Source organism: Lampetra fluviatilis, chromosome 17 (genome assembly GCF_964198595.1).
Source record: "Lampetra fluviatilis chromosome 17, kcLamFluv1.1, whole genome shotgun sequence".
Classification (NCBI taxonomy): domain Eukaryota; kingdom Metazoa; phylum Chordata; class Hyperoartia; order Petromyzontiformes; family Petromyzontidae; genus Lampetra; species Lampetra fluviatilis.
In genome coordinates, this window is record NC_136291.1 from 6,651,897 (window position 1) to 6,723,985 (window position 72,089).

Below are 72,089 nucleotides of genomic sequence, written 5' to 3' on the forward strand. Positions count from 1 at the left end.
TTAATTATTCATAAGAGTCAATGCAAGTTCATATTCTATCTTGCGATTAAAGTCTCATATGCCATACTGTATTGGGAAAGTGGGTGGATTGGGAATGCTTATGAGAGATCTGTCAGCGAAGGGAATTTTACAGCTTATATTTCATAACATGTACTGCATCTATGCAGAATAAACTGCATGAGGTTGTGTTCACAATTCCTTTTTATCTTTTTACTATCATTTTTATCTCTTTCCCAATGTTATTTCAATTGTACCATCCGCATCACTGCACGAGACAGTGTCCATTTTGAATGATCACAGTGTTCGAGAGCGGCTCACGGAAAATATATATCACGGAATAATTATTTCGAGATCCTTTCAAGTATGTTTTTTATTTAAATCTACACCAAAGAGGGCACTTTCCCACTGCTGCAGAGAGATTTGCGTGGGAGTTCAACCAGGATTCTACTTCTCAGAGCTGGGATTTCATGTAATGAAGTGAAACAAACGAACATAATGCAGTGGGGCTTCTTTGGTAATGGGGCTTAGACAATCAATCCACTACTCTTAAGAACCCAGTTTAATCACTTGGTGGCTGAAACCCAGATTCAAACACTGCATCTCAACCGTGCCAAACTCAGTGATACGAACCTGTACTACCTACTGGCAAACCATCTCGGTTATGTTCATATTCCACACTTTAAAAATAGACACAGATCTGTATTATGGGATAAAAGAAAAATGATTTGCAAAAAAACACATCTTCAAAATTGCATATTGATTTAAGACTGCATTACGAAGGCACACATGTTATGTTTAACGTGTGTGTTTCGCCTACAGATTTGGTTCCCAGGTTATATTTGTGCAATACATAAGCTCTCAATTTTTACCAGTGAGATCATTAACAACCGGAATATTTAGGAGACTTTGTGGTCATGGCAAATCAACGTATTTATCTTTCAGTCAATTGGTGTGCATGTGTGTATACTGTATGTATGTATGTTGAACTTCTTTCACACCATACGTAGCCAACCATGGTAATCGGAGCTGCGAAATGATTGTAAGGGTGTGTGTAGAATGTAGATGTGTGATAAGGGATCTGTGTACATGTCTTTGTTGTTGTGTGTGAGCGCAGAGAGGGAGCGGTGGTGCAGTGGTTAGCGCACTGCACGATAAAAGCTGGAGACCCAAATTCGAGTCCTGCTCTCAGCCTTAAATGAGTACATGGGTGTAGTGAGCAAACATCAGCATGGGGGATACAAATGCGGCTGGGCGTTGTGCTATCCACTTACCCCCTTGTGCACCGCGCTGGCCTGAAAAGGTGCTCGCTAAAAGCACTTTACCCACTAGGCTGTTAAATGCCATTTTGGAAATATTTATGTTTGTGCGTGGAAATGCATTTATGTACGTGTGTGCACATGTGTGCACCTAGCCTGGCACAAAGCCCCGTGGGGACGCCACCGCCACTTAGTGGCGAATGGCGGTTGTTGTTGTTGTTCCACATTGTGTGTAAGTGTAGGTCTATACGTGGGTGTATATACTTTTGCACGTGTGTGTGTGTTTTCATTTCCGCCAAATCCAAGACATTTAATTACTGCAGTTGTTTTATTTAAGACCTAACTCACTTGACGTTGAAGGTCACGGCGATGCTCAAGGGGGATGTGCCCCAGCACACGTTGCAACGAGCGTTCGTCTTTATTTGTCTTCATTGTGGGACAATTGCCTTTGCTTCCCTCCGCAGCAATACTTTTTGTGGCCCACAAAATTGATCATTAATATTTATGAAGGTAAACAAAACAAGTCTCTCTGTTTATGTGCGCGTGCGCTTACATATAAACAAATGATAGAGTTCTAAATCTGACTTTGATATATCTCTATATATGCCCTATTTCAGCGCTTGCTTTACTTTATTGCGCACAGGGCTTTATTTATCACGGGACGGTTGCAGCACTTACTGGTTGTGTTGTGTACCTGTGGCTGTGTGTGTACGTAGAAAGCAGCAATACAATGTGCTACAATCCCCACGACCTGGGTTCAAACGCTGGTCACTCACACGAGTTTCAATTGATGATCGTGTTAAGCCATAGACCTTTCCTGGGTCAAACGCTTCACATGGGTATATTCCTTGTAAGGGTGAGTATATTAACTCACTCGCCTGGTCTGATGGTGGTTGTGGGTTCGATCCCGAACCTGACGCCTATATTTTTTGAGTTTGCGTGTTCTCCCCGTGGTCGCGTGGATTTTTTTCTTCCGGGTCCTCCGGTTTTTCTCTCCACATTTAGAAACATACGTTTAGAGTATTCGGCTGCTATACATTTTCACATGATCAGCCACTACGCATGATTAGCCACTTCGTTGAGCTATCATTTGTGTAAAGGTCGTTTCTGAAAAAAGCTATACAGCTCAGTGGGCCTTACCTGGTAAAAAATGTTTACATTTTAATTTTATATTCCTTGTAAAAAAAAAGTTCATGGCTCTCAATGGACTCTTCCCAGTTTCAGGGTTGATTTTGAGGGCACGCTCTTGACATAACACTCTTCATAACCGTGGTCCCTCAAACCTAAAACAACTGTTGGTCCCATACGTCCAGAGGAGCCGCCTTCGTCTGTCACAGGATGCAGCCTGGCTCAGTATCTTCATGGTGCAGAGCTTTCACCTACATATCATAAGCACCTACACTATGCGGTGACCTTACACCAGAGGTGGGACAAAGTCATTGTTATGCAAGTCCAAGTCGAGTCGCAAGTCATCAAATTCATGACTCGAGTCTGACTCGAGTCCAAGTCACATGACTCGAGTCCACATCTCATAGGTGGGACAAAGTCATTGTTATGCAAGTCCAAGTCGAGTCGCAAGTCATCAAATTCATGACTCGAGTCTGACTCGAGTCCAAGTCACATGACTCGAGTCCACACCTCATAGGTGGGACAAAGTCATTGTTATGCAAGTCCAAGTCGAGTCGCAAGTCATCAAATTCATGACTCGAGTCTGACTCGAGTCCAAGTCACATGACTCGAGTCCACATCTCATAGGTGGGACAAAGTCATTGTTATGCAAGTCCAAGTCGAGTCGCAAGTCATCAAATTCATGACTCGAGTCTGACTCGAGTCCAAGTCACATGACTCGAGTCCACATCTCATAGGTGGGACAAAGTCATTGTTATGCAAGTCCAAGTCGAGTCGCAAGTCATCAAATTCATGACTCGAGTCTGACTCGAGTCCAAGTCACATGACTCGAGTCCACACCTCATAGGTGGGACAAAGTCATTGTTATGCAAGTCCAAGTCGAGTCGCAAGTCATCAAATTCATGACTCGAGTCTGACTCGAGTCCAAGTCACATGACTCGAGTCCACATCTCATAGGTGGGACAAAGTCATTGTTATGCAAGTCCAAGTCGAGTCGCAAGTCATCAAATTCATGACTCGAGTCTGACTCGAGTCCAAGTCACATGACTCGAGTCCACATCTCATAGGTGGGACAAAGTCATTGTTATGCAAGTCCAAGTCGAGTCGCGAGTCATCAAATTCATGACTCGAGTCTGACTCGAGTCCAAGTCACATGACTCGAGTCCACACCTCATAGGTGGGACAAAGTCATTGTTATGCAAGTCCAAGTCGAGTCGCAAGTCATCAAATTCATGACTCGAGTCTGACTCGAGTCCAAGTCACATGACTCGAGTCCACATCTCAGAGGTGGGACAAAGTCATTGTTATGCAAGTCCAAGTCGAGTCGCAAGTCATCAAATTCATGACTCGAGTCTGACTCGAGTCCAAGTCACATGACTCGAGTCCACACCTCAGAGGTGGGACAAAGTCATTGTTATGCAAGTCCAAGTCGAGTCGCAAGTCATCAAATTCATGACTCGAGTCTGACTCGAGTCCAAGTCACATGACTCGAGTCCACACCTCTGCCTTACACGATCTGTAACGGAGGTTGCCTCTGTTTCTGCTTTTACAGGAATGTTGAAAACAGATTTGTGGGATATAGCATTCACACTCTTGTAAATTATGTGTTATCGTTAACATTTAAGAACCATGGTTTATTCAATTCATATGTATTTCCACTTATTACAGTATTTTCATTCGTATTCTTTATTATTATTGGTTTATCTGGTGTGTCTATTTACAATCTTTGATTCTTAACGTTATTTTCCACAAAGCGATCCTCTCGTGTATGTATGTTGAACTTCTTTCGCACCGTACGTAGCCAACAGTTCTAACCGGAGGGTGCGGGGGAAGGCCAACAAACTAAACACCAAAAGCAACACAGTGAAAGGCGCAATACAACACAAATCGAGAGGTGAGAGATTGAACACAACTTCTATGGTGATGTGCTGACATAAGAGGACGAGAAGGACAAGGCTATCACTTGCCGTGTCGGTCTTCGTGGCTGCTCCACTCCGCTTCCTTGACGAGTTAACCGGATTGTACCACATCATTGTACACCACAATGTGTCTGTCGTTCCGCTCCGCGTGCTGTGAGCTTCTTCAGACCCCGAGTCGTTAAACTCCGGAAGAACACGACAACAAACGTCGGGGCAGCGATGAGGATAGCTGCCCCAACCTCTGGCGAGTAAACCTTGATAATAGGTGCTAGCGAATGTTGGAGTATGTCCAACGTTTCAAACAAGCTAAAGAGTCGATGTTTTTTTGTTTTGGTGAATACACGGTGAGTTGTCTTGATCAAAGAAAATAGCATGACAAAAATGTGTTTAAAAAATTTACAATGAAGTGCACTGTGTTTTTACGACATTAAATGTAATGAAGCTATTTTAAATGCATTAATTCTGTACAAAACTATTGTACTTGCCTTTAATAACTTCACTGGTCTCACTGCAGTGCGCCAGCAGGTTAAACAACATTCCTAAACTTGGGCCTTGTTAGAGAATAAATCTCATTAATTAATTAGCCTTTTGAAATGAGTCAGTCTAACCTTTAAATCAACTCTCATGATCTCGTGCGTGGGCGAGTGGTGCAATTCGGCTCAGCGATGTATCTGAGCGTGTGAGACGGGTTGTGGGTTTGCGCATCCAATCACCCGGGTTAAATCCTGACAAACGCGAGTAACAACAAGGAGACACAGCAAGGACAAAGATCCCCCGTATTGCCATAACAGACTGTTGGGGCAATTGCTGTTAGCGGTACACGCGGGTGTGGGTGGCCAGCACCACGCCCGACTGCCTTCGTCTCCCGAGTGGCGATGTTTACACACCGCACCAGGTACTCATTTGAGGCTGAGTCGACCTAGGGGAGGCCCGGGACCGGTTCAAATAATCGTCACTGGAGTTGGCCGTGGGCGAGAATCGAACTCGGGTCGCTGGGTTCATAGCGCAAAGCGCTAACCACTACACTACCGCTCCCCACAACGAGAAAACCTACACACATACACACACATACACACGAGGTCTACAGCGACATGTTCGTGAACCCACGTTCTGAACTGGCATCTCCAATGCAGACAGCGCGTATTTTTTGCTGTGGTTAACGCACCCGCAGTCAGTTTAACACGTAGGCTTTCGCGACCAATATTATGCACAATAGAGGTTTTTGGGGGTTAGATCGGGTGGATATAAACGTGTTGCGACCGAAACGTCGTGTTCTTCTATGATTATTTATTCTATCTACGTGACTTTACCGAAAGAACCAGAGAGTATGACTATAAACGTGTCGTTAAACCCGCCACCACCACCAGCCGACACAGGCAATTAGTAAGGTTTGTCACGTAAACAAAACATGCAAATTCGTTAGAAGTACGGCACACCGGCGTGTTGGAGTAATTCCATTTAATAACCCGCACCTCCGATGGCAGTGCGAAAGAAGTTCCGCATACATACTTAACCAGGGCACTACTCTGCTGACACCAGACATAGGAATCTCCTGAACCTCAGCAGACATCACCCAGCACAACATCAACCACCGGTCTCATTGTTCTCACACTCACAAACACCAGACCTCAGAATCAGACGATTTTTGTTTATACCGGAGGAATCCGATGAGCTATGAAGCAATTTTTTCACAGATGTCTAGTAAGGGCAGGTAAGAATGTTACAAGAACAAACAATACAAACACATGATAGTCGTGCAAAGTACAGGAAAGGTAAACAAATCACTGAAACACATACAAATACATCACTAAATCATCCCCATGGTATTAACTTATTTTTCAAAAGCGACCTGGCCACAAATGATAGCTCAACAAAGTGGCTAGTGATGAAACACTCACCACACACACACACCTTTGACAAATCCCGACTTGATATGACGACACTACTTTCCCACACGACACAACTACACTCCACCCCTACACTACACCATTACATCACACACTACACCACTGCTGTACACTACTACACCAGTTCACTATACAACTATCGATATACCACCCCACTAAACCACTGTACACCCTCAACTACAATACCAAACTATACTCCAACACACCACTTATTTACTCACTCATTCCCTTATTTATCCATTCTTTCCTAATGATCTCATTCATGCCTCATCCAGTTACTCATTCCCCATTCATTCGCGCACGTGAACCCTCTCATTCTCACCTCATTTAATCGTTTTGCTCATTTGCACCACACGCTGTGTTCTGCCGAAAAACATCAGCAACACATTTACTGGACGTCTGTGAAAAAGCGCTTTAGAGCTCATCGGATTCCTCCAGAATGAAGAAAGATTCCGATTTGATTTTGCAGTGCACATACATGTTTAAGGGCACAACTCCTGATTTTTCACAGTGCATATAAACGGCATTGTCAACGATTTTTTAAAACAGGTCTTAAATGCAAATTTTTGTCATTTCTCCCTCATCCAATCACTCATTAATTTAATGATACATTTGCCTGATTCAATCAAACATTCCGTACAGCACCTCCCCACCAGGTTCCCCGATGCTCACCAATGGCTTCCTGCAGGCCCAGCCGTTGCTAGGGATGCCGTTGTCGTTGCTAGGGATGCCGTTGCTAGGGATATCGTTGCTCGGGATCCCGTTGTTATGGACGCCGTTGCTATGGATACCGTTGCTAGGGATGCTGTTGCTAGGGATCCCGTTACTAGGGATACCGTTCGTGCTTCCATTGCTAGGGATGCCATTGCTAGGGATGCCGTTGCTCGGGATGCCGTTGCTAGGGATCCCGTTGCTAGGGATACCGTTCGCGCTTCCATTGCTAGGGATGCCATTGCTAGGGATGCCGTTGCTAGGGATGCCGTTGCTAGGGATCCCGTTGCTAGGGATACCGTTGTTCGCGCTTCCATTGCTAGGGATGCCGTTGCTAGGGATCCCGTTGCTAGGGATGCCGCTGAGTGCACTCCCGCCTCTCATCCTACATCTCTCCCCACTCACCGTATCCCCTCCACCGGTCTGGACTCCGCCCTCCCCATTCCACTGAAACCGCCCTCCTTCAACATCCACAACCACCTGGACCAACTCGCGTCGCTCCGGTCTATCCTCCGTCCTCATCTCTCTCGATCTGTCTTCTGCCTTCGACACACTCGACCACCCCCCATCCTCACGTCCACTCTCTCCAACCTCGGCATCTCTGACACCCCGCTCTCATGGATCCGCTCCCACCCGACTTATCGTTCATCGACCGTCTCTTTCAACTGCTGATCCTCCTCCACCACCCAACTCCCCTACAGTCTCTTCTTTCCTGCTTCGATATCTTCTGTCACCACTTTGCCGATGAGACTCAAATCTTCTTCTCCGCCAAATCATTCACCCCCCGAGATCTTTCCCTCCGCGTCTCGTCCTGCCTGACAGCCGCACCAGCCCGGATAACCCACAACTTAATTCCCATGAATCTTTAAAAAATCTCGCCCCCCCCCCCCACCACCTTCTTAGCCTCTTCCCAAACTCTACCACCCTAACCCTCCGTGTTGCCTTCGATTCCACTCTCTCCTTCCCTCCCCACATTGCCGAATTCTACGCACAACAGAAGGACACACAGCTCCCTCATCACTACCACTGCCCCTTGTCGTCACTCGTCTGGATTACTGCAACTCACTCCTGGTCTGTCTCCCTGCTTAGGCTTTTATCCCTCTCCAACACGTCCGAAAGGCAGCTGCCTGCACGATTTATCAACCTTCCGCACACATTTCACTGCTCTCCGCTCCTTCAACAACTTCACTGGCTCCCTGTCTGTCACTGCTGTCTTTTAAAATTCCTCACCGTAGTATTCACAGCTTACTCTGAGATTTTTTTCGGTTAAGTCACGTAGGTAAAAATAAAAATAAGTAGTAAAAATAATATAAATAATGATAGAAATTAAATAATTATTATTTATATTATTTTTAAATAAAAATAAATAATACAAATAATAGAACTAATAATAGAAATTAAAATAATTTTTATTTCTATTATTTTAAAATAAAAAATAAATAATGAAATTGATTGGAAAAATAATAGAAATAACATAATTGTGTCTATTATATTTAAATAAGTAATAAAGAATGCAAATACTAGAAATAAAACATTTTTTATTTCTATTATATTTAAATAAATATTAAATACTAATATAAATAAGTAATTATTATTTCCATTATTTTTATTATTTTTACCTACGTGACTTTACCGAAACAACCTAAGAGTATGAATCCTTGCAGTCACGCAAGCTTCAAATCTAGAATTATTCAAAGCTTGGCACGGTCCCCCCCCCCCTCCATCCATCCACGTCTTCTCTCATTTCCTTAAATGTCCTTCACGCTCCCTTCAATCTCAATATTCCTGTTTTCTCAATGTCCCTTCACCTCCTTGCGCCCAGTCTCGTTTCCATTCGTTCTCTTTTCTTGCCCCATTGCACTGAATCAAACTCCTCCTCCACACCAGACTCTCACCCTCGCTCCACCCTCAGCTCCTCCTCTTCTCTGTTGCTTCTCCTCTTCCACTGCCTCCACCACTTACCGCTTCCTTCCCCGCCTCTAACCCACTCCCAGTGCCCCGGTCATCTTCCTCCCCCTGACCCGGCTCCCACGTCTCGCTTTCTATGTGCACCTAACCACATCTCTCCCCGTGCCCTACGCAGTGCTCCTCAATCAGCTCAACTATCCCGCCACCAGACCCCTGCCCCTACCACCCTTCACCTACTCTCATCCGTGCCAATGTTACTACTTCACGCACGTACCCCATACCCCACTGCCTCTCATCCACGCTGCACCCGTCAGACGCCCTCACTCACCATCACATTCCACCGAATTCCGCCTTCCCTACCCCAGCAACATCGGCTCCATTCCCTGCCCCTCCATCCCTTCCGTCACCTCCCTCACTGACAGCCGCTCCACCCCACCCGTTGCTCCCCTTTTGCCCCTTCTCCTGTACCGCCGTCGGCTTGCATCGTAAAGCGCCCTGCAAAGGGCGATAGATTAATCCCGAATTGAATAGAATTCCGTTGCTATGGAATGTCGTTGCTAGGGATGCCGTTGCTATGGATGTCGTTGGTTGGGATGCTGTTGCTCGGGATGCCGTTGCTAGGGATGCCGTTGCTAGGGACGCCGTTGCTATGGATGTCGTTGCTTGGGATGCTGTTGCTCGGGATGCCGTTGCTAGGGATGCCGTTGCTAAGGATGCGTTGCTCGGGATGCCGTTGCTAGGGATGCCGTTGCTCGGGATGCCGTTGCTCGAGATGCCGTTGCTAGGGATGCCGTTGCTAAGGGTGCCGTTGCTAGGAATGCCGTTGCTAAGGATGCCGTTGCTAGGGATGTCATTGCTCGGGATGCCGTTGCTCGGGATGCCGTTGCTAGGGATGCCGTTGCTCGAGATGCCTTTGCTAGGGATGCCGTTGCTATGGATGCCGTTGCTAGGGATGTCGTTGCTTGAGTCACCGTTGCTAGGGACGCCTTTCGCTGGGCTGACGGTTGGTCCTCGCGACCAGCAGATAAACTTTGATTTCGTAGTGCACATAAGCACGTTAGCGTCGAAGGGTCTTGAATTCTGTAGTCCACATAAGTGCGTTTTTCGCTCATAAATCGGCAACGAAAGATTGTAGAATAATTTTGTTTGATTGCACATCCTCAGACGGATTTTCAAACGATACCAGCTATAGATAAAAAAACATGAAGTTTGTAAAAGTTCGTACGAATAAACAAACTGGGATGGAATGTTATCTACTGTGTATATAGATAGATGCTATGCGCTGTAGAAATATTGGCCACAACAAAACAGATTCTGGACATGCGCGCATATTGCCTCATGTCCCAAGCAGAGGGAGGATTTGAAATTGAACCAGAGGAAATGAGAGGATCCACTCAAACTTAGAGACTTCTGCCGACAAAGGCCCACAGTTTTTTCTGAGTCTATTTTTACACTCTCACAACAATTATTGCCAAAGCTGAGCCGGTGTTGGTGCTCGGGACATTGTGCCATCGGATTTTGTGGCCTTTTCACAGCCCAGATTACATTCCCATGTGTTTATTTCTACAGTGCCGGGCATGAATAAAAAAGCTTTGAATATCTGAAATAAAAACCATTTCTTCTTCCATGATGTCTACCTGCCAACGCACACAATTCCCATTGTCAGCTTTACAAGGGGAATGTTGTAAATGTTGTCCGTCGCTGTGACGGAGTGTACAGGGCGGTCAGAGATGGCTTGTGATCTCCAATTGTGTTTTTTATTGTTTATTGTTGTAACGTTCTGACCTGCCCCTACTCGACAGCTTTATAGCTCATCAAATTCCTCCAGTATAAATAAATATTCTGAATTAATTGACCCCTCAATTTTTTCATCTCTTTTTTTAAATACGCCTTTTAAAAATATTAAGTTTTAGGGAATTCAATGGGAGTCACAGGACATTGGGACCCTCCTGTACAGCTGTACCTGGGTGTCCAACACCGCCTCTGGGCACAGAGCTGCAACCTGTCACAGTCCGAAAGTGCCAGATAAGTTGAGGTGACGAGTCTGGGGCTCAGCAAAACAACAACCAACCCCTTAAATCAAATGTTCCACTTGACTTGCTCTCCTGACTCATCAAACATTCCCATTGTGACATCTCCCATCTCACAGCGGTACTCATGTGGATGCTTTATATATAGTTTTAAAGCACGAGCGTGCACACACACACACGCACAATGAAGAGATGCCATGTGTTGCCTCCTGGCTACATGCTTATTCCAAATGGTGTCTCACAGCGCAAGGGACAATCTGGTAAGTTGGTGCGCGCTGTAGAATTTAGATAACTTACGAATCTTATTCAATCCACTGCTAGATTTAGGTCAACCCCGCGCCCACGTCAATCATGGGGGTTATTTGGCGGTACCTCACCGTGCCGGTCAGTGCGGATTAGCGAAGTGAGGGGAGCCAGGACAAGTAGAGTTATCACTCACTCATCTCCGACTAGCACGGTTGGCTACGAACGGTGCGAAAAAGTTCAACATACATACATCACCTATGGTAGCCGTAGCTGAGAATTGAATTTGGTTCACGGGGTTCATAGCGGAGTGCATGAACCACTAAGCCACTGTTCCCCCCAGTAAGTGGTGTCATTCTATAAATTAGGCCGTTATTGCAGCAGTGCAGAGCCGTCTGCTTTTGCTCGTGGGACAATTTTTATCTTAGCACATTGGCAGAGAGAATACTTACGCTGATAATTCACAACATACGTGAGGTTGGATTTGAAATTGCACATATATCCTCATGCCTTTTTTCTGCTGTATAACCCAGCTGCTTTTGTGTATAAATATAAAACATATATACACATTGGTGTACGGTATGTGTGTGCAGACAAGCGTGCACATCGAAATGACACGTCGCAGAGCTCAGGATGCTATCTTGATTCCGATTCAATGGGACAGGTCAATCTTTGAATTCATATCTGTATCTGACATTGCCCTTATCCACTAGCCAGTAGGGCAATCTGTGGCCTGCATCAGTGCCCTTGTCACATAAGGCAGACAGGACACACACAGAGTGAGTTATACACACTCGACAATGCCATGCAACAGCATCCCAACACCCTTTTTTTTCCTCATCAAACAGTGGATTGAGTAAATCACCGTCCGTGTGCTATACAAATGTTTACTGTGTGTGTCAGCAGCTTAACGAGTGTGGGGTCAGAGAGGGTCATTTGCCCCCCCACTGGTGGCCAAAGCGACGAGTCGGGGCCCCCTTGACAACCACCATGAGATGTTTTCAACAAGAGTGTAAAATAAACAAAAACAACGTGTTGAAAACGCGATTTAATTTTTGCTTTCTAATCAAAATGCTTTCATTTACGTTCCACATTTTATTTTAATTTAATTAGAGCACTAACGTTTGGCGACCGTGCGAGACAAATCAAATATTGGGGCCCCATCTGACCGATTGTTGAACTTCTTTCGCACCGTACGGTGCCAACCATGCTCAAAAACCACGAACCACAGCTGTGAATGTAGAACTTGAAGGGGCCTGCCACCACTGCGTGTTAATGTGTGGTTCTACTGGGCAGGAGTTCTCGGTTGTTGCCGTGCAGCTCTGCGACGCGCTTTTGGGCTGTACATTATCAAGCAACTGAATTCAACACGTGGTAGGCTTTGGCGACCAATATCATCCATCATAGAGGTTTTTGGGTTAGATCGCGTAAATATATAAATGTGTCGTTACTCAGTTTGTAAATGTCGTGGCTTGGCTCTCCAACACACAGGCGGTGTGCTGTACTAGTGACGCATCGGCCACGTTCTGTTTACGTGACAACCCTTACTTAGTTGGCTGTGTCGGGTAGTGGCGGGTTTGAACGACACATTTATATATTTACGCGATCTAACCCAAAAAAAACCTCTAATATGGATCAACTGAATTTAGTTCCACGTGTCGAGAGAAACGTCGGACATCGTGCTGAGCAGCACGCGTTCGCAACACGCCAAGTGGAGGGGGCCTCCAATCCAGCACTGTGGTGGCAGTGAGCGTTGGTGAATCGCACGAAATGTTGTGAAACTCACATCCCGTGGGCATCGAGGCGCCGTACCCTACGCTTACCAGGAGAATGCAGCACGGCAAAGTGTGGACTGATTAATCTGCCCCTTCTGGTTTCTTCTCACATGCATAAACACTCACTAATTGGTGGGAAATAGCTTAATATATAGAGAATTGCGAGCTCAACGTTTGGCAATCTTCCAGCTTGCCTTTTGGGTCCTCAGGGATTGTGAGATGCAAATTGCATGAACGACGACACTATATAAAGCTAATCATGAGAGAAATATACATATTAGAAAACACGTTCATATTTGTGGTTTTAGCGCACTGCCCTGCGAACGAGTTTGATTCCTGGACAAGGCGAACATCAATAGTCAGTGATGTCTGAAATGATCCTGGGCATTCCCTGAGTTGACTCAGCCTCAAATGAGTACCTGGTGTGGTGCACAAACATTAGTACTGGGGAGATAAAGGTGGCTGGCGATGGTGCTGGTTACACAATGTGTTCATGCGCTGTGCTGGCGTTAATAGGTGCTCGCTAAAAGCACTGGCCCCAACCGTCTATGAAGCTATATGAGGATCTTAGTACATGCTTGGTTGAGTTGCTCTTGAAATAGTGATCATATCGGGAATCATTGAGATCAAATAAAAACAACATTGCTTTTCTGTCACAAGTTAAAACGTAATCTAAATATGTATTTTACTCCCAGTGATAGAATTAAAGGAAGCTGTCGTGAGTTGTTTGTTGTTGTAACTTGCTGACCCGCCCCCGACTGGACATCTTTAATAAAAAGCTTCATAGCTCATCGGATTCGTCCAGTAATATATACATATTGTGTCATGGTCAGCACGCTGGCCTTGTCATCCAGAGGTCGCCGGGACACATTTCTTAAGCCCAGCCTACCCCCTCCTCTGTCCACTCAGCGGTATAAATAGGAACAACCACGGTTAGGCGATCCGCAGATCGCGTTTGGTGGGGTAAAGTGTGGGCACTCCCACAGCTTCCAGGACGTTTGGCCAGCTTAGAAGAGTCGGTCAAACACCCTCCAGAGGTGCTGTCTTCGGTTCCACCTAGTAGGAGGACCTTCTGGCAGCAGTGGCATGAGCAAGCGATTGCAGTGCTGCGCTTTTACCGTTACGTGATCCAAATACCGAACATATTTTTGTTGTAATGCACTCGAATTGTCTCCGAACAGTTCCAATACCGAAATGTTCCTTTCAAAAAAGCTGGGTCACAAAGCTATCGGCCGCTCAAGTGAACCTTGTTTAATTGCACGCACCTGCTTTCCGCAGACCGAGCCAATTAGATGTGCAAAGGTCACTCTGCCTTGCCGCGGAATAATTGCCTTTACACATCGGTGGGAACGTGCTTGGTGAAGAGAAATGAACAATACCAGCAATGCATGCCGTTGGGCTTTCCATCCTGACCACTGGATAGGGAAACATATGTGGTTGCTTCTTCGACTGTACAACACGTCACGGGGAGCTCAACGGGTATTCAGCGAATACATTGAGCATTAATAATCATAATAATGTTAGCTGCTGCCGTGTTCTACGCATGCTCGACACGAAGCTATACATCAGTGACTAATGGGGAATGTGCCGCTATCAATGCTCCATTTACATTGTAACCCAAAGCGTGTACACTATGCTAATTTTGGTATTACCACATGAAGACCGAATATTCGAATTATTCTCTGTGTGTTTTTTTTTGTAATGAGTAGTAACGAATCATCTGACCGTAACATGCGCACACAGTTTATTGCAAATGTTTTTTTTGGGCACGTAAAAAAAGAACACAATTGGTTGTGCGGTCGCATACGATGCACTGCCGCACCTGCGATGATATTTACAACGACTCATTCCACAAGAATTAGCACAGACGGTGCACAATGAAGACAGCCTCGCTGCTACCAATTCAACCTCCGAAGCACCCGACAGAAACGCAGCCAAAGCCCCCCCCCCCCGCCCGCCCCATATCGCAGTGAATTGGACCGCATCTCCAAATTGATGATTCACCTGTTGTACATAATCAGCAGTGACCGTCCCGATCCTCTGCCTCATCCTCCGCGCGTCTCTCTGGCTTTGCGCTCTCCAATTCTGCCCACTCGATATTTCTTTACCCAACCACCCTCAAGCCAAGCCTCCCCCGCCACTAACTCTCAATCTCTCTCTCTCTCAACTCTCAATCTCTCTCATTCTCTCTCTCTCTCCTCCACGCCCCCCTCAATCCAAGCCTCGCGTATTCCCTCCCTTGCGCAATGACGCCTCCTACCCCCCCCCCCACTGCCTCGCCGCCTCTTAAATAGAAGCGGACGCCGAGGCCACCGCTGCTGCTGCTGGGAGCCACCGCTGAGGCTGCTACTCGCTCGCGTGTTCGAGTTTCCCCAGGGCGGCGCGAGAAGAGCACGAGAAGAGCACGAGAAGAGCACGCGAAGAGCACGCGAAGAGCACGAGAAGAGCACGGGAAGAGCGCGAGAAGAGCACGTGAAGAGCACGCGAAGAGCACGAGAAAAGCACGGGAAGAGCGCGAGAAGAGCACGAAAAGAGCACGAGAAGAGCACGGGAAGAGCGCGAGAAGAGCACGTGAAGAGCACGCGAAGAGCACGAGAAGAGCACGGGAAGAGCGCGAGAAGAGCACGTGAAGAGCACGAGAAGAGCACGAGAAGAGCACGAGAAGAGCACGTGAAGAGCACGCGAAGAGCACGTGAAGAGCACGGGAAGAGCGCGAGAAGAGCACGAGAAGAGGACGAGAAGAGCGCGAGAAGAGCGCGGGAAGAGCACGGCTCTGCGGGACACGCAGGCGGCATGGCGAGCGTGGACGACGCGTCGGCGGCCGCAGGCGAGGGCAGCCCCTCGCAGAGCGGCATGCGAGCGTGCGGGATGAGTTCGACCCGGGGCATGTCGGTGTTCCAAGACGTGAGCGCGGTTCCCACACACACAACACACTCATGTGTTGTGTGTGTTGTGTGTCTGCTGTGTGTGTTGTGTGTGCTTTGTATCGAGTGGGGAGCGGTGTTGTCGCAGCGGTTAACGCACCGCTGCGCTCTGAACCCGGCCATCCGAGTTTGATTCCCGCTCACGGCCAACACCAGTAGTGACGATTATCTGAGCCGGTCCTGGGTCTCCGTTAGGTCGACTCGGCCTCAAATGAGTACCTGGTGCGGTGCGTAAACATCATCACTCGGGAGACAAAGGCGGCCGGGTGTGGTGTTGGCCACCCACCTTCATAAGTGACCGCTAACAGCACTCGCCCCAACAGTCTGTTCAGGTTATACGGGGGATCTTTGTCTCTGTATCGAGCATCGCCATCTATGTATGCACCACCCATTGATTGATCATCCACTGATTGGAATCCAGTGTTATTGACGAATGTGTTGATTTTTTCCCCCTTCTCATTAATGGGTTTAATAGCATCGTTGCCAAGAGCAGCCGTGCCACAATTCACCCCTACTGTGTATGCTGTCCAGCTGTTGTTGCGTTCGTTGTGTTACGACAATCCTCAAATGTTCCACGGGCCGCTGAATGCGTCGCTCTACTTCACACTTACAGCGGAGGATTGTATCTCGAAGCGCTCTCACTCGGCTCCAAGCGTAGGGGCTTCCAGCAGTGTGCGTCCGTTCTAGCGGGCAATTGGCGTGCGCTTTAACAGCGAGGTGTGAATATATGTTCATTCCGACCGCGCTTGGTGCTCCTCGCTTCGACTGCACCGTGTGCGTTAAAGTGATGTATTGTTGTATGTTTTAAAAAACACACGTCCCGATCAGCGTCTGGCGTTGGATGCCACTGTGTGCAATTATCGTCTCCGCGTGCGGCGCTGTCGAGGCTATTGGATAGCGAGCATAGCGCGTGTGCGCGCGCACCCGTTAGCAAAGCGATGGTACGATCATTAGCATCGCAGTCCGTGTGCGCGTGTGGTGTCCCCTATGGAAGCCCACGTCATAGTATAACGCTTTTGTACAACAACAACAACAACAGAAAAACACACGTATAGAGTAATAATGTGAGTGGGATGTAATAGGGTATCTCTATATGTGTGACTTGATTGCAGACAATGGCGATTTGATCGATCCACACGCATAATTATAACTGGCCATGAAGCCTCTCTTTTAAAAAAAATGGTACCGCGTTCTCAGAATCGGAGCGGTGGATCCCGCGCCGTGCTAGTTCTGTGCACTCCAGGAGCCCCACACACACTGCACGCATGCATTTATGCAATCTCACCCATCAAGAAGGTGCAAAGTTCGTTATTAATGTGCGACGTGGCAATATAAGGCGTGTGCACGTCCCGTCACAAAGTGTGGTGGGTTCCTAATGGTACGGTGTTTTTGTTGTTGTTGCAGTTTATTCGTTTCCACAATATTTGTGTGCGCGCTCGCGCAGACACTCCCTGTGACATACTCTTCCGTGCATTCAATTATCACCGTGCATCAATGGTGTTGTAACATATAATGAGCATGTGCATGCATTGGCATCATTTTGTGCACGAAGAAAACTGCTCGATTTAGGCGATTTGTCGTCTGACCTGCTTATGAATCGCACATGATAGCAGAGGAATGTTGGCACATGTTGTCGTGTGCGTGTTTGTACTGTACTGTGGTGCTGGCCACCCACCCCCTCGTGTACCGTGCCGGCCTTCATAGGTGCTCGCTAACAGCACTTTCCCCAACAGTCTGTTAAGGCTCTGTGAGGGATCTTTGTTTTTGTACGCAGTTAGATTTCTCGCACATATGCGCACATTTATTTACATAATGGCACTCTCACGGACATCCACCTCGCTGCAAGTGCGTTAGTGAGCACCCAAATAAATATCTTCACGCACGAGAAGATGATGGCTTGCACAATCAAAACTCGCTTGTCTGTCCATTCAGTTGTAAGTGTTCACAAATTGTGCCACGTTGCTCATTTTAGGCTGATTAAAACCTCTTGATGGTCATACACGCATGTTTTGTACTGGGGAAAAAGGTATTCATTTCATTATTTTTTTAAACAGTGAATAGTGCTGTTTTTCTTATTTATGTATTTTTTACCCAATTTTATTTCAATAGTTGCAGAGCAGCACAACAGCCCGTGTTGTTAGGGAATGGTCCGTGGAAGCAGTTATCGTAGAACTGATTCCGGGAGCCCTTAAGGTGACCTCTTATCTACACGAGACGGCACTACTTTTCTAGGTGCCTTGCTTCAAAGATTGAAAAAAATTCCCATGACAATTGTAATGTTTAATTCTCAGGGTTGGAAAGTAACCACAGTTAAAAGCAAAACCAAACTTAATAGGATTTTTTGTGTGCAGTCATTGGTAACTGTCAACTCATTACAGTTGAAATTCCAGTTTGATCGTAGACAGATGCCCAGATTTTCAAATTCATTTTAATGCACATGTCGCGGTGTAGGCTACACTGAGTTGTGCCTCTTATACATCTGCCTTGGAACTGAACGGATAAACACATGTCTGTGTAGCATGCATTCCCCATGCATGAAAGACGACATGCCCTATTTGTGTGCATCTCCGGCCAGCTCTGTCTGCGTGGAAAGAGGACCCACCTCCATTGACATCTACACGCGTGCATCGGAGTGTTTCAATGCGTCCACACAAAGACGCGGACGCATTAAAGATTCATACTTTCGCACAGAAGGCAGCCCATAATAATGACTATATTTATTTTTTAGTACATGTGGTCATGCACCATTCCCATAGCACAGTGCGATCACAACGGCGCTATGTTTCCCAGGTGGATAGGGTCTGCATTAGGGAGTCATGTTGCAATGTGGAATCGCAATATTTGTGGTGTAACTAAAAAAAAGAACGCGGTGGATTTGCACCGTGAAACCCGCGCACTTTGCTCTACTCTCGTTTCAAATGACGCCAGGAGGGTATCTTTTAACGTCCACGACGGAGCGCCGTCGGTGATAACCAGGGCGGCCCGGTGAATTCAAACCACGACAGCTCCTCGACAAGCGTCGAACGCGCCACCGCCAGGCCACATCCTGACCCCGTGGTGGATGTGACCCTTGCGTTGACCTTCACCCTGATCGTGACATTAACCACTACCCAGACCTTAATTTAAAATATAATCTTGTTTCACCGATCGACACATGCTACTTATTCGATCCTTTTCGTATGGCATGCGTAGAGGGAGGGGAAGCAACAGTTTGTATCGATGTCGTAGTTGAATGTTAAGGTCCTGCGACGAATCCAAAGTGGTAGGCGACGCTGTATGGATTGCAGCGATACCGCCAGGAGGTGCGTGGATGGCGCACACTCATCGGTGATGTGTTTGATGGTTTGGGCTTTACACACACACACACCACTAATCGTATTATACAGCGCTTTCTCAATCCACTGCTGCACGAAGGCTTCTCCATGCAGTATTGGGAATCAAGGGGGTGGGGGACACCAAGGACCAGTTCAGGGTGGCCAACTGGGCCGCTGTTCACCCATGGCGTGTGCGGCAGGAGCACTTGTACAATGCTGTAATTGGAACATTTCCAGTTCTAATTAAAAAATGTGCACCAAAGCTAGAAACAGATAATTTCATATTAGAAGTGTGTTGACTTCAATTTATAATTTCTTAATTACAACCACAATGGACTTGTCATGTCTGATATTCTACGCGAGCTCCGTCCATGCAGACCGACGCACACCATTACGCATTATACTGCATGTGCATAATAAGGACCGAAAAATGAAACTGATGAAGAAAAAGCGCTCAGCTCGTACAAATAACCGGCGGGGCTTCATGAAGATTGATGACGACCCTTCGACGGAGATATTGACTCAAATGAAATATAATTTGTATTTTTTTCTTTCCCTGGCCACAAATTCATATTTTCGGTCCACTTGTTTTCTGCGAGGAATGAAACCTTACAGGTTTGCTGGTGCGGTAAACACAGTGGTGTGAAGGACACCCAGGCTGGTGGGCAGTAGACGCGTTTATGTGATGTAGTTATGTCAACAGAGGGAGGAGGGAAGAGGAATGAGGGGCTAGTGTGCACTTTTCATAATAAATTTATGCTGGGATAGAACAAAGAGGAATGGATGCCATGCTGATAATAAATTAAAGGGTTTTCTGAAAATAACCTTTTTCATTACTTGAATCAATCCACACATCATTGATCTCCACTGACGTGACAATAGCGCAAAGACTAATTATATCTTTTTCGGTTTTTTTTACAAAAGAACTCAACACTTGGTCGTATATTTAGTCACGGATGCTTACAGAAAAACGTATCATTTAAAAATAATGTTAAAAATGCCCTCGAAATGGTTCCAAGGACAGAATTGCGTGTGGGTGGTGTGTGGCTTGCGTTGATTGCTGCGACAATGTGGTAAAACATGTAGGGCCCATTGAGCTATGTAGTTCTTTTTCAGAAGCGACCTGGCCACAAAAGACAGCTCAACGAAGTGGCTTATCACGTGGAAATTTATAGCAGCCAAATGCTCTCGACGAATGTTTATAAATGTGGAAGAAAAAAAACCAGAGGGACCTGGAGAAAAATCCACACGAACATTCAAACTCCAAATATACAGGCATCAAGGTCGGGATCGAAACCGCAACCTCCTGTATACCAGGCAAGGGAGTTAACATCTTGCCACGATGGTGTCCCTTTTTAAATCCTTTATATTAAGTTCGCTTGCTTGCTTACGACCGTGCAAATCTTTCGGTCGTTTTTTAACCCACTTGCCGTGATCCAATCGAGCTGACATTTTCCACACAGACTCGTTGTGCGTGACAATTAATGTTCGTGAATTTTTTTTCCAAAATGTTACACTTCTTAGGACAAAAATATTATATTTAATTACCAACTGCTTAATGGTGCAATGCAATCATCTGACCCATAGGTGGCAGCCATCTCAAGCCAGAGGACGAGAGGACTCTAGCCGCCACGCATATAAATGATTTATAGTGAAAAACTTTGTTTTTACTGGTTATACATATTATAAACATATGTACATACCGTATAGCACTGTGGAGGCAGCAGCAAGGATTGGTGGATGCCACAAACATTGTAAAACTCCCGATCTGTCGAGAAGGTCGAGAAGGTGTCATAGCCTGACTCGCCAGGAGAAGGCGGTACAGCAAGTTGTCGAATTGCCATCTGCGTCCATCTGTACAGAGCTGGAGTGTTGTCCCCTCGCGCATGCGGGTTTTCTCTGTGTGCCCTGGCTTCCTCCCACTAGTACTATACGCACCCATCATTAATTGGCATAAAACATCTTAAAATCAAAACTCCAATGTAGTAGGACTTCCCTGGACAATTTATTCATTATATGCATTTTATTATTGCCAACAACAAGCAACGTGCACACCATTGTGCTGCATGCATCAGCATTAGCTGAGGAGAACGACAGAACGAGAAATCCATTGGCCTCTGTGGATTTGATATCCAAATGGGAACAATTATAATCATATTAGACACAGCATGACCAATTATCACAGTGACCTAACACTCTGTAGATGTCTCTGCAGGGAAACGGAAATTCATTTAGATGCTTCCTTCAGAAGGTTTGCCACCTCTTCCTGGTTTTCCCATGATCAGCTTCTTTTTGATGTAGCTGTTCTGGGAAATCCTGAATATAAGTCTTCATACAACGTAAAATAAAGTCCCCGTTAATCTTGGTTGCGTAATAATGCACCGCTCAAGACAAAGCATTTTACGCGGAGTCTTCCCGTCTTCTGGTATTGTTAGATAGGGGCCGTCCATAAATGACATCACGCACCTGGGGGGGGGGGTCAGACATTTGTGACGATGTGTGACGACGGGGGGGGGGGGTGGTTTGAGAAATGTGACGTCACATCAAAATGCACAACTTTAAATAATATAGACAACACGTTCTACTTAATTAAATAGACGTTTTAATAAATGTTTTCTCTTACAACATCAGAGTGCAGCGCCACATTAAATACGCACTACAATGACAATAGTTTAAAGCGATTTGAAACATGTTTTATTTTTTTTGGGGGGGGCCAGAGCTTTGTAACGTCATATTTTAGGGGGGGGTCTGACTTTTTGTGACGCCGTGTGACGAGGGGGGGGGTCAAAATCGTCCAAAATCGCGTGACGTCATTTATGTACTGCCCCATATTCCTTTTCCCATGATATTTCCCTTTTTTTATACCCCCAGGGGTGGAAACGCTGTCCTCCAAATGCTCCTGAACCCCAAATCAGAACTCACGCCGGCTCCTTGTTTTCCTTCACTCGCCGAGTATCAGCTCGCAGGAAGAACTCGTAGAATAGTGTGCATTCAAAATAAGTGGCATGAATGTAAGACCTCGCATTATTTTTCGTGAACTAACGGTTACAAAATGTGTGCTAGTAGTAGGTTTTTACCCTTTTAAAAGGGTAAAAACCTACTACTATATTTTGCCACTGGTAAAAGAGGTCTCAGTGAAAATGTGTCCTTTTTTGCAGATATTTCGGAGGGCTGACAAAAACGGTAAGAATTTTACATTGCCAATCCTGACACTCTCTACTTCACAAAAAATTCTTTCAAAATCAAGCTCATTGCGCGTTTTTGTTTATTTTCTTTTTCATGAAACTGAACATTGATGGGTCCCTTTAGTGACGGTGGAGAGGGCATGAACATCTGTAATGGATGGGGAGTAAATTGCAGCATCTTGTAGTCAGATCGTAAATATTGCACAGCCAAAGCAACGTGTGTACAATTCTAGATTTGAAGCTTTCGTGACTGCAAGGATTCATATTCTTAGGTTTTTTTCGGTAAAGTCACGTAGGTAAAAAATTTAAATTAAAAAAAGTAAAATAAAAATAAAATCACGACGTTTCGGAGGCAACACAAGCCTCCGTCTTCAGGTGGAACCGTCACAGCCACGACAGCTGTATCAAGTAAATGAGGGATTACAGGAGATACCACTCCGTATATATAATGGTTGAGGGGGGCAGGGCTAGGAACGACACACTTTTTATTAATATGGTAAGGTGAGGCTTATTCTTAGTCTATTCTTAGTCTTAAGCCTCACCTTACCATATTAATAAAAAGTGTGCCGTTCCTGGCCCTGCCCCCCTCAACCATTATATATACGGAGTGGTATCTCCTGTAATCCCTCATTTACTTGATACAGCTGTCGGGCTGTGACGGTTCCACCTGAAGACGGAGGCTTGTGTTGCCTCCGAAACGTCGTGATTTTATTTTTATTTTACTTTTATTAATTTTAATTTTTTACCTACGTGACTTTACCGAAAAAACCTAAGAATGTGTGTGTACAATTCTCAGGAAACCTGAACCTGGCGACCTGTCAATTTGCCAGTCACGTTGCGACTCTCTTGTTTGTCGCCAGTGTGACTGACTCCACCACGAAATATTTTTGTAAGCGCCAGGTGCCTAGTACTGAATTGATTAACTCTTTCCCGTTCCGAAGACGAACGTGTACTTCATGGTGTGCGTGTACGTCATCAGTCTTTCTTCTAATTCCGTTCCAAAGACATACACGTACACCATGATGTATTTGTACGTGTACGTCATAGTGTACGTGTACATCAGTCTTTTTTTCCGATTCCGTTCCGAAGACATACACGTACATCATAAAAACGCAGCTCGAAAAAAAACTGAAATAAAATAACTTTATCCTCGGCACCGAGACTCCCACAAGGCCGTGCGGGAGGGCGCATGGCACAGTTTGGCGCCAGCTATCATAGAGTGCGGTCGTGTCGCTGCAGTTCTCTGCGGTGAGTACAACGTCTTTAATAAGAACGGCGCTATGCCTCTCTAAATAAAATAAACGCTGCTCCGCTTGTGCGTTCCGAGATTTAGACGTGAACGGAACCTGCACCCAGCAACTTGCAGATATTTCGGAACGGGAAAGAGTTACTTGATTGGGCACATACACATGCACACTCTCTGATTTATGGAAAGGTGTAAACATATCTTTGCAATCAATGCATTCCTATAAAAAAAAAAATTTCATGAATTGTTTCTCCCCCACCTTTTGCTTCTGAATTAGTGGCCGTGATAATAAAACCTGTGGTGCATTTACAACCGCACAAATGTAATAAGCATGCGATTATACAGAGCGTCCATAAAGTTGTCCCATCTATTATTAAAGCGGTATAATTTTACAGCAGTTCAAGCAAGATCGATAAAACTGTACACACACACACACACGCGCGCGATAGCATCAATATTTCATCACGAGTCTCATCCCCCCTGAAACTCCACGTGTCCGCCAGGGGTGTTTGGTGCCATCGAGGCCCATCGAGATTTCAGAGTTCCCAAGTTGTTCGCCGAACACCGTCGGTCTAAATTTCCTCGAATGCTTCTCATACGTGATGCTAAGAGTTAACTTGAGCATATTGATAAAAAAAAGTGTGTATAGAGCGTACGGCACAGTGGAAGCAATATGTGGCCTCCATTTCAACCACACAGTTCAAACTGCTACCTCATTATCATTCTTTAACAGAAGATCATACCATTATGGACAGACGCACAATAAGCTAATTGTCATAATTTGTCGTTATATTACTGTGCATCATTTATAAAACAAAATATAAACATATGCCATAAACACATGTTAATTTATTCGTACAGCAATAGCCCGATTTACGTCTCTCCGTTTTACGTCGTTTTGCAAATGCGTCGCCACTTTATGAACACCACGACCTGATTTACGTCGCCTCAACCCACAAGTCGCTGACAGCAGCATCGTCCATCCTCGCTCGTTAACCGTCGCCTCTCAGCCTCCGCCTCCACCGCCCTACCCCCTGTAAATCGCTTCGTTTGACGGCGTTTCGATATTCGTCGTGGCGCCTTTCGGAAGGCACCGCCGACGCAAACCGGGGTATTTACCGTACCTACCTACGTACTTAAAAGCAACGCGCTTGAGTGACGCAGTGACCTAAATTCAACGCAGAGCAATGGAGAGCCTCGGATCTGATTCTCTGCAATGCGCCAATGATTGGTGAGAGTCGCCCCCATGTTCGTGCGACCGGACGTGAGTTGTCGCCAGAGATTGGGTCAATTGTTGCCCGGGCTGAACGCGACATTGTAGCGTAAGATTCCAAACCACGGTCGCCTTCGATGGGGCGATGCTACAAATGTATTTATTGTACGACACGAGGTGCACGCTAATAGTATCGTCCGTCTCGCAAATATCTTTCCGGTCGTGATTATCGTTGTAAATAAAATAAAAAATCTGGAAATGAAAAAATGTATGCAATAACGAACCTTCTAAATAAGGAGACATTATCTATTCCATTATAACCGGCCACGTGCCTTCTGCTGTAGAGCTCCAGATTGGTGGGTAACTCGGGCCCATCATCCCTCTGGGGTCGATCAAATGAGTACCAATTTGTGGGAAAACCAACAGTGATTGTCCTATGGATAGGCTTGACCCTACCATAGGAATAGTGAATTTACATCACTGGTTCAGGGCTCTAAACAGGAGATGAGCACTGCCTCCCTATTCAATTGTTGCAAAAAATAACTTTTTGACTTTTATCCTTCACATTAGTGCTTAGAAAAACGTTTTCTGGAACGATTGACTTCATATTGATAACGGAGTAATAATTTTTGTTGTGCATTTTTTTAGATTTATTTCCTGCATAACTGACAGCGTGTGGATTGTAAGCGTTTTGATCATACATTTGCAATGAATACCAGACTTGTGGCAGACCTATATTGAGTGAACTACAGTTGAAGAACTGTCACGTTATATTTATTCCTACTTGGAGTACAGTCAGTTAAAAAAATTGTAATACAGTTATAAAATACAGTTATAAAAAAAAAAATTCGTAACCAAATCGCATTGTGAAGAAATTATATTGCATCTACCCTAGCCTCCAACACCCACAGTCGTATTTTTCGATTTAAAGCTTTCGTGACTGCAGGGATTCATCTTCTTGGTTCTTTCGGTAAAGTTACGTAGAAGGGAGGTAAAAAAAAAATAAAACATAATAAAATAATTCTCCTGCATAACTCTCACAGAGAATTATTTATATATTGGTTCTTTCGGTAAAGTCACGTAGAAGGGAGGTAATAAAATAATAAAAATAAAACATAATAAAATAATTCTCAAAGATAATTATTTTATTATGTTTTATTTTCTCAAAGAGAATTATTTTATTATGTTTTATTTTAATTGTTTTATTTTTATTATTTTATTACCTCCCTTCTACGTGACTTTACCGAAATAACCAAGAAGAGAAAAAAAAAGGAATTTAGCTTCTGCAGTGCGATGCGTGGCCCCCATTGTCTCTGTCGTGTGTGTGCTCACATGTCCATCAGATGATGGGCGCCTGTCGTTCGAGGAATTCCAGGCCTACTTTTCCGACGGTGTGCTGCAGCCTGACCAGATGCTGGAGCTATTCCGTGACATCGACACTCACCAGACCGAGTGAGAACCGTTTCTTCAAACCGCAGTGGCGTGCCCAGCAGCAACAGCACCAGCACTACTAACACCCCCACCGCTATCATCATCAATATTACATCTGTATCCTCTCAATGAGAGGACACTCTGCTGCGGGAGGTGGTGCTGGTGGTGGTGCTGGTGGTGCTGGTGGTGGTGGTGCTGCTGCTGCTGGTTGTGCTACTGGTGGTGCTGGTGGTGGTGCTGGTGGTGCTGGTGGTGTTGCTGGTGGTGCTGCTGCTGGTGGTGGTGGTGCTGGTGGTGCTGCTGGTGGTGGTGCTGGTGGTTGTGGTGCTGGTGGTGGTTCTGATGGTGCTGCTGGTGGTGCTGGTGGTGCTGCTGGTGGTGCTGATGGTGCTGGTGGTGGTGGTGCTGATGGTGCTGCTGCTGGTGGTGGTGCTGGTGCTGGTGGTGCTGGTGGTGATGGTGGTGGTGCTGCTGCTGTTGGTGGTGCTGGTGGTGGTGGTGCTGCTGGTGGTGCTGCTGGTGGTGGTGGTGATGGTGGTGGTGCTGCTGTTGGTGGTGCTGGTGGTGATGCTACTGGTGGTGCTGGTGGTGGTGGTGGTGCTACTGGTGGTGCTGGTGATGGTGCTGGTTGTGCTGGTAGTGGTGCTACTGGTGGTGCTGGTGCTGGTGCTGCTGGTGGTGCTGCTGGTGGTGGTGGTGCTGCTGTTGGTGGTGCTGGTGGTGGTGCTACTGGTGGTGCTGGTGGTGGTGCTGGTGGTGGTGGTAGTGGTGCTACTGGTGGTGCTGGTGGTGCTACTGGTGGTGCTGCTGGTGCTGTTGGTGGTGCTGGTGGTGCTGCTGGTGGTGCTGGTGGTGCTGCTGGTGGTGCTGCTGGTGCTGTTGGTGGTGCTGGTGGTGGTGCTGGTGGTGCTGGTGGTGCTGCTGGTGGTGGTGGTGCTGGTGGTGCTGCTGGTGGTGCTGGTGGTGCTGTTGGTGGTGCTGGTGGTGGTGCTGGTGGTGCTACTGGTGGTGCTGCTGGTGCTGTTGGTGGCGGTGCTGGTGGTGGTGCTGGTGGTGCTGCTGGTGGTGGTGCTGGTGGTGCTGCTGGTGGTGGTGCTGCTGGTGGTGGTGCTGCTGGTGGTGCTACTGGTGGTGCTGGTGGTGCTGCTGGTGGTGGTGCTGGTGGTGGTGCTGCTGGTGGTGGTGCTGTTGGTGGTGCTGTTGGTGGTGCTGGTGGTGGTGCTGGTGGTGCTGCTGCTGGTGGTGCTGGTGGTGGTGCTGGTGGTGGTGCTGGTGGTGCTGCTGGTGCTGGTGGTGGTGCTGGTGGTGCTGCTGGTGGTGCTGCTGCCCCGGTTGTCTGGATTCCTCTGCAGCCACCCGTGCTGCCATCTTCCTGCCTCTTCTCCTCTGTATATGACTATGTTGAAAACAACGTCTTCATTTGCACCTTACCGTGATCAAATGTATACGTATATACATACACACACACATCCCTTTTCATAGTCCACGTGGTTGCACGTCCCATCGTTTGTATAGCGTTTTGTATGTACGTACGTGCGTACGTTGAACTTCTTCTGCCCCGTACGTAGCCAACCGCGTGAATCGGAGCTGCAGTTGCATATAGATGCTAGCCGCCGTGTGAATCCCCAATTGCGTTGCAATTGTATCATCGGAACATTCCCGATGCTTCCTTTCCACATTTGAAGCCATTTCCAAAATCTTTTCTGACATGCAACGTTTGCGGGAGTCTCCACATGAGGGTTGCCACCTCTGGGATACAATTTCCTGGTCGTGGGAAGGAGAGCGTCTCACAATATCAGAGGAGAGCAGAGGGATGAAGTTACATGTAAATGCATAGGTTTTTAGTGTTGTATCATTCAATAGTATGAAAGGATAGCTACCTCCGTAAAGAGTTTGTCCTGGGAAGACCAGGTGGTAAACCGATTACAGACCCCAGGCTTCCAGATGCATCTTACTTAAGCAACATTGGTGTATAATTTGAACTCATCTGAAAGAGTGTATAAATCACCAAACATCAGGCAATCAACTGGCATTATTTGTTTCAGTCGACTGCATATTTCTTGTTGGTAATTTCTCATAATTTTGTGTGTTTGACAGATTTTTGGGCAGTCCCATCACAGCAGCACACAGTGCGGCAAACATCCGATGCAATCAGAAACAACTCGTTCACCTTTGGCCAATCTGCCAATTGTCCCGTGGGGCTTACGGGGAGTTTGGGCTCGGATAAAACTGGATTGGCATAAAATAGACATCGCGGGGCCACTGTTTGTTGCTCCGCGAGAGAAATGTAATCAGAAGAATGAATTACCGAGTGCTGTGGGTGCTAATCTCGGCGTGATATTTTACGAAGGCAAACCTGCGTCACCGAAAAGTGTTGCTGACATGCGGCGTGTTGATTGCATTTCTTGCGATTTTGTTTTTTTCTCTCCCATCGAGTCATTATGGAACGTAAGATTGAAATATTTGTTTGATATGTGCGTGTGCTCTTTGTTTGTTTATTGCAGCAATCTAAGTACTGATGAGCTCTGCGGTGAGTGAATGCCCCTTTTTGTTGAACCTTCCGCGTGTCTTTTCGATTTAAAGCTTTCGTGACTGCAGGGATTCATCTTCTTGGTTCTTTCGGTAAAGTCACGTAGAAGGGAAATAATAAAATAATAAAAAGAAAACATAATAAAATAATTCTCACGACGTTTCGGCCACAACGCAAGCAGCCGTCCTCAGGTGAAAAACAGGTCTGTTGGAAAGACTTATTTTATTATGTTTTATTTTTATTATTTCCCTTCTACGTGACTTTACCGAAAAAACCAAGAAGATGCCTTTTGCGTGTCATTTAATACGTGACAAAAACAATGGGACTTGTAATTGTTAATGATATCATTGATTTCGTATTCACTATACCTTCCAGTTTGGTTTCATATAAGGAATGTCGTTCCCTTTTTCAGTGTGTTGGCTAATAACATGGCAAAATCAAATAAAACAAACATGGCCAGTGTAATACAATGGCAATGTCAGCTCCGCCACGGTGGCTGTATAATTAATTTAATTGCAAAGTGTCAAGAGAAATTGTTGAAACTGATTTCTGTCACTTTTATTACAAGCGGGCGGAGATCAGTGTTGCAGTGGTTAGCGCACGACACTACCAACCCAGCGACCTGAATTCGAATCCCAAACTACGGCAAACTGCGAGTGGTGACCTCCTGATATGTGAACCGGTCCAGGACTCCCGCCAGAGGTCGCAAACGGGTTTTGATTCCTTACCCGTACCCGGCCGCACCAGGGTCGCAAATGGATACCCGTACCCGGCCGGGTACGGGTAGCCGGGTATCGGGTAGGGTACGTGTATCGGGTACCCGGTTGCGACCTCTGACTCCCGCACATCACCAACCCACACTGACCAGGGTGGTGAAGTATGTTCAAACACCCCCCCCACACCCCATTGCCAGGGGTCGACAATGAAAATGACAATAAGATAATTTTTTTGCTTTCAAATTCGGTATATAAAAAACAACTCTATATTGTAAGAGCCGCAATGCATGTGAATAGGGGACGGTCCTTAATACACAGCGTCACGGAGCAGTCCTGCAAGATTGCAGGTTGCCAAACCTAGTGCCCTTGGCCACACGACCGAGATAATCCTTCATTAAGCAGAAGTGCAAACAAAGTGCTGTTTATGAAACACTGTCATAAAATCCCAAACTCTGTGTGTAAGGGAAGGATGGATTTTAATCACACAGGCATATTGTATCCAGCCCCGCATAATTAACCGCTTGTATTTCACGGGCCTTGTCAAATTCTCTTGTAAAACATCAATTAACATTTCATTTTTTTTTACAAATAACTGCCATTTAAAAAATCAACGCCAACTACTCAATTGCATGCCACGTTGCTGTGAGCAAACACATATACACTTGGTAATGAATTAATGAATTCACACACTTGTTGTGTAACACATGCATATAAACATAACCGATCAAGTGCCCATGCCCTGGCTAGTTAGGCAAGATCACTGTATTGCCGTAAAATATCAAATGTATTTATTTATGTTTAAGGAATTATTATTGTTGACAAATGTTTTTTTTGGTGTGGTTGTGTACCACTGCCAAAGTAGTCACATCACCAAATAATTGTTTTAATTTCTCTGGCACACACAACACTTATGACGTCTGTCTCTCTGCATTGTGTGTTTTTTTTTCTTTATCTTAAGAGTACTTCTCAAGGCACCTAGGAGCATATGGCAATGTCCTGTCAGCCTTGGAGCAGTTGAACCATGCCATCCTGAGGGCCATGGATTGCACGAAGCGGGTGAGTGCTCGTAGCCTTCGTGATCACGTGGCTAAAAAACTAATTGTGAAAAGAAACATAAAAACATATCCCTTGTATCGTCTGCACAATCTTGTTTGGGCACCGTTACCCTCCAGAGTATGGAGAGAAAATTGCTGCGGGCTGTTAGGAAATGTCTCCAAGCCAAAAAATGATCGCACTGACAATCACACTGATTCTATTTACCATTTTAATGAAACATTGAAATAATGCATTGTCCCTACATTCGGCCGAACATAGAAGGCATTGAAATTAATGTTTCCCAGCTGAGAATGCCATATTTTGATGCAATTTGTTGGTATAATTGTCGTAAAAATATGTATTTTTTCCATTTGTTCTGGTAGTTCTATATATGCAAGTATGATATAATTACATTTCCCCTTAGCATTCCACCCATCGGCACTGCACTAAAATCAAAGAGAATTATGTTCAAATAATATCCTTGGCCTCATAAAAAGTTTAAATTATTTATAAACGCTTTATGAGGATGATAATTTTTTTTGTCAGAGAAAATATGTATATTTTGGCTTAATCTGCTGATTCCTTACCAGTGTCAGATCTAGCTTTCATTGGGATTTAAGCAATATCTTTCAACGAGGGTTGCCACACTCTAACGTACAAAAAAAAATATGGGAAGAAGAATATTTCGCAGTTCCAGAAGAGGAGCGAACTAAATTTGAATGCATCATAATGAGTGATGAATTTTTATGCAAGTGACAAAAAACCCAGGATTTTTTACGTCCACAGAAGACTTCGAGATTTCCTAGGACAGTTACCTCTTAAAGAGGAAGGTCTGGGGTAGCCTTGACATGTGGCAAACCCTACTTCCAAACAGACTTTGCATTATCCGATGTCTACTCCAGAACTAAATATGCTTGGGTCTATTTGCTGACATCAAGACAGAGTTTGGAATCTGTGCGGGAGAAATCTAATTAAATATGATTTTGCATATAGACACTCATTAGACAATCAATGCATATAGACAATATGTATGTTGTAGTACTTGCTGTATGTGTATTCATTCTGACTATTTAAAATGTTGTTTCTTTCACTTAATTAACATGGTCCATTGATAATTAAATTATATCACTGAGTTGGAATTTTTTACATGTTGTTGATATTTCATTTATTTTTCTATACAGCACTTAAAATAATTGCTTAAAATTTAAACAAAACAGAATCATTTAAGTTTTTTGGCCAAGTAAAAACAAGGCCTCAGTTGGGAAACCTAGATCAGAGAGGACCACAGCCGAGTGTGGCCTCAGTTTTCATAGGCCTGACTAAACTTAAACTATCTTGTATTTTACCAGGTAAGGTCCACTGAGCTATATAGCTCTTTTTCAGAAGCGACCTGGCCACCAATGATAGCTCAACGAAGTGGCTCATCACGTGGAAATGTATAGAAGCTAAATACTCCCAAACATATGTTTCTAATTTGGGAGGAAAAACTGGAGGACCCAGAGAAAAATCCACACGACCACGGGGAGAGATACATGCAAACTCCAAATATGCAGGCATCAGGATTGGAATCGAACCAATGACCTCCTGCATACCAGGCAAGAGTGTTACCATCTCGTCACCGCAACGATGGCTTGGTCTGTTTGAACCAGACTGTGCCTCAGCTTAGGTATCCTGTTTTAGGCAATGGCTATGAAATCGTTCCCAATTTTCAGATTAATCTGAAATCGTTATTTATTCAGATTGATCTGAAAACGTGATATCACAGTAGGTGATGTCACTTGCTGTGATGTCACCTTCATGGCATTATGCAGCATCGGGGGACATCTAAATTGTAGGCATGAAGATATGTAAAATGAGTAAATGTGATCTGAAAAACTAAAATTCTGGAGATCTGAAAATTTCCTAAAAAATATGAAAATCCAAAATCTTAATTGTTTAAGTCCAAAAGTCATCCCTCCTATGGAAGACAATGCTATTCAATATTTAAGTCTGTACATTTTCGAACCACAGCCTATCCTGACAAACATTAAATCCATGAATACCATTTGCAAGTCCCTTTTCATCTAACGATCTGTGGGATGAGTGTTTCAACGCCGAAAATACTTTTTTTTCTCTAAGATTTAATTACATGCCAGAGTGAAAGGGCATACAACATTGATCTCATTAGAGCTTCACAGCAACCAGAGCTGTCAGGGCAGCCTCCAGTCAAGTCGATGTAAGTTATCTGAGTCGTTTAAATCTGTTAGTTCTGTCGTGAGATCAGAAGTCGCAATCGGGTACCCGATACCCGTACCCTACCCGATACCAGGCTACCCGTACCTGGCTGCGTACGGGTACCCGTTTGCGACCCTGGTGCGGCCGGGTACGGGTACGGGTAGGCCGCGAGTCACTGGTGAGTAGCCGTTTGTCACTCATTTCGGGTAGGGTACGGGTAGGGAACGGGTACCCGTATCCGGCTGGGTACGGGTACGGGCCGCCGTTTGCGACCCTGGTGCGGCCGGGTACGGGTAAGGAATCAAAACCCGTTTGCGACCTCTGCGTGAGATGCAGGCGCTTTATTAATGGGGCGGCGTTCTCATCTTGAGGATCTAGGACGAAGCGAGTCCACGCAAATTGCAGACTCTTTGCGAATTGCTTAAACACCCTGTTTGAGAACAATTATGTGTTGTGGCATTTTAATATGATTTCCATTCTTAATTAAACTTTGCTCGTATGCATGCATGGATACGTGTGGAAACCTTATTTTACTGAGATGCCATTACATGGTTATGCTGAGGAACAAAAATTCCACCCGAAACATGTACTCAATATTTATATAAATGAATCGGGACCACAAACTTAATGATGTCAATAAAGTTATATTTTTTAATTGTGTAATAAAAGGCAATGCTACATTCACTCTCGTGTTCCATAAACGTGCAATTTTCAGAAGTGCAAGCCTCCACGGAGTTTCATTATTTCTGGACTAGTGAGCGGAAAACTGGAGGATTTTGTTGCAACCATTTGTTTAAAAAGTCTCCATGGTGACACGAGTGCCATCACCAAAGCGTTATATATCTCTGTGCTGAAATATATAAATCATATATAAATCATCGGCCTTGATCCATCCACTGTTGGATGAATGCCTCCCAAATCCATCTCCATGTTTCGCAATGCAGCAATCCACGTAGCTTCTGCACACAGGCTAATTTCATTGCTCCATCTACGAGGTGGATGGACCTTCTGGCTGCCACTCCTAGTGAACGCAGTACAGTATGTTAAATATATATATTTTAACCGAATACAAAAAACATGCGCTTGGACATTTATCTTTTAAAACATGCTTATTCTTGATTAATCTTAATAACGTGGAGAATATCGCGAAACATGACGCTTCGCAACACGGTAATTCACGGTGTCATTGTACAACAGACCCCGCAAACAGCACGGCAATTTGGATGCTATTGATTCTCCGCATTGGCAGTCACCGTGCACTTGAGCACCGAAAGGCTTTGCCGTATGATGGAAACAAGGCACTCGGCAGCCAGGAGACGCCATCTGACGGTGCCCTGGTTAGTCGGCCACAGAACACTCCCGTGTCACCGCGCAGATTTGGCAAATGTGTAGGAACGTAAAGGGCAGGGCAGTCCTTGTCAGGTAATAACAGGGGGTGTCTAAAGTGTATTTTTCTCACGCAAAAATACAGTTTGTTAAGGGATGTTGCTGTGGCGCCATTGGTATCGCAATGGACTTGCAATCCAGAAGTCACCGGTTCGATCTCCTCGCATGGCAGTTGAAAGAAATGGTGCAAATTTCTTAAATCCCCCGCAGCACCCTAATTCCACTCTCCCCACCCAGCAGGCATAAATGGGTTCACCGCAGTTAGCTGATCGGCAATCCGTGCGTGGTGGGGTAGTGGCGTAGCCGCTTGGTTGGCATGTTGCCCCGGTGCAAGGAACGCAAAGGTTCCATATGGTTGGTGGTGGGGATCGTTGTGTTTGTGTTGCACACTCGAAATGAAGGACGTTGGGCAGGTGCTCCAAATCGAGGGCAAACATTTATTGTGATTAATCTTTTGGCCGTTTACTTGTAGAATGCAACAGCACGTGGTGTCACACACAGCAATCTTCACCGAGTCGCCATTAACCACGTGACTGGTGTACACATCCAGTTAATCATGAACCCTGCCAGCCCCCCCCCCCACAGGCCCAACTCACTCATCACATGCTGGTGTACACACGTGCGTTGATGTACTGCACAGCACATAAGGACTTATTAAAAGAGTGGTCCATTCCTAATGTGCCACACTTGTCCAGGACTATGCGGACGCCAGCGTGCTGCAGCAGTTCGTGACCCGCTTCCTGCTGCGGGAGACCTGCTCACAGCTGCAGTCCCTGCAGGGCTCCCTGGAGTGCGCCACGGAGGCCGTGGAGCGACAGACCTGCCCGGGCCGGTGCGTCCGCTCGCACACTCGGACTGCCAGACTCCCGTTACAGAATCACACACCACCCCGCCAGAGCCCGATTATCCTCGGAGCAAAAAAGTAGGTGCATGTGTAGGAGCTACACATGTAGTAGTTACATGTGTAGTAGCTACAACACGTGTAGGAGCTACGGGCCCTGCACTTTCAAGGGCCCCGCGCTAAATGCTTTCAAGCTATCAATTCCGGTTCAGCGATTCTGCACTTGCTTTATTACTATAGTACTATACTGCCTTCAACTTTTATGAACGACTGGGTGTTTAAGGTTAGCGATTTCGTCGTATTATCTGGCTGTATTGCAAATGAAAAATGACAATTACTTTACTATGCAATTTGTGCTTTAATATTTGTGTTTTTGTTTAATTTAGGGCCCCTTTATAACATATGCTACAGGCCCCGCGCTAGCTTAATCCGGCACTGCACCCCGTGTGTTACTTCCAGTCTTAAAATGTCACCACACGTCGATGTGTTACACCCAGTCTCCCACTCACATCTATATTGCCCGTGTGCTACTACCACTATTTTTATTTTACCAGGTAAGGGCCACTGCGTTATAGAGCAAGGTTGCTTTTTCAGAAGCGATCTTGCCACAAATGTTAGCTCAACGAAGTGCCTTATCATGTGGACATTTAAAGCAGTCAAATATTCTAAATGCACGTTTCTCAATGTGGAGGGAAAAACCGGAGGACCCAGAGAAAAAAATCACACAACCGCGGGGAGAGAGACAATATGCAGACGTCAGGCTCGGGATCGAACCCACGTCCTACTGTATACCAGGCGAGGTAATTAACATCTCCAACCCATATCCACATTTCTGGTATGTTAGTTACATCCAGTTTCTCATTACTCCCGGTCTCACGCTGACGTTGACGCCCAGTAGTTTATATTCTTTGTGTCTTTCGGTAAAGTCACGTAGAACAAAGTAATTTACAAAAAACTACGACGTTTCGATTGCAACACATCTCCTGGTGGCGATTGCTTGTGTTGCGATCGAAACGTCGTGGTTTTTTGTAAATTATTTTGTTCTACGTGACTTTACCGAAAGACCCAAAGAATATTAATTCCTGCAGTCACGACAGCTTTAAGTGAAGACCCAGGAGTTTGTCCGGGGTCTTTCACTCACCGCCGCAGGTCGGTCTCTTAGACCCACACTGACAGCATTGCTTTGCCGTTACTAATACTCGTATGAATTTTGAAGGTAAAACACATTTTCAACATACGTGCTTGAAAGACAACAGCAGTTGTGTTTCCAGGTCGTTGTAATCATAATACTAATGATGATGAAAAAAGTAGAAAAGGCTCCCAAAAAAATGTACACTTCTAAAGTGCCTTTCACCCGGAGGTCACATGGCACTGTGCATTTTCCAAAATTAAGAAATCCCAATAAAGGAAACAGGCCAACACCAGTTAAATCTAACCCCAATACAAATTATTCAAACAATAGAGAAAAGCCATGAAAATAAGTGCATCTTAAGGCGATATTTGAATAAACTGAGGGATGATTACTGGTATACACAAATTTTTGTTCATTTTTTAGAAGCCAAGTCTTATCGTAATATTAGACTTGATTGCGCATGTTATTCTGGTAAAAAAAAGCCTCCATTTCTCAGTTGCGTCTTTCAGTGTCACTGCAGGGAGTCCACTGAAAATAAATTTCAAACTGGCACTGGGGGAAATGTGGGTCGCTATTAGGCTGTAATCAGGAAACTGACGAGTTGAAACGCAATCAAGAGCTGCATGGGACGGCCTATCACTGTGATGATCTCAATTTGTCTGGCGTTACTACCAAACATTGCCTTATGCATACTGTTCAGGAGCAATGCAAGTTTCGGGTAATGGCCTTTAATCAAACAATGTTTTGATCATTTCTGTAAGATGCATCCTATGCTTTTTTTTGTCATGGAGCCGTGGTGTTTAATAATAGCCCATATTTTCTAACACCAGTACTCACACGTATCCTGATAGTCTGTGCGACATCGCATCAGTATTCAGAGATGGTTCTCCAGACCAACACAAATCATCGCAGCTTAAGCCAGGGCTAGCCTGTTGACCCATCACAAAGAAAATGCGATAATAATTGAAGGCTGAACTCTAAGCCACAAGCAGTGCAATTCTGACTGCATGTGCCCATTGGAGGATAGCTGTTAAACGATTTCCCAAGATGCCACTTGGCAGCGTTATTTAAAGGTTATTTTTAAACAGCGCTTTGTCATTCCACTGCTGCACGAACACCTCCCCACGCTGTGTCAGTCATGATGATTATTTGACCGTAATTCTCTATACTGGTGAGTGTGGGGTTGGTGAGGAACCGAGGTCCGTGTGTGTTAGTGAAGGAGGCGGGGGGGGGATAAACCGTTACAGGGGTCACTAACCAATGATGTTCGCAGTGGCCAGAAATCGAACTCAGGTCGCCAGGTTCATAGCCACCACTCCATGAGCATTTGAGCTTGCTGAATGTCATTTTGTGGTTTACTAAGAGCACTGACTGAAATTGAAAATTCCAACCCTGAAGTAAATTTAAGCTGGCATTTTTAAGTCGAGGACGCAGTGTTATTCATTTTAGGTTGCGTTGTTGAACGCATGTTTTATACAATCTTGATATTTCATGCCATGGAACAAGGTGTGCATTTGTAACGGGCTTCTTACACTCAAATGTGGTGTCATATGTCAGACAAATAACACGCGTGGTTGCATAAACTTCTGACTGTTCACATGACTACAATGACAATTCTTTTTTGAAATGCATGCACTGTATTATGGGAAATACTGAACAGCTAACACTGAATTAGCATCCTCCTTAACTAAATGGTAATTGTGCATGTTACTACAGCCAGTTTGTCACTCCACTGCTGGATGAGGGTCTTGTCACCCCATGCAGTGCAGCACATACGTGGACTCCACCTGTTCCGTCTGCGTGGGATAGAGTGTTTCCCCCTCGCACGTGTCGGTTTTATCCACGTGATCCGATTCCCTCCCACATGTAAACACTCACGAATTGGCCCAACGCAGAAGATCCCTGGATTTAATCTTCCACGAACCTAGATGGTCCACGCTAAACCGCATCCGCACAAACCATGACAGATGCGAATACCTGATGCACAAATTGAAAATCAAAAACTCTCCAGTGTGCGACTGTGATCATCCAGAACAGAGCGTACAACATATAATGACGCAATGGCCCGATCCACAAATACGAAGGAGACATCACAGCGATGCACCTCCGATTCTGCTGACGCGGTTGTCCCTGTTTGACCACCTGGATGAGACATTGCAGTCGTTGCTCAGGTGTCAATGGCACCTACCTTCGCCGCTTGACTGTGGTTCCCCGTGCCTCCCGAGTAATTTTCTGTGCATGAGAGTGAGCGAATAATGGTTGCGTTATAATATTATGGGTTTTTTTTTAGCATACTACACCATACTGGTCATTGTAGGTTGGTGAATGTAGGGTGAACGCAGAACGTGTCATTTTTACTGCGCTGCCCTCTACTCTCCGCAACGCCTGTGGAAAGTACTTTGTGTGTAATGAGTGCGACCATTAAAATGTAATCATTCGGGCATTTCTGACGGGATCAAGGGTGCATTCCGCGTGCTTTAGTAAACACCGTGCTGTAATGCAGCGTTCACATTTAAGAAGGTGAAAATGGACAGCCTGAGAATTCAAATACGGGCATCTCCCTGTGTGTGTGTGTGTCTGTTTGTGTGTGTGTTTGCGGTTTGCATGCATGCGTGTGCGTGCGTGCGTGTGCGTGCACGCATCAGGGTGTGGGTCGGCAGGTCAGAGGTCGCCTCCGTGAGCCGCACCGTTCGGAAGACCGGCCGCCGAAGCCAGAAGAACAACGGGCTCTCTCCGAGCGACGGGCAGCACCGGGCAGCCTTCCCAGGCAGGGCTGCAGCCGCACTGTGGATGCCCGGGGTGGGGGGTGGAGGTGGTGTCGGACTAGCGAATGGTTCCTGGTGGTTACTGGGCAGTTCACGGACTGGATCCGTGAAGTTGACCCCCATCCCCCCCATCTCTCCCCTCCCCACCCCACTTCGTCAAAGATGAGGAGTTTTACCGCAACAATAATTATTTTGCGTACTCGCATGTGCTGGCTGCGAGTACTGTTTGTGCGCTACTGTGTATGTAAAGGTTTCACCGTCAGCATAATCGGCGTTTATGTCACCCTGTTGAGAGGAGAAAATGTAATATTTGATTTTTAGACATCCACAATTTTGGGGTTCTCTCAGTTTTATCTACATGTGGGGAGGTGCAGATGCCCACGAAACCCATCCCTGTTCCCAGATCTCTCTTTGCGCCCAGAATTTCATCAATAACCTCTGGGCCCTATCATCATTACACTTTACAGCCTCTCCTATCCCATCAGATGGCTTTTCACGGATTCCTCATAGCATACAATCGTTGTCTGACATTTCGTTTCTGTATCAGGCCTGGTTGTGGTCTTTCTTGTGTGTTTTAAGAAGAGTCATTGTGTTTTTAATCATTGCAATTTCCTGGCTCTGAATCTTCTTGTAGTCCTGAGTCCTGACTTCGAGAGCCCTTGGAACGCCCAGCTCAGCCGTCTGGAAAAGCTTCTGGATAAGTTGGAGACAAAGGTGAGGTCCCTCACTGCTGGGGCCATCCTTTACGGCCTACGCCACTCATTATCCACACCTCCACAGGGCCGAATAATCCAATAGGCACAGCAGGCACTGTGCTTAGGACGTACGAAAACTAGAGCGCCCATGAAAAAACATTTGACAATATTTTTTGTTTTTATGATAAAAAATGTTTTTACTAAATATCTTCTTGATCGATTAAAATGAACGGCATCCTTTTAAAGCTGCGTCATGCGATGTGATCATTATAATCACGGCAAAAAAATTGTTGAAGAATTTTTCGCTCATAATATTTTTAGGCTTACGTTGCTCTTTCAAAAAAATGATCGCAAATTAAATCTGCTTATTTGCGGCACACAGCGCACTCCCATCGAATTAGGGCACAGACCAACTAATGCACGTATCAGTAATGACATCTGTCCAGCGGCTGGAACTCGTACCGCGTGAAACAAGCGGAGTGACAGTGGCAGTAGTAACATGGGGCAGCAGAAGTAACAAGTGTGGAAAGTTATCACTGAAGGCCTACGAAACAGAAGTGCCTAAGGCCTACAAGAACCTTAATCCGGCCCTACACCCCCATACATAGTGTCGATGTAGTCTGCATTTTAAACATTTTATTCAGAGTCTTAATCTAGTCCATGTCAACCTGTGAAATAATAATCTGTGGAGTAATGTGTTCATTATCTTAGTCTACTAAAGCAGTGAAACATTGAATCAATTCTCAATTATTAAATGTCTGTGTGAGGGTCGTGCAATTCCTCTCTCACTTCCCAATATTATCATGGCAGCCAAGCTGTGAACTCGGTAAAAATGTATTTGGCCAATCATAATTTTTTTGTTTTCCTCGGGGCTCCGCTGTCTTGCTAAGCAATGATCTTAGTCCTAGTCAGCGCCTTCATTCGGCATCATTAATTTAATACCATCACAGTCGGTCGTGCTTTTGTGTTTGGTGGGTGGTCTTAGTCATCGTCACGCTGGATGGCTTTCATGGACTCGTGGTCATGGTTGACTCAAATTAAATAAACACTTTTGATGATTTTTTTCGTCAATAAATTCGTGAAGAAAATTCACACTTGCTTCTACATCTCCTGTACACCTGGACCAATTGTGATCATCAATGGCACGTTGTTAATAAGCCCTGTTTCAGTTACTTAAATGTACAAGTGTATGATGTGCAAGTTGACGCATGCAAGTGGTTTAATTACGAATTCTTTTGCTGGAAAACAGGAGCTGAAACTGGAGCCTCTGGAGGAGGAAGAAGTGGAAGGAAGTGACGCTGTGAGTTGGGTTTGTCTCGTGTTGTTGTTGTCATTCATTCTCCCTGCCTGTGGATCCATCACCAGTTCACTCAATAACGCCGTCTATGCTGCTCCTCTTTCCATATTTACAATCAACGTGCGTTTAGAGTCTTTGGCTGTTGTAAATTTCCACACGATAAGCCACTTCGTTGAACTATCATTTGTGGCAAGGTCGCTTCTGAAAAAGAGCTATGCATCTCAGTGGGCCTTACCTGGTAAAATTTTAAAAAATAGTCTTGCTTTAAATATGAGTTTAGTTTCAGTGAAAAGTCTGTGCAAGTGCAAGGCACTGTTTTTTTTGTATAATTATAACATCCCCACTCGTTTTGCTTCCAATTATATTCTTATCGTGCTGTTGGCATCATATCAGGAGATGAAGACATCTTCATTTGGATCTCTCACAGCGAGCAGTGCACTACATTGTGTCCCAGAAAATGCCATTCAAGATTATGTCAGAGAACTACTTATGGATTTCGTTAAAATGGGCCTCTCTATTCATGCCATGCGAACACATTTTAATCACCCAGCAAAGTTTGTCGCAAAGCAGTGAAATACATTTAGAAAATACATTTTTTAGACGTAGAATTCACCATATGAACTGAATTATCAAATTCTGTTCCAGTATAATGTTTTAATCACAGGTGGCTCAGTCTTCTGAAACGGTATTAGTCCCCCTGATCCTACCCGGCCAGTGGATCTTCTCACTCTCGCCATATGTATGTATGTTGAACTTCTTTCACGTGTACGTAGCCAACCGTGCTCATCGGAGGTGCGAATGTGTGTGTGCCGTTCCGGCCTTTGTAGGTGCTCGCGAACAGCACTTGCCCCAACAGTCTGTTTAAGTCTAGATTTGAAGCTTTCGTGACTGCAAGGATTCATACTCTTAGTTCTTTCGGTAAAGTCACGTAGGTAAAAAATTTAATTAAAATAAATTTTGTTTTTTGTTTTTTTATTAATTTTAATTTCATTTTTTACCTACGTGACTTTACCGAAAGAACTAAGAGTAAGTCTGTTTAAGGCTATGCGGGGGATCTTTGTCTTTGTTTTTGACAGCACGTGCTGCTGGTGCAGAGGCAGATGCCCGTGCAAGAGGAGCATCTGGAAGCGTTCCGCCAGGCTCTGAGGCTGTACGCTGAGCACACGATGGCCGAGGGTGGATGTCTCTAGTGAGGAGCACATTCAAGCACGCACGCACGCACACGCGCACACGCGCACACACACACGCGCACGCACACACACGCGCGCACGCACACATGCGCACGCACCGGCACGTACACAGGACACACGCAAACGCACACATGTGGATGTAAGTTTTGGTTTACCGTGACTTGTGATGTGCGTACGTGTTAAGCGTTCACATTGTGCAAATATACACAGGTTCACAATTTTTTTTTTATAATTTAACTTCCCCAGAAATTCGTTTAATCGTGATAATTTGAGATTACGATTCGATTTAAGAGTTAATTTATATTGTCCATCTCATACGTTCTGTCTTTTATTAGTTTTATCATCCTTAACGTGTTTTTGCATAAAAGCATAAGGATGTAGTTTAATCGGTGACTGTATGGATAATTAAATGGCAAGTGTGCACTTGTGTAGAACACTGGCATGTGTATATGCAGCACCCCTTGTGTTTGTAAAAACATTGCAGTGAATGTTCGGGGAGTGAAACTCAGCCCTGCGACAATAAACATGCAGACGCACAGGCATTGAATGTTACGTAAGCAAATGCAGACACAAATTGACAAACAACACGCACAGGCATCACCGAAGAAAGTGACTCCATATCTATGCTGTGTTCTGTTTTAAATTACATTGGGTCCGCAACATTTGCAGCACAAGCGATGCTCAACTCTAAATCCATGCCTTGCTCCTTGCTATATATAACCAAGGCTTAACATTTATACATGCATATATATTCTTTTTGAAGTCTCGAGAAATGCATTATTCCTGGGAGTGTATTCTTGTGCAAAGTAGCCTCTTTAAAAACATAAAGTCAGGATTGCACACATGTTGAGTGTACTCATGCTCTGCAGCTGACAGCAAAACTTCAAAGTGGAGACTTGGTTTTGAGAGTGTTTAACCCACAATGCCTTCGCATCGTTAAGGAGTTTTAAAGCCATAGGCCAGGGGTCGGCAACCAAAATAACAAGAAGAGCCATTTCTTTCCAATTCGGTACAAAATTCAGTATTTCAAGAGCCGCAATGCATCTGAGTACATACTGTACATACGTACATATCGTCAAGAAGCAGCCCGTAAAGAGCCGCATGCGGCTCCGGAGCCGTAGGTTGCCGACCCCTGCCTTAGGCGATGTCGATGTGAGAGATAGAAGTCTGTCACCTCTAAGATTCTGGCTTAAAAACCTATTTTTTTTAGTAATGCGTGTTCATTAGCTTCAACACAATTATACAACATTAGCGTGAGCATCATTATGGAGAATATAAGTGACTAAATAAATATCAGACACTATGTGTCCCCCATATATCTGTCTCTCCACATAAACAATAATGTTGTTTTGTTATACGTCCCCTAGGACCCATATCTTAAAGAGAGGGGCCTTCCCTATAACATCTGGATATTCACCAGCATCGATTCAAGCAAGCTTGGCTCTGCTGATGAGACAATATATGAAAACCAATTCAGAGTGTTGCTTGTACTGAATCATATCTGCTGAAAACATGCACTCCTAAACTGAACTGAACTATTTTTGTTATTTTACCAGGTAAGGCCCACTAAGCTACATAGCTCTTTTTCAAAGGCGACCTGGCCACGTGTGTTAGCTCAACGAAGTGGCTTATCAGGTGGAAGTTTATAGCAGCCAAATACTAGAAACGCCTATTTCCAATATTGGAGGGAAAAACCGGAGGACCCAGAGTGAAACATGCAAACTCCAAATACACATACGTCAGAGTCGGGTTCGAACTCACCATCTCCTACTGATGGGGTTTTCCCCCTTTTTTCTGGCAACAAAACTGAAACCTTTTTACAAAGATTCATGTCTGCATTGACCACAATACTTGCAGTCAAAGTGCAAACAAAAAACACACTATGATTATATATGCATTGTCCTTGAAACTGATTGGTCCGCACCAGAGACAGCTTCCTTTTGAGCCTCGTCTCAATTGGTGCTCGACTAGATGACGCCAAAAGGCGTACAGCTCAAAGAAAATTCACTATCAAAGTAATGAGGGCTCGGGGTACGCATCTATATTTTGGTACTGGCAAAGGAGGTCTAATGATGTAACCATCTCCTGTATGCCAGACGATGTAGTTAACATCTCACCACCGCGGTGCCCTTAGACATAGCATCCAGTAGAGTGTCTGGCAAAAGTAAGTTCCCAATCCATACGCATCGTCTCTTGTAATGTTGACTGGCCGTACATTCCAGCACATCGGCAACAGCCAGGCAAATTGCATGTAGAACTGATACATTGGCCGACTCATAAAACTTTGCATTGAAAATGTTGGATATTGTGGGTAAACAGTCATCTAGAGCGCTGTGACTCTCACCAGGACAAGTGGATTGAGAAACGAACGAACGGTCATCTAGGAATGGGTACATAATTTGATTCGCATTTCGATGTTACTCTATCCCAGGGGTGGGGAACCTTTTTTCTGCTAAGTGCCATTTGGATATGTATAACATCATTCGCGGGCCATACAAAATTATCAACTTAAAAATTTGCCTGTGAAATTTGGTCAAACATTTAATTAACTCACCCCTAATGTGATGGCTGGAACTGCTTCTCTTTGGCGAGGCGTGTGACGTTAGCTGGTATTGATGATGTTGCTACTTGCAACTGCTTTTCCAGGTTTGCTCCTAGATTTATTGAATTTCGAGTCCCGCCTGTTGTTGCCTTGGCAGGGCCACAGAAAATGATTCCGCGGGCCTTATACGGCCCCCGGGCCGGACGTTCCTCACTACTGCTCTATCCACATAGCTTTACTTTGCTGACTGCAATATAATTAAACCAACACATGTGTGATGCTGGATGGCAGTGGGGCAGGTGCAAATGCACAAATAACACTCAACCCATTCGTCAATAACACTGCGCTAAAAGATGAGCAAACGTGTTGGGTAATGGCCCTTCACAGCAGAGAGATAGAGGTCAGATAGAATGAAAGAATAATCGTTGGAGACTCAGCTATACATAGTGGGGCACCGATAGGGATTTCATTTTCAGTCTTGGTTTGGACGAACAGCCGTTAACTGCTATCATGTGAAGCTACCCACGACAGCAGTTTATATTTAGTAGCAGACAGAGATTTGAAAAGTCAAGAATGTACGTACAATATAATTTCATTGAGTCAATTTATCAAACGTACTTGTGGTTGTAGAAATTCTTGAAATAAAATGTATAGTGGAGTCTCCAACTGAAAATCACTCAATTTATCTGGCCTCTCTCGTTCTCTGCTAGAAAGAGGGCTCATTGCACTAAACATGTGCTATAGTATATTTTATTCCTTTTTTAGTCCCCGTGCCCAAGGTTATTACATTTCATATGAAAAAATTCGCGACACTGCATTATAATCGCTACGTGTGCATCGCTTAGCCAGTTCGTCGAGCACATTTGTAATGTGGTGAAGTACATTGAATGTATTTTTGTTATTTCTTTATTTTGCAGCATTGCTGTCCAGAAACTTGCTGTCGAAGCAAAGTTTGTGATTTATCAATTCTGGGAGAACAGCTCCCTTTGGAAAAGGTGAGTGAATGAGACGTGTTCTGAACAAATTGGAAGCGATGCTTGAATGATTCTACTCCCGGGTCTCCCACTTGCACCACCCTGATACTCGGATCCATCTGCTGACTATCCAGTCCCAAATCAACTACAAGGTTTCTCTCAGCCTTTTCAATATCCCCGATAGACTCATCGCTGCTTCCCTTCCCTCTCATCTCATTATACTCCACTTCACTTGCTCTGTGCTCCAGCAGCCAAGGTTTTCTGTGGCCCCCAGTCAACCTCCGTCCAGTGGGAGGCTGCCCATTCCATGAATTCAAATTATATTGTACACGTGAGCATGAAATGTGACTAATGCAGTGCTTTATAGCTTTGGTATTTCCATCCACTTGCTTGTTAGTGAACCCTAAGCCGTATTTATTTAAAATGTAATATCACCTCCACTCAAGGGGGTATAAAAACATTGCAGCACTAAAATAAAATGCAAAGAAAAAATGAAATAACGTTGAAGTAAAAGCCGTGAGAAAATAGTGAGTTTTGCTCTCCCTCCAAAAACCACACCGAGGCTCGTAGCGTGCCGCATCACCGCCAGCGAGGTATTCCAGATCCTTGGGGCAATGCATGAGAACGCCCCGATCCTCCAGCGTCGCGCGCAATAGCCGAGGTCGGGAGAGTAAGTAGGTCCTGCTCAGAAGAGCGTGGCGTGTAAACCGCAGTCGTATGACAGATCGGTCGGGCCCGCAGGTACATTGGATCCAAGACCATGCAGAGCTTTATAGTGATGGGACACTGAAGCGATTTGCTTTGTTTGGGTTTTAACCCGCAAGCCCACCATCTGCAAATACATCCTCATGGCAAACATCACGCAATGTAGAGCGCTTAATGAAAATTACCTATTGCCTAATAATGCAACCACAATGCGTTAAAGTGCATTGATATATGCTTTGAAAGTGTTTGTATTTTAATTAATAGATCTGTGATTAACCCGGTCGGTATGCTTATTTGGGTTATGCAAATAATTACAAATACCGTAATAAGGTGGGTATCGTGGCACAGTGGTTATCACACTGCACAATTATCTGAACTAGTCCTGAGTACTACCCCACCCCTCTCATGTACCAGAATGGTGAAGTATGGTAAAATAATGCCCATGTCCATCATGGTTTGGGAAAGCGCGATTATTTTATTTACATGATGAAAAAAACTATCATTTACCAAAGAATGCCTCGCTTAGTCTCGACAATCTTTTCCAGGAAAGTCCTACATTGGGATGTTAATGTCAATAATCATAACTCAAAATAATCATAAACGTCAATGCGGTGAATGCAATTTAAATGAGCAAACAATGTCTCATTCACATGCAGCATTCATCGCTCCACGTAAAAAGAGCAAATAAATAAAATCGCACACAGCCCATCCACCACGCATGGCCTTCTGGGAGTGCCTAATTTCAACCTAATTGTTTCAAGACAAGAAAATTCTGGATCGATTTTGACATACAGTGTCTCATCTGCAGACTCAGGCTTCGTTGAATCAATGCTGGTGAACTGCCTATCTTAAAGGCAAGGACCCACTGTTTAAGATACAATGTTCCCAGTTAGACGCAACATTGCATAATACATAACTCTCACTAATAACTGGTCGAGAATATAAATAATAAAGTAGATAAGCACATAATAAATCTCCATCATATCCTGTATCTGAATCTCCACGTACAATAAGTATTTCTTACACAACCAATCAGCCGCACAGCCTTCTGGGAGTGCATCATTTCAGTATCGTTATTTGAAGACCAGCAAACTCTGAGCTGGTTCCTTCAATGAGTAGTTTGCATGTGAGAGGAAACTGGAGTACCCAGAGAAAACGTATGGCTATAATACCAAAAGCACTGCACGGATGCATTCAAGAATCCATTCCTGTACGGTATTGCCATCTTTTGGCCATCTTGCTCGAGATGTCAATTGTTGTAAAAAAAAAAAACACTATTCAGATACAACCACTACATGGACTCATGCCATAATTTTGATTTATTTTTAAGAAACCCAAATAACAACACGCAATATTCAGTCTCTCATAGTGTACATTCACTGAATACTACAGTCTATTATACTGTAAATGAGACTTGACATTAATGTATAATGTTAAGCAGTTGCTACGAGTTTTACAGTACTTTTTAGTTCCACAGTATTTACAAAAGGATGTTTTTATTTTCCCAATCACAAAACATGCACACACCCTTTAGGCAAAATCTGACAGTAGTTCTGCGGTTTTATGAGTGCTCCTGAGAAATGAGATTAAATACTACGGCCAATTATCATAACCACCATTACTCGTAATTCTAGATTTGAAGCTTTCGTGACTGCAAGGATTCATATTCTTAGGTTTTTTCGGTAAAGTCACGTAGGTAAAAAATTTTAATTAATAAAAGTTAAATAAAAATAAAATAAAAATCACGACGTTTCGGAGGCAACACAAGCTTCCGTCTTCAGGTGGAACAGTCACAGCACGATAGCTGTATCAAGTGAGAGAAATTCCAAGAAACCCGTATTTTTATATATACTGGTTGAGGGTGGGAGGAGCCAAGGTAGGCCCTGAATATTATTTTTGTGAGGTTCGGTGCGGCTGAAGCACGCTGCTAGGAATGAGCCTTTGTTGTGTAAACTAGGTGCGGATGATGTAAAGGTGCGTGTGAAAGGGACTGAGCCTTTTGTTATGTAGAGATGATGCGGCTGAAATCGCTGCCAGGAAATGAGTCTTTGTTGTGTAGAATGGTTGACTGAGCCTTTTTGTTATGTAGAGATGATGCGGCTGAAATCGCTGCCAGGAAATTAGTCTTTGTTGTGTAGAATGGTTGACTGAGCCTTTTTGTTATGTAGAGATGATGCGGCTGAAATCGCTGCCAGGAAATTAGTCTTTGTTGTGTAGAATGGTTGACTAAGCCTATTATTATGTAGAGGTGGTGCGGCTTACTCTGCCAACGGAGAGGCGGAATTTGTGCAATGATGCCAAGGGTGCACGATGGCTTATCGCACGCTGCAGCGCACCGCAAGGCAGCTTAAAGGAGGCACACCCTAGTAACACACTCCGAGCACGTTTGTGAATTTCAATAGGGGGGGGGGGTACTTTTGTAACCTTGCAAATCAATAGAAGTACGTATCCTAGAAGCTCACCCAGATCTGGAAGAACGCTGATGAACAGAGTGGAACAACGCGGACGTCTGAAAACACATTCCTGCGGAGGGAGCTGGTAGGAACGTTGGGTTGCTCGGTCAATGGCCAGGGTCAACGGCGGCGTGGTGTATTCCGCAAATATGCCCGACTGTGAGGGCGGGCACGAGCCGGCGTGAGTAGGTTAAACGTTGAGTTTTATAAGGGCACCACGGGGTCACCAGCCCCTCCCCATCCAGCCCCACCCCTCCCACCCCCCACCCAGCCCAACCGTCCCCACCCAGCCCCACCCTCCCCTCCCCACCCAGCCCCTCCCTGCACGACGGACGGACACATTAATCCCCTGTGGGCTGGTGTAACCAGGAGGCTCCTACCAGTATAAGGATCTCATTCGAGATCCAATGATCGCGCCTCCTGGCTTTGACATTCCTCGAAGACACTGGCGTAACCATCAACCGCATCAGAACATCAACAGGCCAATGGGCACTTCTCCTTCATGAAAGGGAAATGAAAGACAAGCCATAGTGAGACAGTGTCCATGCAACCCAAACGACGGTCCATGTAGCAAAGGTCGCAACCGGGTACCCGATACCTGTACCCTACCCGATACCCGGCTACCCGTACCCGGCCGGGTACGGGTACCCGTTTGCGACCCTGGTGCGGCCGGGTACGGGTACGGGTAGGCCGTGAGTCACTGGGTGACTAACCGTTTGTCACTCATTTCCCAACGTCTTGTCTCTTCTCACAATTCAAGTTCCTAGAATCAACCCACCCGCGCCTGTAACATGGTTTCATCCCAGAGGTTGCAATCAGGTACCCGATACCCGTACCTGGCCGGGTACGGGTAGGGTACGGGTACGGCCGGGTATGTGTACGGGTACCCGTTTGCGACCCTGGTGCGGCCGGGTACGGGTACGGGTAGGCCGTGAGTCACTGGGTGAGTAACCGTTTGTCACTCATTTCCCAACGTCTTGTCTCTTCTCACAATTCAAGTTCCTAGAATCAACCCACCCGCGCCTGCAACATGGCTTCATCCCAGAGGTCGCAATCGGGTACCCGATACCCGTACCCTACCCGATACCCGGCCGGGTACGGGTAGCCGGGTATCGGGTAGGGTACGGGTACCCGTTTGCGACCCTGGTGCGGCCGGGTACGGGTACGGGTAAAGAATCAAAACCCGTTTGCGACCTCTGCCAAGTAGTGAACTCGTGTAGTCTGCGCTCCCTCAATGGAGGAATAACAAAACGACACAAACTCTCTTCTGAATCCCTCTCGCGGCTAGGAGACCTTGACATTTCCATTTTGTCATTGGACGTATTGCCATCCGTACGCAAGAATGGACCGGAAGGGGAGTCCAGGAACGAACTTTGTAGCTAGCTATCAGATGTGTTTTAGGGTCATCTGTACAGCTGGGACTTCTAGGCAAATCATTTCTATTTATATAAGCTATTTTTGTTTATTCTACCAGGTAAAGGCCACTGAGTTGTATCGATCTTTTTCAGAAGCGACCCGGGCCACAAGAGATTACTCAACGAAGTCGCTTATTAACGTGGACATTTATAGCAGGCAAATACTCGAAACGCATCTTGATTGTAAATGTGGAGGGGAAACCCGGATGACTCGGGGAAAAATCCACACGACTACGGGCAGAACATGCAAACTCCAAATATACAGGCGTCATGGTCTGGATCGAACCCATGAACTGTATACCAGCCAAGTTAGTTAACATCTCTTGGTTCTGGGGGCCGCCTGCATCACCATACTTTCCCTGGAAACACATACAAATTTAAACATTCTACATTTTGTGTTCGTATCAGCTTTCTGCGCCTGTAGGTATGTAGTACTATCAGTGTTTTACAAAATCGCTGTGCATTGGGCAAACGCGTGCAATGCATTTCACAAGAAGCCATTTCGGAGTTTTTTTCCACTCCATTGCGTTCTAGTTTATTGAGCCATATAATATGCCTCTGGAAAAAACTGTCTCTTTGGGACCAATTAAACTCAGCTGTAGATTTTGATTAAGCATCGGCAATCTGCTTGGTTAGGCTGCGAGAGCCGTTTGTCTGCAGCATGGGTATTTATTCAGACTAAACAGAGTCTATGTCATCAGCATTTCACAGGCCTGCCATATATAGTGATTGCGTAAATTTTGGGTTAATTCGATCTCCCTTCAGGAACGCTGTAAAATGTATGCTAAAATCTGCCTTCAACAGAAAGACAACAGGGATCCCAGAATGCTTCGCAAACCAAGAGCACATCACCGCTTCTGCACACACTCTGCGAATATTCTGTGCATAATACCAATGCGGGTACAATTCCACAAATTGCTTAAATATTTATCTCTTCATCATCATGAGCCCTGATAAATCCACTGCTGGAAAAAGACCTCCCTCCAAGTCTCGACATCTATTTTGGTCTTGCGTTATACAACAACGCCTCGAGTGCTTGTACATTAGCTGGTTCTATCACTCCATCTTCACAGTGGGTGTTCGCTCTCATGCAAGTTATCTCCTTTGGCTGCCGCACTGTCATTAGTCTGAACCACGGTACCATCAACCTTGCTAGCAACTTGCCCTGCCCAAACTAACTTGACTTTCCTCAATATTCAACCTTGTGTATGTTCTCTGATCCATGTGCTCCTCTTTCTGGCTTTCATTGTAATTTTAAGCATGGACATCTCCATGCTTCATACAATTATTTGGCCATTATTCGCTCATCATCATTATTATTATTATTCGTGTGGAGGAGTTGGCGAAATACCCTCCGAGCTTCGTCTAGTGTGGTCCCTTCCACCAGCAGTGGATTGAGGAGGCAATTGCAAGGCTGCACCTTTACTTCATTTATTATTATCAGACCATTATCTATGCCATTACAATAATCAGTGGAATTCTTGGTTTAGTTTTAAATCCCACCAGCCGGATTAACTCTGGTTCGCTTTTTGACTGTGCACAACACCAGTAAAAACAATTTGAAAGTGAATGTTAGCCGGTGCCCCCCCTCCCCCACAAGGCCAATTCGTCTTGCAATTAATACCCAGCACAGTATGGTCAGCACTTGGATACAGAGCCAAATGGACCTACATAATCATGCTGGCCCCACCACACACTCGTGTGGCGTTGCCGCCTTAATAATAAGAGATTACTCACAATACTGTACTTACATCCAAGAGTATGCAACAGGCTAAACAAAGGAGCTTTGTGATTGAGCATGGTTGGCATGGGTCCTCGTGCAAGGAATGAAATGGAGCCCCCTTTTCAATTTTCTCTCCCCTCTACGTAGCTCGGCACCTGGGCTCTGGTCCAGTTGCACTGCCTGGACACTCGGATAGCTACATCCCTGTATTCACAATACCCATTGCATTTGAAGATAATGGGTATTGCAGTGCCTACCTTATTACCGACCAATTGAGATCGTATTGGTCACCCCGTGCCCTTATAAATCTCAAGGTTCATCCTACAAAGTTCCATCACAAGGGAGAAACACAAACAAATAGACAAAAACATGTATTGCCCTATTGAAATGGCTGTACACAGTCTGGACCTGAAAACTCAATGTCCCTTCACAAGAATATAGGTCAACCATATGGGTTGACAGGTATGTGGTACTGAAGGTGCTTGATGACTGTACTTGAATTGTAATGGGCATTGTAAGCTCATCGTCGTCATCGTCGTCATCATCATCACCATTAGCCATTATCAATCCACTGCTGGAAGAAGACCTCCCCAAGCCATCACCATCGCTCATGGTCCCACGATGTGACAAGCTAGACTAAACCCGGAATTGTAAGGCTTTCATAACCGTAACGAATAAACGACTTGTTCACAGCCACCAACAGACGGGACACAGCCGGAGCTTCCAGAGAAGCATGGTTGACCAACTCGAGTCCCCAGAGGCCATAGCAACGATGCTGGTTCCAGGTAAAATAAGTAAATGTTCCCTCTGCATTCCGATAACTCCAATGACACATTCTCACTGCCCTTGGGAAGCAAGCAGTCCTGGTTTGCGAGCAGACAAGCCCGAATATCGTCTTGGTTCTTTCGGTAAAGTCACGTAGAAGGGAAATAATAAAATAAAAAATAACGTTTCGGCCACAACGCATGCAGCCGTCCTCAGGTGAAGACCAGGTCTGTCGGGGAGACAGCGTCATTCAGACGCGTCATTCAGACGCTGTCTCCCCGACAGACCTGGTCTTCACCTGAGGACGTCTGCTTGCGTTGTGGCCGAAACGTCGTGAGAATTATTTTATTATGTTTTATTTTTATTATTTTACTATTTCCCTTCTACGTGGCTTTACCGAAAGAACCAAGAAGATGAATCCCTGCAGTCACGAAAGCTTTAAATTGAAAAAGCCCGAATATATTATCGCGGCTTTACATAGCCAAGTTATCACCAGCTGGGAAGCAAGCAGTCCTGGTTTGCGAGCAGACAAGCCCGAATCTCTCATCGTGGATTTAGCACCACTTGGGCCATGCAGCCAGCTTATGCTGGACCACGTAGGCAAGCTTTCATACGGGAGTTGCACACTTTTTTACCAAGGCGGACCTTGGAAACAGTCGTGATAGCACAGTCGGAATTCGGACTAAAGATGTGATATCCAAAGGTGTTTTTGCACAGAGCAACTTCAGACCAATGTGTAAAAAATGCAGCCAATTCCCCCAAAAAACACCCCACACTCTTTAAAATAGCATCTTTAAATGTCAATGTTGTCTGATTTATCTGAAAAGACCACCTTGACTGGGTTAATGTCTCACAATCTGCTTCTTCGCGAATCGCCGTGCGCTGTGACCATGAACCTGCTGTTTGGAGCAGCTGCAAAGTGAAACCTGTGGCGAGGAAAAATGTTGTTGCTGTTCGTCGTGTGCCACTCATCTTAACGCTGTTTCACCGTCTGTATAAAAGCCCTGAAGCACTGCTTTATTCCAACGAGGCATATATTTCAAGAGGAGAAAGTGTACGCGGACACAGGTGTGGGCCAGGGTGTCATTAACTGCAATGCATGTCGGTAATACGGCGTCGAGTGGGACATCACAACCCATCTTTCAAGGGCGGCATAATGAAGTTGACATCCGTTATAGTGGTGTAATGATTCGGCCCCCTTGTAATTCAATACATTTCAGTAGAATGTGGATATAAGCACACTTGTGTACTGTCTGTCTATGTGTGAGGAGCGGTGGGGGAGTGGTTAGCATGCTGCGCTACGAACCTGGTCACCCGAGTTCAATTCCCGCTCATGGCCAACATCAGCGACGATTATATGAACCGGTCATGGGCCTCCAGCAGGTCGACTCAACCTTAAACGACAAGCTGGTGTGGTGTTTAACAACATCGGATACTGGGGAGACAAAGGCAGCCAGGCTTGGTTCTAGCCAAACCACCCCCTTGTGGCCATGTTGGCCTTCATAGGTGCTTGCGAGTAGCTGGCAGGAATCCCTCATTTATATCGACGTGACTTGTATAGTTTCGCTGTATTGACAGATAATGGTAGTTGTACCACCTCCATTTCATTGCTGTTAAATTATGTGAATTTAATGCAATGTCACTTTTTTTGTTTGCAGCTTCCTGGTGGACTCTGAACAGCAACTGAACATCCACACACTTGCGTGTTTCTGGGTATTTAACGTTGTATTTGTGAGCGTAGATGCTGTGTCCACGCTTGGTGTTTGCAACGGTCCCTGGCACTTACACGCAACTTGTGCACACGCGCGCGCACAAACCACGTTTCCTTTGAACATTGACATTCAAGGAAAGACCAGAGATCAATGTGACAAGGTTCGTTTTATAGGAGTGGTATTTAAATGCACAAGTACTTACTGTTTTGCTGTGTGTTGTAAAGCAACCCGATTTGTAGCACTGTGTTTGGTTAAAAACGCAGTGGACACAACTGACCTGGATAATGTATGCTGATTTTGGTACATGATGTATGTCGGTGCGTATTTGCATTCCGTATCTTGATAAATTCATATAATATTAAAGTATATTAATTCCATGGAGTATCACGATATAAACGTTTACAGTATTGTACTTAAAATGTTTTCGTAAATTCTACAAAGTATCAATAGAATGTTCTATATGGTCAGTATACCACCGTTAATTGACATGTAAAGATGTTTTTAAATTATAGTTTTACATCACGACAGAATACATTTTTCATAATGTGTCTCCGCTATAAATTCAAATTATGAATTGTGATTTAAATAGGAGTATTTGATTATTTAAATCATCTCGTGTTGCAAACCAGACCGTATGCGTTGAGAGAACGGACAAAAATACACAAATAATACTGTGTGGGTTTTCTGCGGTTGAGCTGATGGCTCCGGTGATGTGTTCGCTGCTCGTACCGCGTCTTGTTCGTCACGGTGTCTGAGGACTTCAGGTACAACAAAGAAGTTCCCAGCACACGGAGAAACACATCAGACGAGCTAAACGACCCGCGGTACGACGCGAAAACACATTGACATCGGAGACCTATTGGGATTCATTATTTACGACTTGCTAAAGTTACACATCAAGTGATATCCCCTGGTTACATAAAACATGTTATGCAGGTAAATGATGCAGCAAAGGCAGAATTGACTGGAGCTAAGCGAGTTTCGGGTCATGTGAGTTGCAACAGCTGGCCCGAGTGACACAATCTCCCTATTGATGGCAGTATAAGGGAGTTGTGCATCTGCACCCATCCCAAAGGTGTGAGAAGAAACACAGCCACGCCACCACATCTCAGCTCGACCACAGTTTTGCCCCCAATGCTCCTCTCACAGCAAATATATGAAATCTGACATTTTGACATTTGGAAATATTGTCGTGGAATGTAACACGCATATTTTGGCTTAACTTCATTTTCGGTTCCAAAATCTGACGTAAAGCGTTAGGTGTAGCATTCACTTAACCAAAATAATTGTCACCCACTGTGCTGATAGAAGTACGGCTTTATCATACTGCAGTGTTATTATAAATATTCATTTTGGTTGATTATAGGTAAGGAAAGAACTCGCAAATAATATTTCATATTGGAGGAGAAATTGTCGCAGTGGAAGAAACATCGTCTTAGTGAGATATTTTCTTACCTATAATTGATTTTTTTTCATTATCTACCATGGGCGATGGCCACATGTGCTTGCTTTGACGCATGTTGGAATCTGAACGTCGTAAACTAATTTACAACACGGGGGAAGCCGTACCAGACACCAGCAGCGGTGTTCAGATAAGAATTGGGTGGTTCAACGGCTGACGATGAGTCCACTCCATGCACTTGAGCTGCTTTTATGAGCATGCACTGTACACATGTCATTTAAGTTGCATTAATGTGGCACTCAGGGGGGAGGGTAGTAGTAGTAGTCGGCAGTTCAGAGGACAACACTTCTTTCTTGGGGGTCAGATGTTGTCCTTGCTCCCGCATATGAGCTTTTCTTTTCTCCACGTATTAAATGCGTCTGCTCATTTGTTGAAACATTATTCTGGTGACTAGTCTCTTTTTTTTGCACAACAGCTATGGGAAATGTACATCTTGCAGAGTTATGGCGGTTCCATTTACTTGTTAAAAACACCAGTTGTCGAATGATTATGACATTCTCCAAGTTGACATACGGTAGTTAGAAAATATATAAAATTAACATAGAGACATTGTACCCACATTTTATATCCGATATTGTACATATACCGTACATGATCGTTGACTGACTGGGTGAATGTTATAAATTTTCATTACGTTCGGGTAAGACAGCGGGGAGCATGAGGGCAGTGGTCATCACTTTGCTACAAAACCCGGTGACCCGGATTCAATTCCCGGCGACGGCTAACATCAGCGGTGGGTGATATCTGAAACAGTCCTCCATCAACCAGTGTGGTGAAGTATGGTGAAATCTTGATTTGAAGCTTTCGTGACTGCAGGAATCCATACTCTTTGGGTCTTTCGGTAAAGTCACGTAGGTATAAAATTAATAGATCACGACGTGTCGGCCGCTTGTGTCACCTGATGACGGACGCTTGTGTTGCGTCCGAAACGTCGTGATATATTATTTTTCTACCTACGTGACTTTACCGAAAACCCCAAAAAGTATGGAAGTATGGTGAAACAATGCTTATGGACAATGCAGCATGGGACGGACCTTCTCCCGCAGTACATTGTTATCGAGGGCGTGAGGTTTTTTTCTTTTCATATAAAGGTTATTAAGTTGAACATTTGCACAAATATATCCGTCTGCTTATGCTGTAACCTTAAAAATAAAAAAAACACATGGACATTTATTTTTATTTTACACCCATAAACACAAATTACAGCCTAGACATTTATTTAAAATCACAGGTTGAGTCTACATTTATAAATTATTCTAGGGCTTATGCTCAACACTTAAAATACTGTGTACATCATCAAGGAACAAATTTGCATGCCCTGTGGTGTGATGAAATATCTGGAAAGCGGACGGAATCGCAGTTCAAAATTAACATGTCCTCATGGTCAAAGCCATTGATGCCGCTACTGATATTTACTCGTATATAATTGTGCAACACCTATTACAGTATCTATATTGCACTTGTGCAAATCATTGTTTCATGACTCAGATTAATCTTGCAAAAAATTTCCACTCGTTTTCCGCATGCTTATCTGAAATGGTATCCACGAAGCATAGTGACAACGTAACCATGTTGATTTTGAAAGTGTAGTGTTTGATTTGTAATGTGGGGAATAGCTGCATATTTGTTGACGTTCATTTCATGGACTTAGCATCACGAACGAAGCGCAGCTGGCGATTAGCGTTGACATTTCTGTTGGCTATACAGCATGTCATTATCATGGTCATGTCAAGAGGGAAAAAAAGTCAGGCGATTAAATGCATAACAAATAGCATGTAGGCACCACCGATATACCCATCTGTGTATAATGCAATTCATAATAACATGGACTTAGGAATTGATTTTAGAGGATCAGTTGCTATGGGAACCACTCCATGAAATTACAAGCACATGCCAAAATGACTTTTCAAGGAGAAAAACCTTTAATGCGCCCCTATGATAGTGGTTGAAATGTGATGGTGTCATAACATTGACACTGCTGTATTATACGCTCATTTAAACAATACATTGCTGGACATTTTAATTTGGAAGCTCAGGGTTATTGTATCAGATATTACATTATTCATGGTGTAAATCGGATGTTTTTATGGGTTTGTGGTACCCTGCATCGTTTTCATTTTTCACACAGAATGTGGATGGAATTGTCGGTGCGAAGGTGGCAATAACCAATATGTGAGAAAAATATAAGATAGAGGGGCAGACGTCCACCATTGACTTCTCAGGCTACTTGGTAGAAGGGCTTTATCTAGAGGGAGCTCTGGAGTGCCCCTAAAGAGATGATTTTGGCCTACTCTTCTACACCGATCAGACGTCTTGGAAGTGGTGGCAGTACCCACACTTTACCCCCAACACATGGGACCAACACGCGCCGTTTGACAATGACGGCCCCCTTCCCAACTGGGACATGTCTCAGTCGGCCTCCGTTGAGCGGGACACACTGCTAGATGGGGATGACGGCTGACGGACGAGGTAGTGACGGAATGGCAGCCAAAGGAGATAACGCTTATGGCAGGCTAATGTGTCCGTGAACTGTAGTCAAATAGCTCTGAAGAAACCTTTAATCTGCGCTTGAAGTAATCTACTGCACTTTGGAGCACATGTAAAGGTGCAGCCTTGCAATTGCTCGCTCGCGCTACTGCTGGCGGAAGTGCCTCCACTAGCGGGGGCTCTAGAGGGTATTTGGTCTACTCTTCCACGCTGGCCAGACGTGTTGAAATAGGTGTGAGTACCCACACTTTACCCCACCACTCGCGACCTGCCGATCAACTTAACTGTGGTGGATCAATTTTTATAATTCTGGGTGAACAGAGGCGGACGGGAGTGAGGGTGGTGCCAGTCAATGAACTTGCCGTAATATTTTTTAAATGCCGCGCCGGGAGATAAGAATATGGAACCAGCTACCACCTATGGATTGCAGGTCCTGTGGTGCTAAGCATTACACACCACGGGCAGCCCGTATAACAACAATACAGCTGACATACAATCAATTGCAGTATCGGCTTTATAAAGGGCACTCACGTGGCGATAATCGTCATGATCGTGACAATGTAATATCGCATGGCTGTTTATTTAAATAGTTTTGCTGCTATAAATTTCCACACGAGCAATCATTTGTGGTCAGGTCGCTTCTGATGAATAAGTTAATACCTCAGTGGGCTTAACATGGCATGATATGAATACATTGTGTTTTTATTCGTAGAAAATTAAAAATGTTATTTTTCTTTCACCTTTCCTATACTTTGCATTCCTGCCGTGTTTTTTGTGTCTTGTTTGTTGTTGTAACGTTCTAACCCATCCCTGGCGGGACATCTGAAAAAAGTAACTTCATAGCTCATCGGATTCCTCCAGTATAAATATAAATCTGATCATAAAGGACACTTCCACGTGGCGTTGTGTCTCCTATTGCGGTAGTGGTGGTAGTTGGTGGTGGTTGTCGTGGTATTTGGGGGAGCGGTGGTGTATCTGTTAGCGCTACGATTCCCGCTCACGGCCAACACCAACAGTGACGATCATCTGAACCGGTCCTGCGCCTCCCCTAGGTCGACTCGGCCTCAAACGAGTTACCCGGTGCGACGTGCAAACATCGCCCCTGGGGAGACAAAGACGTCCGGGGTATGCTGCTGGCCACCACCACCGAATCCACCCCCCTCCTTCACAGGTTGCGGCTGGCTGACAGCACTTGCCCCAACAGTCCGTCACAGGCTACACGGGGGATCTTTGTCTGCAGCATCAACAGGGAGGGGGGGGCGAGGGGGGGGGCGAGGGGGAGGCGAGGGAGGGGTGCGAGGAAGGGGAGGCGAGGGAGGGGGGGGGCGAGGGAGGGGGGGCGAGGGAAGGGGGGCGAGGGAGGGGGGGCGAGAGAGGGGAGGGCGAGAGAGGGGGGGGGCGAGAGAGGGGGGGGCGAGAGAGAGGGGGGCGAGGGAGGGGGGGCGAGGGAGGGGGGGCGAGGGAGGGGGGGGCGAGGGAGGGGGGGCGAGAGAGGGGCGGGGGCGAGAGAGGGGGGGGCGAGAGAGGGGGGGGGGCGAGGGAGGGGGGGCGAGGGAGGGGGGGGCGAGGCAAGGGGCCACGTCCATTGGGCAGGAGCCCTCCGTGTTGAGGGTCGTGGCTTCACCCCGCGCTGTGGACACGCGGATACGTGGCCAGTAGCGGCAACAGCAGCAGCAACAATAACAGCAATAGCAACATCGTCCGTTTCAAGCCGTACACCGTCAATTCAATTTCGCCAACAAGCAGCAGAGAGCAAGAGAAGCCGAGGCAAGATTCGCCCTCCCACAGCTGAAGGCGGTCGCCAAATTTCCCTTTCGTTGAACTTTTCCTGTTCGCCTCGCAGCGCGCGACGCCGACGCCGCGTCCATGGCGCGCCCTGCCGGGCAAGGCGCCTGCCGCTCGGTAGGGGCCGCTAGCCGAGGCGGGGTGTACCCCGACCACATCGACGGAGGCCTTCGTCTTTCCGCGATCTCTTCTCTCGCCCACCCACGATGAGCACAGGGGGGGGAGGGGAAGCTACGTGGACGAGAGGAGGACGACAGCACCGGGAGCAGCAGCGTCAGTGTCAAGTTCGTCGAGGGGTGGTGAATTCGCGAGGTTTGGCGAGCGCCGGGCGGGTGACACCGCATTGAAGAAGGGGGGCTGTGGTGGTGGTGGGGGGCGACACGCGAAACCGCACGCCACGTCCAGGCTGCTCGCTTCAAGGCTGTTTATTAATCGATATTGTTTGGTAATCGACTACCGTACATAAGTGGGCGCACTTAATGCTCGCCGCCCAGAGTCTGCGCAGCTGCCACGAGACGCACGAACCCGAGTGCGTGACACCTCGAGACGTGTCTGCCTGGTAGCCACAGCATTAGCAGCAGCAGCAGCAATAACAACAATAACAACATGATGTTACCTCGGGCTTGCATTCCAAACACGAATTGATGGCATTGGCCAACTTTCGCAATACAGGATGCAACTAAAAACGTATTAAGTGCTCTCTGACGCTCCTGTGGATAGATAAGGGGGGCATTGGCATTGTGGTCGTTTATTATTACGATGCTAGTGTCAGAGAGGGCAGCCTCTGCACTGTCATGGGCTCTCCGATCATTCCTGCGGCTGCCACTGCTGAGCCACGCTGTGGAGCGGCTGACATCGGGACCGTCTGAGCCCCACCACCAACAACAACAACATCAACAACATCACCAGGAGGAGATCGGCGGCGATGGAGTGATGATGCTGGCGCCGTCGCCCCAGGGTGACAAGGATTGCTCGGGCACTGCGCAAGAGGATGGCACGCAGGTGGTGTTGGTACTGGAGCAGGAGAAGAGAGACACCCGGAGCAGCAGCGCCCTCCTGGGCTACGTGAGGCCGTGCGCGCTCGGATGCGCCGCGTCCCTCCTCTGCCTCGGTGGCCTCCTGGCGGTGCGCGTCTACGTGATGCGAGACCTCCTCGAGTGGCTCCAGGAGGTGGACATGGCCGCTGGGACGCTGCTGTTCGTGCTGGGATTCGTCCTCGTGTCCTTCCCCTGGGGCTGGGGCTACATCGTGCTCAACGTCGCCGCCGGATACCTCTACGGGTTCCTGCTCGGCCTGGCGCTAGTCGCCGCCGGGGTGCTCATCGGCACGTTCGTGGCGCACGTCGGCTGCCGCCGGTGGCTTGAGGGATATGCCGCGGCGAGGTTGAGGTCCAGCGGCACCATGAGCGCGGTCATCAGGGTGTTGGAGGGCGGAGGCGGCCTCAGGGTCATTGCCCTGGCAAGGCTCACGCCCATCCCTTTCGGCCTGCAGAATGCTGTGTTCGCGGTAATTGTGCTCTTGTTTGTGATTTCTATGTTTTTATTTTACCGCTGGGTTACTTGGCAATGGTGGCCAACTATGAAGAGTATTCATTACTTCGTGGGTTGTGATGTAGGTGAGAGCTGGTGAGCTGCTTGATTTTTTTAATAAATTGTGTGTACCCATAGCCAAATATGCACTGAGAATTGCTAATCTCTATTGGTGTAAATTCCACATTCTGATTGTGGAGAACAGTCTAAACATAGAATAACCACTGTTGACATCCCATAAAGTGGTACCTAATTTATTGGTGCTGTAGGGGTGATGGGCTGACTTTTCCTTCCCCTGGAATTTGCCTCAACCTCACAGTGAGTTGGGTAAATTTCGATTTAAAACTTTCGTGACTGCAGGGATTCATATTATTGGTTCTTTCGGTAAGCGAGTTGAGTACTCTTAGTTTTTATTTCATGGGGGTGAAGAGATGCATATATTTTCCTGGAATCCGCAGCATGTCCCCAAGGCTTTACAGTCAATTGATGGATGAAAACAGTCGAGTTAACACATTGGCATGAGGGGCAAACTAGTGTGTCCTTTCTTTACCTTTAGGTGCCATAAATGAGTCTGTGCCACATCATATACCTTACGTTTTAAATCGTGTAACTCTGCTTATGCTCTTGTTGTATGTGGAAACAAGTCTTTCAAGGGAAAATCCACACGTATGGGAGGATAACGCTAAAATTCCACAAAAGAAATATACTGCAGTACTGCTTCTGGGTCCATTACTGTATTTTATGTTCACCATTAATCATTACTGCTATTGTTATCGCAGACATATTGAACGTTGCTTTAGTTTATGGGCCAAGTGGAAGGCTGCAAGTCGTAAAGAAGCATATGAAAATTGAAAGCCTCTGTGCGCATGCTGCTGTGTGCATGCAGGTCAGCCGCGTGCCTACCCCCAGCTACCTGATTGCCTCGTCACTGGGACTGCTGCCCACGCAGATCCTCAACTCATACCTGGGCACCACGCTGCGGACTATGGAAGATGTCATGTCGCAGCAGACTCTCGGTGGATACGTCATATTTCTCCTTCAGGTACTGCATAACGTTGCTGCGTTAATTATGCCGGACTTGGAACAATTATGTTGGGAGATGTGTTTTGCAAAATAAAGATGAAAATTGGTTATCCAATGTGTTTTTGGGGCATGCTGCGTGTTTGGCATGTTGTGCGACGTTTTGCTCTACGTCCTGGGAGCTTCTTTAGAAACTGTATATATGCCAAATAGCACTTGGTACAACCCAAAAACACATCAGAGCGCTATACAGCACGTCCTCGAAAACATACGCAGTAGTGACACTGAATATTGGGGACAAATCAAACGTAAAGTCGGATATCATACTTTAATGTGTTGGATAAGTTGGCATGTCCATTGGCGAGAGTGGGTACAATTTTGAGTATGCTTTGCTTTTGATCCATCGCGGAACTGTTTTTCTAATTCTTTGCCCAATTCAGCAGGAATCCAATAATCTGCGTAGATATGGGGGAACGTATATTGGATCCGGTAATTTGCGGCACACAGTGGAGGTTAGACCAAATAGTCCGAAAAATATCTTCCTGCCCACGTGGAGTGCCACAGATTATGAGAGGATAGAGCTGCAAAATGTCATTATTGGCAAAAATATATTGTGGATTACAAGGGCAGTGCGGAATGTAATCAGTCTATTAGAATTGAATGGATGACAAGGTAATGTCTTTTTTTATCTTCGACCCAAATGGCGAAAATCTGCCTTATTCGTCAATGTTAAAGGATTTTTTTTAAACTATAAAGCCAGGTAAAAAAAAATTGCTAAAATATTTTTCTATCAATATAAATTACATGACCGTAGCTAGTCTATGCAAATGCAGAACAAACAATTCTTGCTGTTTGGGTCTTTCAGTAAAGTCACATAGGTAGAAAAATAATAAAATATAAAAGTAATAAAATATAAAAATAATAATATTAATTTATAATTTTTCTATCTACATGACTTTACCGAAAGATCCAAAGAGTATGAACTCCTGTAATCACGAAAGATTGAAGTCGAAACGATTCTTGCCTCCGTATTTCCCTGCAGCTCCGCTCCTGCCCTCTCCTACAGGTAGTGGTTTGCAGTCTACGAACCGTTTTCAATCTGCTCCGGTCACGAGCAGTCGTGATTTACAAGGATTCGCGGATTATTGGATCGCAGATTTTTAGATTTCTGCTGTTTCTTCATGAAGCTAACCAAAGAAGCAATTATGGGTTTGCCCTTGCTAGCAAAGCAGACTCAACATTGGAAAAGTGATTCCGTGGCCTGGACCAATCTTTTTTCCAATTGCAATTCATTTAAGCTACACCATTTTGTTGCAGCAAAATGAAAATGTACTGTGAGAACATTTACATAGTGTGTTTGGAAAAAAAAGTTAAACGATGCAGTAATAATGTGCAGCATATTGTCAATCCACTGCTGGATGAAGGCTTCCCAATGCCACGTTGCTCATGTGGGTTGTTTGACACAAATTCACCACACTGGTCAGTGTAGTTTGGTAAATGGGGTGGGGGGGGTGTTGCCAGGGTGGGGGGGGGGGGTGCCAGGGTGGGTTCAGATATGACTCGCCACTGATGTTGGCTGTTACCATAAATCAAACTCAGGTTGCTGGCTTCAAAATGCTGCGTGATAACCACTCTTCCGTACTCCACTCCCAGTAAAATACAAGTATATACTACTATGTTTTATGGTCAATGCCACAGTTAACATAGCCAGTTGTTATAAGCAGTTTATAAGGTGGTCACAAGTCACCACCTGCTTCTAAGTATTGTCATGCTCAGCATCCGTGATCTATTAAGTAGCATGGCCTTGTTATGTCCCTTTAATCTTGAGGCTACTTAAGCGTGTTTGACACTGGTGCCCTTGAGTCTCCAGATGCCTGGAGACATGACATATTAAATATATTCGCTCATTACTGCTATTACTACCTACACAACCACCATCAGCATTTATTTTATTTTATCCTCTTACGTAAAAAAATTGTATCTAAAAATTAGATGATGCTGGTATTGTCGTCGGTGGCTAATTCTAAGAAAGCTATAAATCACAACAAATAACCAAGCTATAATGTGATACACAATACAGAACAGAAGCATAACAACTAAAGTCATACAAATAGAGCACTGGATATTTCATGAAAATAAAACATTTATTAAAGATTACATACTTTGTACATTTAATTTATATTTGTTATACTAAATGGGCATTAAATTATATATGTTCGTGTAATGATAATACTGTAAACATTGTAATAATTAGCAATCCTCTTGTCTATCCACTGCTGAATGAAGGCCTCCTCACTCGATTTTTGGGGGATTTTGTTTACCATACTCCACCATATTGATCAGTGCAGGTTGATGAAGGTGGTGGGGGGGGGTGTGGACCACTCGTGTGAACTGTGGCCCAAAATGTAACTCGGGTCATTGCACACATATCACAATGTACAAACCACTGTCTCCGCAACCCCCTCACCAGCACGAAAACATTGCCTCCATTATAAAGCTGCCTATCGTTTGAGTGCTAACCACGATACGTACACGTGCCGACCCAACAGCTGTTAATCAGCGTGGGCCTCATGCTGTACGTGGTGCGGAGGGCCCGCCGGGAGCTCAACGAGGCCATCGCGGCCTGCCAGTCTGGCCAGGGTGAGGACTCGCGACCCCTCGACTGCACGTCCGGCAACGGTGGCGGCTCGTATGGTACCCAGCGGCTGGGGCTCTCCTACACCGATCAGCAGAACGTGTAGCCCGTGCAAGTGCCGCACCTCCGATGAGCACGGTTGGCTACGTACGGCGCGAAAGAAGTTGAACATGCTTACATGAATACGAAGTTGCCCACCAATTCCCGTTAAGGGACGTGAGACATGTAAAAACACAGCCAAGGCTCGGAGAAATGGCAGCGGAGCAGCTGCACCTATTGACCTGCCAACTGCGGTCTGCTTTCTGAATCGGTGGTGATGCTTTGTGTGCGTGTGTTCTGATCATCTCTTAACGCAGGGCTATCGGCAAAAACTGTTGATAAAAGTATTTAAGGGAGAAGTATTTAGCAAGTGCACCGATTTCAGTTTGCCGTTGTAATACATGAATATTGTAATTCCTTTGCAGACATTGCAGCCCAAGTGACTTTCTATTTTTTGTTGGGTAATTATTTGAAAAGAAAAATTCTATGGCAATGCAAATGTTTACATGTAAATGTTTAAATTAAGATGTAATGTTTAGTAGTTTTGTTCAACTTCATTATTTGGGTGTGCAAAGTTCAAGTCTGTTCAAAAGAGATCTTAACCCTCTTGTGGATAACTACAGTAGTATTAATGTGATAAGTGGACTGTTGTCTTCAGCTTCAAAAGCAAATGTTGGTTACATATCTCGGCTATTATTACTTATGCCTTGTCACCTAATTTATACATGATGAATACTCTATATATTTGAGCTCCTTGATAAATGTATAAAATAGTGACGACAAAATTTGATCAGCTATATACAGACTGGTGATCATATATATTTTTACATATTTGTTTTACCTCTAAGCTTTGTATTTAAAAACTACTTAACAGTGAAAAAAAAAATCCATACACATTATTCTACCATCAGCAGATGAAAATAGCACTGCAAGATGCCTCTGCAGTGGGCAACGCCAGCCAGAGGTGAGAACACATGGTAAAAGTTGCTCATGTTTCGGACATGGGCGAAACACCGGCTTATCTGTCCTTTCGGCCAGCGTTTCCCACTGCAGAAGCGTCTTGCAGTGCTAGGTTCATTTTGTTTTCTGCACCTCGTCTTAAAGTGTTTTCTCATACCAACGGCTATTATGCTAGGATAACTGCCATAGTGTAGTGATGAGCACACTGGAATTGCAATCCAGAGGCCACCGGTTGGATCTCCTGGTGTGGCTGTTGAAACAAAGTAGTTCAAACTCCCCCCACCTCTGTCCACCCAGCAGCCTAAATGGGTACACCGCAGGCTATGTGTGGTGGGGTATAGTGTGGGTACTCCACCTCTTGCTAGATGTCTGGCCAACGTGAAAGAGTAGGCCAACATACCCTGGAGTGGAAGCCCTTCCGCCAGCAGTGACTTGAGCAAGCGGCTGCAAGGCCACACTTTTACCGCCAGTTATTAACATTACCATCGTGTAGTTGTTGAGAAATCTATTGATTAAATCTGAGCTTATGTTTGTATTGCCTTGAGAAAGGCTTAGTTCGAAGTATGCTAATTAAGCTGCATGCCTGTTAAATTAATAAAAAAAATACCTAAAGATTGTTAGCATGTTTGACTTAATAATCGTATTAGATCCTGAATTACTTAGCGATTGGCACTTCAATACTGTGGTGTATTATACTCCAGGAGATTTACATGCAAAAAGCCATTATTGTTGATGTCATAATGAAGCCCCGATGTCGGCTCTACATGATTTATTTGCTAGCATACACATCTAGTCAACGTTTCAGCCTCCTATTTACGTTTGCCCCATGTGCACAGATTGCATCGCCATTTGTATGTGAAAACTGCTTGTTAAAAAATTAGCATTTTTTTTTTCTAAGCGGCACCTTCTGTACACTCGATTGCAGAATGTAAACTGTTTAAAATGTCCCATTGTTCACCATCGCAGGAGACCATTTTGATTTTACGGCAAGACATGATGGAGCAGTTTGTCTTCGAAAGACCACATTAATGTTCCCGTGTGACGTTCTCTAACTCACCTCTCATCCCAAGACTATTTTTTTTGTTCTCGATTGACTGTCAGAATGTGTACCGAATGCGTGCAGCTTGTGGCCTTAACTTTAAGTTTGGCTTCACGCAAGAGCGTGTGTATTAATTGTAGAGTATGTAAGGAGTATATGAGTGGAAAGTACCTTTTCAAATCCAGATTATCAGGACATAAAATAATCTAACTTATTTCTACACATTCTCTAAAGTTGGGTGATAATGATTCAGAATTGTACCTACAAAATGACCAATTACTACATAAGAAATGGTCATATGATAGTGCACATCTGTGCCAAATTGTCTACCTTTAGTGCCCAACATTCCAGGAAATAAGTTATTTTAGATGATGGATTGTTTTTTTTAGGTTCTTTGAAAAATATCACTTTCTTACACATTATACCTGTTAATTTATGTATTCCATAAAAATGTAGTTGAAAAAGTACTTAGAAAATATTTGAAATCCATCTTCTCACCATTAGCAATGAAAATTTTTAACTGTAAATTATACTTTACGATCAGGCTTTCCCAACCAATTTTAAGATTCATAAATGATTTCTGGGTATATTGTTCAATTTTCACAACCAAATTTATCCATAAGAGTCTCAGTTATGAGAATTGTTCTTCAACTTACCGGTGATATATTACAATAAGTGGCATGTGTAACGCTTGTACACGTGACAATCTAATATATTTTTGGCTGTGTTGGGTGGTGGAGGGTCTTATCCACACAAATGTATCCAGATCATGACATGGCCTCACCCAAAAAAGTTATGCTTTTTAAATTATGCTGTGTATAGAACAATGTTATCATAACAGCAGCTGCCTTGAGTAAAAGGTATGAAGAATCTGTAAAAAAATTGTCTTGCAGTGAAATTTGGCACACCTTACTGGCTGGTAATAAAAATTGGTTTAGACATATGGAGCCTTGTTTTTATGAGATGTTTTATGACAAGAAGATAACATTTAACTGCATTCTCAGCTGGCTCTATCGAAATTATTTGATTGTTTTTGCAGGACAAATATATTCCTAAAATGTCACAGATATTTCCCCTCCTGACTTCTTCAAATTGTCATTGTAACGAAATAAATCCTGGAACATTTAAAACGATTAAGTAACATATAGCAGGTCTGACAAGTTATACAATGGCATTCTTTTCGGGCCTTGTTTTTATTTCTCAAAGCTTGTTTAAATATAAATGTACTGTACCCAGGTATAGACACAGTCGACTTGTATACGCATACAGGCTTGCACCACCAAGATTAAATGTTGAAGGTCATGGAAGGTGGTGAGGATTAAAGATTTGGATTTTTTTCTTTCTTTTGACATTTGCACAGGAAGGAAGGTGTGCTTCACCTACACTCATACAAAACCAAAACTTGTTTTTTCGTTTGTTTATTAAAGCTATACTTGAGACGATATACTTTTGATGAATAAATAATAATTCTGTAGTCCTTTATCTATTTAGTAGTACGGTGTATGTAATGGTCTGTGTAAATTTAAAACCTACAGGCTGCTGCATTTAACATTTCAAGGGTGGACTACGTGTTTTGTGTAACGTTCGTCAATAGAATTGATTCTTTTTGGCGGGAGGGAAGGAAACTTGCAAATATTGTGGGGGGAGAAAACTACATATTTTATTTATTTTGTCTTTATGGACTTTAATGTTTGTTTTTCTTTGAGATGTAGTATATTAAGTTGTTTATCGCAAATTGAGGGTGTTACAGTATACTGTATGGTTTGTTTCTCATTTATGTAATGCAAACCTCTTTTTGAAAAGGTGTCATTGCTTGCGGTGTCAACGGCGAGATGGAACGGTGACGTTTGAAAACCAAATTACAGAGCAAACCACATTAAATACTTTGTTTTCCCCATACACACTCCAGGTTCTGCAAGTGTCCGTGTGTTATAAAATACTTGGTGCGTTCTCATGGTGTTATGATGCAATTGGTTTGTCAATGTCAACTAATGATGCTTGCATTGAATCGCACCTGTGACAATTCTTATTCGAATATTCCGTGCTGTATGCAATGGCTTTTCATGACTGCTATGGGCCACTCAATGTGAAAAAAGCATTGATTATTGAATTGAATCGCTACCTTCACGTGCAGCGACGAATTGAATTGTCATGAGGGGGCGAATGGTTACTCTGGTGTATATACCCTATAAATAGTGCTCAGAAAATACTTTAGTGGTCGTTTTACAGTACATCCCTGAGGGCAGGCACTAAAAGTTCACTTTTTTTTAAAGCCACTTATTTCCATTGGCCCTCCGTAATATGTGTTGGTGAAAGTGGCAGATCTATATTTATCAATACCATTACCTGTACACCTTCCGAATAAGGTGTACAGGTAATGGTGTACGTGCGCCCTCACTGAGGGTGCCACAACCCCCTTGGAATTGTATTCAGTTCACTGCTCACCACACCACTGTATCGGTTTCCCACGCTCTATGCGGATTCAGTTCGTGAGATTTCGTGCACATGCGGCAGACCATATTTTACCCAAAACTCGCTCTGTGTGATTTGAATTCGCTCGTATGTGGCGAAGCGGTCGGACGCGGGACAACATTGTGTGTCGCGTGTTCGCCGCTCAGCAGCCGGCTGTCTTGTGTGGTCTTGGTATGTTGGCGATGTTTTTTGCAACATCTACCGCGCAAAGCGTGGGAAAGCTATATAAGAAGGTGTGTGAATGTTTCAAACATGGTTGGTTTTTGTGTTTAGTTGTCCATCCCCCGCACCTCCGAATATCACGGTAGGCTACGTACGATGCTTAAGAAGTTCCAAATACATATGTTATGACGCCTTGACACTTCTCTTGAGATGGCACTTTATTGAAGACACGCTTACTTGACATCAGGCGGAGACCCCCACTGCAACTGCCTTGAGTCTCCTGCGCATCTCCTTTATATACCAACCGAGGCCACGCCCCCCTTCTCGAACCTTCTCGCTGACTCTGGACGCTCGCTCCACCAGCAGACTCCACCGTCCTCTTCCATCACCTGACCACGCTCCCTTCTCGATCATTCCCGTAGCCACCAGTCCCTTCGCACTCACAACTGAAACCCCTGTCATTACCTCCCATGGCCACTAGTGCATTCGCACTGTTGGCTGACTCCCCTGTCATTACCTCTCGTGGCCACTAGTCCACTCACGCCGCATGTAGGCGCTACTGTCTTGACATATATACATACGAACAATAAACGTGAAGATGCTGTCTTATCCCGACTCACCTTATGCGATTGTCCCTTGTGCATCAAGCGGAACTGGTATTTCATGACCGTTGAGCAGGTTATTTAGTGGTTTAATCTGGCTAATCAAATGCGAGATGTGGTATCTGATTGCATTGTCCCAAATGTTAATATACTCACCGGCTGGTATTGGTACGTTTCTGTAATTTCGACAGCAAACTCCGTTCTGTTGAACTTAACGCGTGTCCCGACCTTTGTCACAGCAACATGTATGTGCATGTATGGTGCAATGTTAGCCTTGCAGGCCACGAGAGATATATGTGTTTCGATTTAAAGCTTTCGTGACTGCAGGGATTCATCTTCTTGGTTCTTTCGGTAAAGTCACGTAGAAGGGAAGTAATAAAATAAAAAAACAATAAAATAATTCTCACGACGTTTCGGCCACAACGCAAGCAGCCGTCCTCAGGTGAAAACCAGGTCTGTCGAGGCGACAGACCTGGTTTTCAGACGCTGTTGCCTCGACAGACCTGGTTTTCACCTGAGGACGTCTGCTTGCGTTGTGGCCGAAACGTCGTGAGAATTATTTTATTATGTTTTTTATTTTTTTATTTTATTACTTCCCTTCTACGTGACTTTACCGAAAGAACCAATAAGAGATATGTGTTTGTACTTCATCATGCTGGTCAGTGTAGCTTGGCAAAGGTGCGCGAGTGCAGAACAATGAGTTTTGCTACAATGTCCTCTAATGCCAACGGCCTATTACGTCTTTATTTTTGAGCGCATGGTGACAACCCCTCCAAGCATTTACTTAGCTTTCAAGATCTGATGAATTCTGGGTGCATTCCATGTGATTTGGTCATAGGCTGCTTTGTTTATCATTTATGTAATGCAACCGTATGTTATTGGAAATGTATCGCCTGCCTTTGATTGTACATCTACACGGTGGTTCAGATGTGTTGTGACCCCCGTTTAATTATCGAAAACGTAATATTGTTTAAGTAAGGTTTATTTAAAACAAATGAATATGCAAAGGAAACAATTTTCGAGGTCAATCAATATTGGTCACAAGACATCTGGACCACCCTGTATTAACCCTTTTAGCAATCCACTGGCAGATGAAGGCCTCCTCACACTGTGCAGGTTGTATGGGTTACTTGACCTAACTTCACCGTGCTTCTCATTGTGGGTTGGTGAAGGCGGTTAGTATCGATGTGGGAGCAATTTAAGTACAGTGTAACAATAACTATTGTCTAATTGCCTTCTGTTTACCAAAACGTAGCCCCGTAGCCTATGACATCTGTTATGATGCATGGGGATCACTTCTCCAAGCACTAACCCCGATTAATCCTGCTTTGCTTCAGAGTTGGGGCACATTCGAGGTGATTTTGTCACAGGCCAGTGCTGAACACTACAGCTTAGACTCACAGATCCTGTTATTTATCACTGGGCATCGTTGTGGTGGATAAAGGTTAAACTATTTGCAAGTCGTGGAGGTTTGATAAAGGCCTAGTATTTGTTAACGCTAGAGATTGAGCTCTCTTTGCCGTTGATTTGGAAGACAGAAAAGTCACACTTTCAATTTTACAAATATGTGCTTTCCAAATGTGAACTCGTCAATATTCAAAGGCTCTTACTCTGTTA

At 45.0% G+C, this 72,089-nt stretch overlaps 2 protein-coding genes across 2 annotated transcripts; both read left to right on the forward strand.

Annotated features, from left to right (window-relative positions):
* Positions 1 to 15,174: 15,174 nt before the first annotated feature.
* On the forward strand, positions 15,175 to 56,123 carry LOC144936892 (N-terminal EF-hand calcium-binding protein 1-like). The gene is made up of 13 exons (XM_078864097.1): positions 15,175 to 15,781; positions 22,274 to 22,298; positions 26,103 to 26,211; positions 28,695 to 28,720; positions 30,395 to 30,492; positions 34,767 to 34,903; positions 38,690 to 38,811; positions 39,444 to 39,523; positions 40,754 to 40,804; positions 41,878 to 41,990; positions 45,451 to 45,528; positions 52,497 to 52,588; positions 54,227 to 56,123. The coding sequence occupies exons 1-13, from the start codon at positions 15,671 to 15,673 to the stop codon at positions 54,253 to 54,255; spliced, it is 1,071 nt and encodes a 356-aa protein (XP_078720223.1). The 5' UTR covers positions 15,175 to 15,670; the 3' UTR covers positions 54,256 to 56,123.
* Positions 56,124 to 59,802: 3,679 nt separating this feature from the next.
* On the forward strand, positions 59,803 to 70,905 carry TMEM64 (transmembrane protein 64). Its single transcript, XM_078864089.1, has 3 exons — positions 59,803 to 61,520; positions 62,430 to 62,585; positions 65,113 to 70,905. The coding sequence occupies exons 1-3, from the start codon at positions 60,774 to 60,776 to the stop codon at positions 65,302 to 65,304; spliced, it is 1,095 nt and encodes a 364-aa protein (XP_078720215.1). The 5' UTR covers positions 59,803 to 60,773; the 3' UTR covers positions 65,305 to 70,905.
* Positions 70,906 to 72,089: the final 1,184 nt, after the last annotated feature.

Coding starts and splice junctions, on each gene's coding strand:
- LOC144936892 (XM_078864097.1), top strand. CDS start 15,671: ATGGCGAGCGTGGACGACGCGTCGGCGGCCGCAGGCGAGGGCAGCCCC. Junction 40,805..41,877: donor AAGTGGAAGGAAGTGACGCT/GTGAGTTGGGTT, acceptor TGTTTTTGACAG/CACGTGCTGCTGGTGCAGAG. Junction 52,589..54,226: donor AGCAACGATGCTGGTTCCAG/GTAAAATAAGTA, acceptor TTTTGTTTGCAG/CTTCCTGGTGGACTCTGAAC.
- TMEM64 (XM_078864089.1), top strand. CDS start 60,774: ATGCTAGTGTCAGAGAGGGCAGCCTCTGCACTGTCATGGGCTCTCCGA. Junction 61,521..62,429: donor TGCAGAATGCTGTGTTCGCG/GTAATTGTGCTC, acceptor GTGTGCATGCAG/GTCAGCCGCGTGCCTACCCC. Junction 62,586..65,112: donor ACGTCATATTTCTCCTTCAG/GTACTGCATAAC, acceptor CCGACCCAACAG/CTGTTAATCAGCGTGGGCCT.